General features: G+C 37.5%; 4 protein-coding genes, 1 long non-coding RNA gene and 1 pseudogene across 5 annotated transcripts; 3 read left to right on the top strand and 3 right to left on the bottom strand.

Moving 5' to 3' along the window:
* Positions 1-13,662: 13,662 nt before the first annotated feature.
* Positions 13,663-16,881, bottom strand: LOC113312661. The gene is made up of 6 exons (XM_026561396.1): positions 16,601-16,881; positions 16,404-16,471; positions 16,084-16,293; positions 15,396-15,888; positions 14,807-15,267; positions 13,663-14,240 (listed from the first exon to the last, which is right to left on the bottom strand). The coding sequence occupies exons 1-6, from the start codon at positions 16,879-16,881 to the stop codon at positions 13,663-13,665; spliced, it is 2,091 nt and encodes a 696-aa protein (XP_026417181.1).
* Positions 16,882-23,330: 6,449 nt separating this feature from the next.
* LOC113312662 lies at positions 23,331-24,138 on the bottom strand (annotated as a pseudogene).
* A 1,028-nt stretch (positions 24,139-25,166) lies between these two features.
* Positions 25,167-26,570, top strand: LOC113313286 (aquaporin TIP1-3-like). The gene is made up of 3 exons (XM_026562036.1): positions 25,167-25,344; positions 25,438-25,688; positions 25,767-26,570. The coding sequence occupies exons 1-3, from the start codon at positions 25,212-25,214 to the stop codon at positions 26,139-26,141; spliced, it is 759 nt and encodes a 252-aa protein (XP_026417821.1). The 5' UTR covers positions 25,167-25,211; the 3' UTR covers positions 26,142-26,570.
* A 16,877-nt stretch (positions 26,571-43,447) lies between these two features.
* LOC113312663 (F-box protein At2g39490) lies at positions 43,448-50,645 on the bottom strand. Its single transcript, XM_026561397.1, has 5 exons — positions 50,536-50,645; positions 49,981-50,432; positions 44,203-44,753; positions 43,923-44,084; positions 43,448-43,825 (listed from the first exon to the last, which is right to left on the bottom strand). The coding sequence occupies exons 1-5, from the start codon at positions 50,643-50,645 to the stop codon at positions 43,448-43,450; spliced, it is 1,653 nt and encodes a 550-aa protein (XP_026417182.1).
* Positions 50,646-54,253: 3,608 nt separating this feature from the next.
* Positions 54,254-54,937, top strand: LOC113312664. The gene has a single exon (XM_026561398.1). It carries the CDS (start codon positions 54,254-54,256, stop codon positions 54,935-54,937), a length of 684 nt encoding a protein of 227 aa, XP_026417183.1.
* Positions 54,938-68,589: 13,652 nt separating this feature from the next.
* Positions 68,590-71,141, top strand: LOC113308206. The gene is made up of 3 exons (XR_003339571.1): positions 68,590-69,123; positions 70,573-70,617; positions 71,055-71,141. It is a non-coding gene; the product is annotated as an uncharacterized LOC113308206 (long non-coding RNA).
* Positions 71,142-72,089: the final 948 nt, after the last annotated feature.

Raw genomic sequence — 72,089 nt, forward strand, 5'->3', positions numbered from 1 at the left:
GAAAGGAAGAGATGGTGCGCAAGCTAAAAAAGAGTTTGTATGGATTAAAACAAGACCCGAGACAATGGTACAAGAAGTTCAATAACTTCATGCATAAAAGTGGTTACTCACGGTGTAATGCAGATCATTGTTGTTACTTCAAAAAGTGCGGTTCTGACTACATGATATTATTACTGTATGTGGATGATATGTTGGTTGCCGGAACATCTCTACACAAAGTTGCGAATTTAAAGAAACAATTAGCAAGTGAGTTTGCTATGAAAGATCTTGGTGAAGTAAAACAGATTCTTGGTATGAGAATCATAAGGTACAAATCTAAGGGACTCTTATGCTTAGTCAGGCTGAATATATTGAACGAGTGTTGAAAAGGTTCAAAATGGAGAATTCTAAACCAGTTAGTTCTTCACTTGGAAATCAAATTCGTCCTTCAAGTATGCAGTGTACGAAGACAGAAGAAAAAAAAGTACATGGCTAATGTACCGTATTCTTCAACTATTGGGAGTCTAGTGTATGCTATGGTATGCACGAGACCGGATATTGCACACGCAGTGGGAGTAGTGAGTAGATATGCAAGTAACCCAGGAAAACAACATTGGGAAGCTGTGAAGTGGATTCTCAGGTATTTGAGAGGTAACACAAACGTACCATTGTGTTATGAAGAGGTGGTTCTATTTTAAGGGGTTATGTGGATGCAGACTTCGCAGGTTATGTAGATAAAAGGCGAAGTGTAACCGGTTATGTTTATACTATGGGGTCAGCTGCAGTGAGTTGGAACTCACGGTTACAGAAGTTGGTGACATTGTCTACTACGGAAGCGGAGTACGTAGCGGTGACGGAAACGAGCAAGGAGATGATTTGGTTACAAGGATTATTAGCTGAGATGGGAAAGGAACAAGGAGATAGTGTTCTGTTTAGCGACAATCCAAGTGCTATGCATTTAGCCAAGAACTCAACCTATCATGCCAGGACGAAGCATATAGATATCCGTTATCATTTCATTCGGGATCTCATGGAAGAAGGAGAGCTGAAGCTAGAGAAGATTCTTGATTCGAAGAATCCGGCGGATATGTTTACCAAGGGAGTAACATCAGACAAGCTTTAGTTGGTCTCTCAGAATGAGGATCTGGGAAGGGAGCCGCACTGACATGAATATGTTTTAGCACCGTCAATCCGAAGTTGAAGAATTGAAGACAATCAATGAGTCTTCAAAATGGGAGATTGTTAGTTTTTGAAGACTAATTAATTATTTCCTAAGTTATCCGTGATTATTTTAGGAAGGGGTTTCCTAAACCGGCTAGAATTCTTGGTGGCCAAGTTTGTAACCTATATAAATAGGTAATTAGGCCTTGTAGAATTGTGTGTGAACAAAATTGTGAGCGAATACAATTTTAGAGAGGAAAGAGAGTTTTTTTTTGTATAGATTTTATGGTAAAAAGCTAGGATTTCGTTGTGAAAGCATATTGGTGAGGAACAAGAGATAAGGTTATCGTCTCGGGTAATTGTTGCGGTGTAACCAAAGGTTTGCTGGGATTCACACGACGTTGTAATCGTTTTTCTTCATAGCGTACTTGAGTTGGGGCGGCTAAAAGTGGACGTAGACAATATATACACGTTGTATGTATTGGTCGAACCACTATAAACTTGTTTCTTGTGAGTTGATTTATCTTTCTCGTATTATTATTATTGCTTGTGCTTGGTTTACTTATTATTCATCATAATATTTCAAGATCCTATTATTCCGCAGTTATCAGTAATTCGATATAAATCCTGACAAGCAGTACTCTAACAACTTGAATCAAAATATGTATGTTTGTATGGTAAAATATTCTTCTACCTCAAACACGAATTTGATGTGATTTGTTGAAGATTGATCTGCTTTTTTTTCTCCAATTGAACAGTGTAGGGGGGGTACCTGCAAAAAATCCTCTGATGCTTAAGTTAGCTTAGGTTTCTCACAAATTATTTTAGTGGGTGTTGATGGTGGTTTTTAGTTCAGGGTTAAATTTGTAAAACCTTGCATTGAATATACCGTCACTCTGCAAAGAAAAGAAACCATGTAAAAGTGATGAGTGTCAACCTCTCCACTGGCACATTTACTGAGCCGTTCGATATATTTAATGAAATTTATCCAGACTGGCGCATGTAGCAACAATCCCAGATACTCTGTAAATTTCAACACATTGATTATGTTATTCCCTAATATAAGACCCTCTGGGTACTTTTCATGTGCTATGTTCCCCGGCAGAACCCTTAATATCCGTATGGCATGACGGATTTGTGTTCACTCGCAGCAGAGTAGCACGGATTTCCAAGTACCAAAGTTAAGGCCATTGCACAAAACGCTCAGAAAGAAAGCACACTGCACTCTGTAAATAAGGAATTTTGTGGCAGCACACAAAATCCAATTAATTTTGTGATAACTCACAAAAAACTCATGAACCTGATTAATTTGTAAAATTAGGGTTTTTGCGCCCTACGCAATATATTAGACCCCGTTGGTCGAAATTACGCTTAAGAAACCAAGCAATTGATCCACCGCGGATTAATAGGTGCAAAGTACTTCCCAAGATCAGAAAACAAAGAGTAGCGGAGCCGCGGAGAAGGAGCAACAATGAGAGGAAGCGTGGCCACACCACAGGCCAGCCGGCGCCACTTGGCCACGCCCCATGTTACCTAACCAGCCATACTCCTTTGTCGTCTAATCAGGTCGCCTTAAACCTGCCACACTCCCACGAGTTGTGGCTGGGCCCATATTTTCCGTCCCCCTTTCCATCGACCAATCAGGTCGCTTTAAATTCGCCACGACTCACTGGAAGTGTGGTCGCGCCCTTGCTTGCTGGACCCCTTTCCATCGACCAATCAGGTAGCTCTAAAAGTGCCACACGCATTTAGAATGAGGCCGACCCCATGTTGCTTGCCGCCCCCCTTTCCATCGACTAATCAGGTCGCTTTAAACTCGCCACACTTACACCAGAAGTGTGGCCACGCCCGTGTTTTGGTCGGCCCTCTCTTTCGACCAATCAGGTTGCTCAAAACCTGCCACAGTATTAAAAAGAGATGTAAACATTGTCTTCCCAAAGGTTGCGCCAATGCGCTAACTAACATGCCAAACGTGCATGCTCAACATGCCAGACGTGCCACTTTGCCACAAAAGCATGCCGAACGTGGAAACATACCATAAATAGTGAACTTACGTGCCAACCCATCTTCTGTCTGTGGCCAACGCCATAACCGACTTAAATGTGGTTATCCTAACCAGAAACACGACCCCGCATGATCGAAACCCTAATCTCCAGTCGTGGTGCAAATTATGCCACTTCGGGCCCACAACATGCCACGAGCCGTGTGAGACCCAGGAAACCCTAAAAAAGACGTCATATCATAGCCGCCCATGGTAATCCTTACTCATGTGGCCGTTTACACATGATGGCCTGGCTATGGCTCCATTGGCGTGGCTATGGCACCATTTGCACAAAACGCCGGTACGCCACGGCCACATGTCGCATGCACTAATTAGCGCTTTGGCACGCCAAACCCTAATTTAGGCAAAGTTGCTACGCCAACCAAGCCAAGTAACGTTTACCAGAGCATTGGGATTGATGTGGCAATAGGGCCAATGTTGCCGGAGCCATATTTGGGTCTAACACCAATATGCCAAAACAGTTGCCACGGCTACGCCACTGGCATGCTGCTATGCCATGGCTATGCCAGGCGCCACTATGTCAATGGCGCCACTTTGCTATACGACATGATATGTACATAATCAATGGCCATCCTTCCTCATGAGATGCAATATCAGCCGTCCAAGTTTGCCACCGAACTGACAGACTTGCGGCAAGTTTCAGGCGACCAGCCGCCTAAATCTAGTGGTCATGGCTACGCCCGGCGCCACTTATACCAGTCATGCCACAATGCCATTGGCATACACCAAGAACGCCACCGTGCCATTACCAGGCGCCAACAGAAGGTAGCCATAATCAACGGCTACCCTTCCTCATGAGATGCAATCTCAGCCATCCAAGTTCGCCACCGAACTGACAGACTTTTGGCAAGTTTTAGGCGACCAACCAAGACGTGCCTAATAGATTCACACGCTATTTTCCTGCGGCAAGACTCTTGACTTTGACTTTCCGCACGTAGCAACCTGCTACACGTTTTCCACGAAAACACTCGAGACATCAAACATGTCACAAACTGGGGGATACTCATCAGGGTATTGGTCTGGCGGTTTACAGCATGCGGTGTGCAATACGCCCGTTATAAGAAAGTGTCATGAAGAGGGACAATTAGTGGCGGCAAGAATTAACGGTGTAAACAGATCCACTTCCTTCATCATGTAAGCATGGGTTTTTGATGGTTATACGTTACTCCACTCTTCCGTCACCCAACTGTTCCCACTTCCTACGAGACCAGAGTACGTTTTATTACGACTTGTATAAATAGGTTTCACCTATTTCCACCAAACAACAAGTTTTTGGTCGGCAACAACACAATATCCAGAATCACCTGATAGCTTTCCATTCTGCTATCCAGTCCTACTTTATGATACAAGTCGTAAACAACCACACCTTCAGAATCAACGATTCTGGTCTCAATACTTTCTTCGCTTCCATTCCTAAGACCAACCCTTCTCCTTCACTTTGTGACCGAGGCAATCCTGGAACGACCATTTCTTGGTTTAGGCCAGGATTGTACAGATTGATCTCTCGAATCAAAAGTACTACCGTGCAGTGAATTGTTTAGGGTTTAGATTCGTTTCTCATACACACACCCAAAATTACCAAAATCAGCACAAACAGTTTTCACCCACAAACAATTGGCGACCACAGTGGGGGATTAATCTCTCGGTTGCAATATCAATTTCAAATTTCCAAATTTCATTTTTTCAATCCCGATCTCAAGATGGTATAACTCAGGTCCGGATTAGCAACAAACCCTGAAAACACTTGCGCTGAAATTATCCTCGGTGTTAACGTTCCTTCTAGTGGCATTAACACGCCAACTGTCAACACCAGCGGCGCGGAAAACGTTTCTTCAAGTATGACACCTCTAACCGTTACCAGAGACGTTGCTACTCCACCATCAGGACGAGAGACTGGAGGAGCCAGAGGAAATCGATCCCATATTACCATTGCTGATTTGACGGAAAGACATGAAGTTCTTGCTAGAGATCATACGGACATGGCTTCGATTCAAAAGGAGGTGCTTATTTTCCTCAAGACACTAACGGAGTTTCTACCACAGGAATCACGCCAACCAGAGCCAATGAGGAACACCTTCAATACTCCTGGCGCCGATGCCTCAGCAACGCGCACCTTTGTAGATGAAGAGGCTCGTGTTGCTCCTGAACTCCCAGTAGAAAAGAATTAGCAATCCAATTTCATCACACGTGAAGATCAGGAACGACTTCTCCAAAATCGAGGCAAAGAAAATCAGCAACCCTCCTGAGTTCACAGAGACCCTCTTCCCGTCAGGAGATGCATGATTTCTGGGGACTCCGTCCACAAAATCGTGCAGTCTATGATGAAACATTTATGTGAGATTCTGTATTTCTCCAAGGTGCAGCGTCAAGACACATCTGCAGCCCTCGACCACACTGTATCAGGAAAGTAGTTGTTTCCAGCCAGCGAAGACGTTCCCAAACCCCAACCTCTCTTGAAAAGCACGATTGATAGATGAAACTGGGGACTCCTAACCACTGTTCACTTGAAGTATGTCGAGTTTGAAAGCACGATGATTGACGCGGCCTCCAACTTCAACATTGTAACCGTTAAGACTCTAGTTGCAAGGGAAAATCAAACAGAAGAAGCGTATTCTTTCCCATGAGGATAAAAACACGACTTGCCGACCAACACTATTTGTGTGTCGTATTCCCATATGCCATGTCGTATCAAATTATTTTTCTAAGTCAAGGGTCAATAGCGCCCTCACTGGAGTTCTCTCTAGGATCCGCTTCAACGTTCTATCAAGAAGTCGCTCCGCCTCAACGTTCGCTCCAGCAGCCGCTCCGCTCCAGCGTTCTCTCCATAAGCTTCTCCAGGATCCATAGACGAAGCCGAAGCCTCAACATCCTCTCCCAGATCCGAAGCCGAAGCTTCAACGTTATGCTCCATAAGCTTCAACGTCCTCCCCAGGACCGAAACCGCTTCAAACACTCCTTCCTTCCAAGGTTCGTGCCCATAGCCACCACACTCCTCCCTGTCATGGATCGCGATCGCATCCAGCCAAGGTTCATAGTTGTGGCCACCTTTTTTTTCATCCTATCAAAGACCTGGGGACTTTTGTCCGTCTATCAACCCGTCATCATCCTGATGTCATCACTAACGCCTGATGCTGCTCACTCATGGGGGAGCCTAAAATACCCAAAGCCCAATCATGCGCGAAGGACATGCCTAGCGGAGACAGAGCTAAGTAACTATCCTTAAACCAAATGTTTTATACCTATTAGGCATATTCAATAAAGTTTAAATATCTTAGTGTTGAGATGTGCTAATTCCTCAACACTCACCACTGTGTTGCTAGGCATGCTTCCTCAACACACCCTCCTCTTGGTGTTGAGACGTGCAAATTCCTCAACACCACTATTGTGTTGCTAGGCATGCTTCCTCAACACACCTTCCTCTTGGTGTTGAGACGTGCAAATTCCTCAACGCCACTATTGTGTTGCTAAGCATGCTTCCTCAACACACCATCCTCTTGGTGTTGAGACGTGCAAATTCCTCAACACCACTATTGTGTTGCTAGGCATACTTCCTCAACACACCCCCTCTTGGTGTTGAGACGTGCAAAATTCTCAACACCACTATTGTGTTGCTAGGTATGCTACCTCAACACATCCTTCTTCTTAGTGTTGAGACGTGCAAATTCCTCAACACTCACCGCTGTGTTTCCAGGCATGCTGCCTCAACACATCCTTTCTCTTAGTGTTGAGACGTGCAAATTCCTCAACACTCACCGCTGTGTTTCCAGGCATGCTTCCTCAACACATCCTTCCTCTTAGTCTTGTGACGTGCAAATTCCTCAACACGCACCACTGTGTTTCCAGGCATGCTGCCTCAACACATCCTTCCTCTTAGTCTTGAGACGTGCAAATTCCTAAACACTCACCACTGTGTTGCCAGGCATGCTGCCTCAACACATCCTTCCTCTTAGTGTTGAGACGTGCAAACTCCTCAATACTCACCGTTGTGTTGCCAGGCATGCTGCCTCAACACATCCTTCCTCTTAGTGTTGAGACGTGCAAATTCCTCAACACTCACTACTCTTTTGTCAGGCATGCTGCCTCAACACATCCTTTCTCTTGGTGTTGAAACGTTCAAATTCCTCAACACCCACCACTGTGTTGCAAGGCATACTGCCTTAACACATCCTTCCTCTTAGTGTTGAGACGTGCAAATTCCTCAACACTAACTACTCTGTTGTCAGGCATACTGTCTCAACACATCCTCCGTTTAGTGTTGAGACATACAAATCCCTCAACACTCACTACTGTGTTGTCGTGGCCTCAATACATTATAGTTCTGACGGCTCCACCACCTCAAAGCTCATCTTTGTATTCAAGGCTCATTGCACCAACACTACATGGCACCAGTACTCCGTGGCCAAGACACAGAAGCGCGCCAGACCAAAGATTGCATACTGCTCATGCCTCTTGCCAAAGGTCAATCGAATTTTCCTGGTAATCTTCTCATGTCTTTGCTTTTCGATTTTGTATACTTGTCTGTCACCATCTCATGCTTACCCCGCAACAATTCCACTGTTACGTGATAAGCAGGGGACTTAATGTTGATGGTGGTTTTTAGTTCAGGGTTAAATTTGTAAAACCTCGCATTCAATGTACCGTCACTCTGCAAAGAAACGGATCCATGTAAAAGGTATGAGTGTCAACCTCTCCACTGGCATATTTACTGAGTCGTTAGATATATTTACATGAAATTTATCCAGACTGGCGCATGTAGCAACAATCCCATAAACTCTGTAAATTTCAACACATTGCTTATGTTATTCCCTAATATAAGACCCTCTGGGTACTTTTCCAGTGCTATGTTCCCCGGAAGAACCCTTAATATCGGTATGGCATGACGGATTTGTGTTCACTCGCAGCAGAGTAGCGCGGATTTCCAAGTACCAAAGTTGAGTCAATTACACAAAGCGCTCAGACAGAAAGCACACCGCACTCTGTAAATAAGGAATTTTGTGGCAGCACACAAAATCCAATTAATTTTGTGATAACTCAGGAAAAACTCATGAACTTGACTAATTTGCAAAATTAGGGTTTTTTGCGCCCTGTGCGGTATATTAGACCCTGTTGGTCGAAATTACGCTTAAGCAACCAAGCAATTTATCCCCGCGGGTTAATAGGTGCAGAGTCCTGCCCAAGATCAGAAAATAAAGAGTAGCAGAGCCGCTGAGAAGGAGAACAATGAGAGGAAGCGTGGCAACACCACAGACCAGACGGCGCCACTTGGCCACGCCCCATGTTACCTAACCGGCCCTAATCCTTTGTCGGCCAATCATGTCGCCTTAAACCTTCTACACTCCCACGAGTTGTGGTTGGGCCCATACTTTCCGGCCCCCTTTCCATCGAACAATCAGGTCGCTTTAAATTCGCCACGGCGCACTGGAAGTGTGGCCGCTCCCTTGATTGCCGGCCCCCATTTCTATCGACCAATCAGGTCGCTCTAAAAGCGCCACACGCATTTAGAATGAGGCTGACCCCATGTTGCTTGCCGACCCCCCTTTCCGTCGACCAATCAAGTCGCTTTAAACTTGCCACACTTACACCAGAAGTGTGGCCACGCCCGTGTTTTGGTCGACCCTCTCTTTCGACCAATCAGGTTTTGCTCAAAACCTGCCAGAGTATTAAAAAAGAGAGGTAAAAATTGGCTTCCCAAAAGTTGCGCCAATGCGCTAACTAACATGCCAAACGTGCATGCCCAACATGCCAGACGTGCCACTTTGCCGCAATAGCATGCCGAACGTGGCAACATACCATAAATAGTGCACTTACGTGCCAACTCATCTTCTGTCCATGGCCAACGCCATAACAGACTTCAATGTGGTTATCCTAACCAGAAACACGACCCCGCATGGTCGAAACCCTAATTTCCAGTCATGGTGAAAATTATGCCACTTGGGTCCCACAACATGCCACGAGCTGTGTGAGACCCAGGAAACCCTAAAAAAGACGCCATATCATAACCGCCCGTGGTAATCCTTATTTCTGTGGTCGTTTCCACATGATGGCCTGGCTATGGCACCATTTGCACAAACCGCCGGTACGCCACGACCACATGCCGCATGCACTAATTAGCGCTTTGGCACACCAAACCCTAATTTAGGCAAAGTTGCTACGCCAACCAAGCCAAGTAACGTTTCCCAGAGCATTGGGATTGATGTGGCAACATGGCCAATGTTGCCGGAGCCATATTTGGGTCTAACACCAATATGCCAAAACGGTTTCCACGGCTACGCCACTGGCATGCAGCTATGCCATGGCTACGCCAGGCGCCACTTTTCTATACGACAAGATATGGCCATAATCAATGGCCATACTTCCTCATGAGATGCAATCTAAGCCGTCCAAGTTCGCCACCGAACTGACAGACTTGCGGAAAGTTTCAGGCGACCAGACGCCTAAATCTAGTGGCCATGGCTACGCCAGGCGCCACTTATACCATTGTGCCACTGGCATGCACGAGTTATACCAGTCATGCCACAGTGCCACTAGCATACACCAGAAACGCCATTGTTCCATTACCAGGCGCCAACAGAAGGTAGCCATAATCAACGGCTACCCTTTCTCATGAGATGCAATCTCAGCCATCCAAGTTCGCCACCGAACTGACAGACCTGTGGCAAGTTTTAGGTGACCAGCCAAGACGTGCCTAATAGCTTCATACGCTATTTTCCTGCGGCAAGACTCTTGACTTTGACTTGCCGCACATAGCAACCTGCTACACGTTTTTCATGAAAACACTCGAGACATCAAACATGTCACAAACTGGGGGATACTCATCAGGGTATTGGTCTGGCGGTTTACAGCGTGCGGCGTGCAATACGCCCGTTATAAGAAAGTGTCATGAAGCAAGACAATTAGTGGCGGCAAGAAGTAACGGGTGTAAACGGATCCACTTCCTTCATCATGGAAGCATGGGTTTCTGACGGTTATAAGTTATTCCACTCTTCCGTCACCCAATCGTTCCCACTTTCTACGAGACTAGGGTACGTTTTATTACGACTTGTATAAATAGTTTCACCTATTTCCACCAAACAACAAGTTTTTGGTCGGCAACAACACAGTATCCAGAAATCACCTAATGGATTTCCATTCTGCTAGCCAGTCCTACTTTCTGATACAAGTCGTAAACAACCACACCTTCAGAATCAACGATTCTGGTCTCAATACTTTCTTCGCTTCCCTCCCTATGACCAACCCTTCTCCTTCACTTTGTGACCGAAGCAAGCCTGGAACGACCATTCTTGGTTTAGGCCAGGATTGTATAGATTGATCTCTCGAATCAAAAGTACTCCCATGCAGTGCATTGTTTAGGGTTTAGATTCATTTCTCATCCACACACCCAAAATTACCAAAATCAGCACAAACAGTTTTCACCCACAAACAGTGGGGAAGATTGCATACCATTTGGGGTTGTGAATCCTGTATTTATATGTTGTCAATTAGGGCCTTACTCTAATTTCGAGGTAAATATAAATTGTATTAAATCCCCTGCATGTCTCCCTGCATTGATATTCTCTGCATGGCTCTGACATTGATATTCCCTGCATGGCTCTGGCATTGATATTCCCTGCATGCCTCCATGAATGTTCCAGAAACTTTCACTAGGGTTATGGAATTAGCTAAGCAAGAGGGTGCAAAGGATTGACCCAAACAAATGAGTGTAAAATGCCAAGCCCAAGTAGTTAACTCAAGCCCACAGTGGGGCGTATAAATCCGCAAGGTTAAATGGTGTTGGGGTGAAACATCAATGAGTCAACAATTTAACTCGGCTGAACTCAGTGAGTCGGATCAGTTCAAATCGGTGGGTGCAAAAATCCTCCAGTGTAAACGAGCGGGGCGTAAACATCCTGGGTCTACGAGGTTATGTTACTCCGAGATGCATTAGAAGAATCGTTGTTGCTGCCTGACGAAATTTTGTCCAGCCGCCGGACCCTCCGCTAGACATCGCCGTCGCCGGGCGTTGGCCATTGTTTCTGCTGACTATGTTGACGTCGTGCTGACATCATAACAAAAAATGCTAACGGCGTGATGACGTTGTTAACGATAACGACATATTCTTGGCATATTCTGATAGTGTTAGTAACGGTAACAGAATATTCCTATGGCATCAACATCTACTGACGTCATGCTGACGTCAGCGTCCAGTCAGCTACTGATCGTGCTTATTCTAACGACGTGTCATTCCGATGTTGACGTGGAAGCTTTTGGTTGGTCGGACTTGCTGACGTAGCATGTTGACGTGGCACATCGTTGCTGACGTGGCAGTAGTGAAGGGATTCCTTGCTTGCTTGATTTGGACCTATGCACATGGGTTTCTATGTAAGGTGTTGGTGAGGCCTAGTTAGCCATACTAGGCTAATGAGAGGAACATATTAGGCCCAAGTAAGCCCATTTCTAGTGTAAAATTAATAGGGTACAAACAGCGCCCCCTCTTAATCCATATAACTCGTTATGGGTTAAGAAGTTTGGGTTCCCCAATTCCACTGGATTTGCATTTTTCTGGGGTGTTGCATAACTCTCCCCCAAGCGCGTTCTTCGGAGTGTTATGCAACTCACCCCCAGGAATGTAATGATTGCGCTGGAGTGTCATATATCTCGCCCCCAAATGGTTGATGTGACATATAAATCGCCCCCAGTATGTTGTGGTGTCATGCTGCTCAATGCTCGCGCAAGGGTGCACTTCCCTACTGCATTTTGCTTGTGCATGGAATGAAAATTTGAGTTTTCTTGCTATCTTGAATTTGTGCAGGGGGGCAATCCCATTATTCAAGATGCGCGCAGAGTTGAGATGTGTACATTTTCACATGCATGGACAGGTGAAAAAATGTTCGCCACATTTGTTGATATCCCATATGATGGGGGTACAATTGGAATAGGGTAAAAATGCTCGAATTGTGCATTCACCTTATCTGCGAGGTGTCAGAGATGTTGCTGACAGTAGACTTGAACTGTACTGTTTTGCCATTTAGGACTGACTACGGATTGGAACGTCCGCAACAACTTATAATTAAACACGAACAATTTTGATAAAGTGTGGGATACCAAAATAATGTTGAATTAAATTTCGAATAGAAATAACAAGATAAATACCTACTGCTTGACAATAGCTGCCTCGTTAAAACCTTTGTGTGGAAAACCCAGTGGGATAAAATCATCATAAATGAAAAAGAGTACAACACAGCAAGATTTGAAACTACTCCTAATGATAAAACTTCTTCAAGTGGAACGAATTCCAAAGGCTTCCATGGTTTTGAATCTTGAGTACCATCGAGGTTCCTTAGGTAGTAGGAGCCACGAGACGCTGGCCTGTCCACTATGTATGGACCTTCCCAGTTTGCTTCGAGCTTTCCACAGTTTTGTTCCATTGTGGCTGCTTGGGGTTTCTTCAATACATATTCCCCTGGTTTGAATGACCGTTCTCTGAATTTATGATCATAGCTCAGCTTGACTTCCTGCTGGTATCGGACCAACTGTTGTAAGGTTGTTTCTCTTTGTTCTTCCAGCAACTCTTTATCCAAAGCCAGTATGCTTTCGTTCTTCCCATATTTGACAGCACGAGTCTTGGTTGTCTTGAGATGTACCTCGGTGGGTATGGCTGCGTCTGTCCCATAAGCCAGTGTGAATGGGGAAAATCCAGTGGATATTTTTGGGGTCGTTCGATAGGACCATAAGACTCCATGGAACTCTTCTGTCCATTTTCCCTTCGCTTTCTCTAGCCTTTTCTTGAGATTGTCCATAATAACGCGATTGGCTGCTTCCGCCTGCCCGTTGCTCTGAGAATAATAAGGAGATGAGAAATTGTGGAGAATATTCAGGTTTTTTGCAGAATTCTTTGATCACCCTAGAATCGAACTGCTTCCCATTGTATGATACTAACTCGCTTGGGATTCCAAATCTGCAGACGATATTCTCCCATATGAACCTTTTCGCATCATGTCCGGTAACATGTACCAATGCCCCTGCTTCGACCCATTTGGTGAAATACTCAGTGGCGGTTAGTACGAATTTAACGCCTCCAAGATCTTTGGGAAGTGGTCCTACGATGTCTAGTCCCCACATAGAGAATGGCCAGGGACTAAAAACTGGATGCAATCTGTTGGAGAGCCTTTTAGGAATTGGAGCGTGCTCTTGGCATGTCACGCATTTCTGCGCGTATTCTTTAGCATCTTTCTGCATGTATGGCCAGAAGTATACCTGGGCAAGTATCCTGTGCGCGAGATTGCGCCCTCCATAATGGTTGCCACATATTCCTTCATGAGCCTCCGCCAATATCTGTTGCCCTTATTCGGCTGATATGCACCGCAAAAATGGCTCCAAAGCTACAGGTTTGCGGTACAACTTCCCATCGATCATTGAATATATCCAAGCATTCTTCTTCACTTTTGTTGCGAGATGCTCATCTTCTGGAAGTTCACTGGTTGTCAAATACCGACATAAGCTTGACGCCAGTCTGAAGTGTTTTCAGCAGGACTGCTTGAATCATCTATCACTGGACCGTCAACATACATATTGTTGTCAACGTTCTCGGTATCTCCCTGTGCTGATGTAGTTTCCCTCTCGCTCCCACTAGCGTGTTCGAGAGCCAGAACAAAGTGGCTGTCAGAGATGCTAGGTAATTCTTGGAAATCCACTACAACGAAACGGGTGGTATCAGTATCGACCGCGGAAGATAGATATGCTAAAGCATGTGCATGCCTGTTTTCCAACTGTGGTCGTTGCCCAATAGAGAACTGGTCGAATTCATTTGCCAACTCTCTTATATGATCCAAATATAAGGCCATCCTCTCTTCCTTGGCTATGTAGGTTCCCAAAAACTGGTTAACTACTAGCATATAATCAGTTACCAGTTTCACGTTCTTTGCGTCTAAGTGTTTGGCAGCCTTTAAACCGATAATTGCTGCTTCATATTCAGATTCATTGTTTGAAGCTCGAAAGCCCAATCTGGTCGCTTTCTCGATCCTCGAACCTTCGGGAGTAAGGATGACACATCCAACTCCAGCTCCACCAACGTTTCATGACCCATCAGTGAACATAGTCCATAGAGGCTCAGGTGTATCAACCTCCATTGCGGACTCGCCCCCAGTCTGATCAGTGGTTGACTCTATGGGTTTGTACAACTCCTCTTCTTCTCCGACAACCGTTTTTATGTCATCCACAGGAAAATATGCTAGCAGTACAGCCAGGGCGTGTCCCTTCTCTGCAGTTCTGGTTTCGTACTTGATTTCATACGCCCCCAGAAAATTTGACCATATGGCTAGTCGGCTGGAATCACCAGCACGTTCCAGGATTCTCTTCAGTGGGTATTATGAATAGACAACGATCTGCCTCCCTTGGAAATAAGGTTTGAGGCGACGAGATGCATGCAACAGTGCAAGTGCTATCTTCTCAATTTTCTTGTACCGTGATTCCGCCCCCGTAAAATATTTACTGACGAAGTAAACATGTTTTTCATGTGGATCCGTAACAAACAACACTGCACTTACATCGTTCTCCGTTGCATCCAGATAAACTTCGATAGGTTGTCCAGTTTTTGGACTCACCAAAACTAGGGGAGTTGACAAATACTGTTTGATCTCATTGAAAGCTTTTCACACTTATACGTCCAACCAAAATTCACCGTTTTCTTCAAAAAATCAAAGAATGGTTTAAATCGATCCAACGAGCGTGAAATGAAACAATTTAAAGATGTTAATCGTCCCGCTAGCTTCTGGACCTCCTTCTTCGTTCTTGGGGATGACATCTCTATGATGGCTCTGATTTGCTCCGGATTCGCCTCGATTCCTCTGTGCGTCATCAAGTATCCGAGGAACTTTCCCGAGGATAGCCCGAATGAACATTTTGTTGGATTAATCTTCATAAGATATTGCCTCAAGATATCAAACATCTTCTGCAGATCAAGAAAATGCGACTCCTTTTGCTCAGATTTCACTACTGTATCGTCGATATATACTTCCATCGTCTTCCCAATCAGATCCTTGAACATATGGTCTACCAAATGCTGATATGTCTCCTCTGCGTTCTTTAGACTGAACGACATTACAGCATAGCAGTAAACTCCTCTGTGAGTCACGAACGCAATATGCTCTTGGTCTTCCTCGAACAAAGGTATTTGGTTATACCCCGAAAACCTTCCATGAATGAGAGTCTCCCGTACCCTGAGGTTGCATCCACCAAATCTCTTATCCGCGGTAGCGGGTACGGATCACTCGGACATGCTTTATTCAAATCAGTAAAATCGATACAGACACGAATTTTACCATTATTCTTTGGAACGGGTGTAACATTAGACAGCCAGCGAGGATACTGCACTGGTCGAATAAAGCCTGCTTCCAACAACTTTTCGACTTCTGCAGTAAATCCATCTTTTTTGCTTTGCGTAATATTCCTGATTTTCTGACGAACTGGGTGAAACTTCTCATCGATATTTAGCCTGTGGCAGGCTACATTCGGATCTATCACATGCATCTCCGCAAAACTCCATGCGAAAACGTTGGCGTTTACCCTTAGCAATGTTATCAAACCATCACGTTCGTGGGAAGGAAGATCTTCCCCTAAGAACGTTATTTTGTGCTTCTTATCTCCAATTTGTACCTCGATCAGTTTCTCAATTGTTGGGGGTTCAGCTGCGTCCTCTCCTATATATGATTCTGGAGGGAGAGGATTCTGTAATTGTTATTGCTGCTCGACTCGCATGATTTGGTTCCCGCTAATTTCTGACTTCTTGTACTTATCCATAGCACTCTCATGACATTTGTGGGTGGCCATCTGGTCGAATCTAAATTTCACGACTCCTTCGGGTGTAATAATCATCAGATATTGATGATATGAGGATGTGACTGCACCGATCTCATGCAGCCAGTCTCGTCCTACAATCGCATTGTATGGAGCTCGACAATCAAGCAACAAGAAATTGCCTAAAACGGACTTGTCAGCTACTGTTATAGGTATCTTCACTTTTCCAATCGCCTTTGTAACTTCACCACTGAAACTGATAATTGGATTTTCATGCTCTTCGATTAAGTCGTGTGGGAGATTCATGGAGGAATAGGCTCCTGCAAACAAAACGCTCACCGAGCTTCCTGTATCCACTAGAATCCGGTGTACACGAAACATGCCAATCCAAGCAGTTATGACAATAACATCATTGTGGGGGCATATATACCTATTATGTCTGCTTCAGAGAACTCGATCTTTGTGCATCCAAGATCCCGGATTTCTGCTCCATTTTCACTGATAAAATCGATTTGATTTGTCAAGTATCATTATTTTAACTGCCCGAACTTTCTCCTGGTCATTCAATGGATCCCGGCGTGACTGGTGTTAATCACATGTGCATTAATCACATGTGTTGTGCCAAACTGTCCATGACCTTTCCCAAAATCCTTTTTCACGTACTCTTGTAGCTTTCCAGCGTCTATCATTCGCTGGACCTCGATCTTTAAAGAGCGGCAATTCCCAGTCTTGTGACCATGGTCTTTATGAAAGTTGCAGTATTTGCTCTTATCACGTTTATCACGTGTCTCCGCTGGCAAAGGTCGAGGGGGGCTCAAGTCCTTTCTTATTTTCTCATACAACTTTGTAAGGCGTATGTTCAATGGTGTCAGCTTCATATCATGATATTTCTGATATCCAGTTTCCATTCATTCTCCTTGGTTTTTCTCTCGAACTTCACCTCGGTCGTTATGCTTCCCGCTCGATTTCGGTTCTTTGACTTGTCTTTCTTCCCATCATTTGGATGATTGGATGATCTGTTGACATCTCTCGTCTCTCGAGCTTTGGAATGATCCTCCACTTGAGCGTATTCTTATGTTCGATCATACAGTTCTTCTAAAGTCTTTGGTGGTCTCTTGACCAAGGAAACTTACACACCTCTGTGATCATGATGGTATGCCTGTTTGTAGGCTGCAATGACGACTTGATCATTAGATCCATCCACATCGGCCAACTCTTGCTTGAAGCGTCGAGTAAACTGTCTAATGTTTTCCTCCTTCTGAATTCCCAGAAGGAATAATGCATGGCATCCCTTCCGATCATGTTTGTTGTATTTTTAGTTGGAACAAAATTCGTCAATCAACTTACGGTAAGTCCCGATCGACTGTGGCGGGAGCTGATTTAACCACGTTATTGCTCCTCCAGTCGGTGACTGTGGAAACATCTTGCACATCAACTCATAGTTGAACTTCCACAGAGTCATGGTAGTTTCATAGTGTACAACATGCTGATCTGGATCATCTGTTTTCTCGTCAAATTCTGGAAGCTTGGGAACCTGAAAATTCATTGGCGGCCGGAATTCTCTGATATTCAGTTTGAAAATATCCCCAGCGGCTCGATGCAACATGTCCATCTTTTCCTCTCTGTAACGCTTTTTCGACATTACTTTCTCGATCATATTGCAAAGGCGAGCTTCTGTTACTGCATCCACATCGCCATCTGAGGAACTGTTTTCCTTCTCATAATCTCGGTCCTCTGTAATATGAGCTTTAGATCTCATTCTTTTCCTTTGGGGTCCAGTGGGCTCTCTTCCAACTCTCTCTTGCTCCGAACGAGCATAGTAATTAGGCGAAAATTCTCTCTCATCGTGCCGATCTCGAACCTCATCTTCATCATTCCTGAGACGTTTTGAATGGGTGGTAGTTCTGGCCGCACTCTGTTGTTTCGCAGCTGTCCGGGTCCCTGCTTGCCGGGGTCGTACACGCCTTCGTTTAGGTAGATCTCCAGTGACCAACAGATTTTTCTCTGGTCGATCAAGATTGGTCATTTATCTTTTTTGGTCTGCAGCTTGTGGGCTAATATGATTTCCAAGGCGCTGCCACATAGATCGACCCCTCTGGTTGTTCAAATTTCCAGACCTAGGTCGAGACTGGTTCTCACGTTCTAATCTCAGGAGAGCGTTCTCATCCTCCACCTCGTTCAGCCGATTGCGCAACAGTTCTTCCTCTGTACTAGGAGTCGCGGTTCGTCCATCTCGCAGGTCCTGTCGATCGTCATTCCTCCTTAATGGGCTGCCGAATACACGACCTCTATTTCCTCGAACTTGTGGGTTTTCCCCATCAACATCAATTCCTTCGTCATCGATCACTGGTTGTTTTTCGCTCCGCAGATTCAGATCTGGGTTTCTGTCACGGGAACGATCTCGATCCCGAATACGATCCAGGGATCTGTCATGAGCACGATCTCGACCCTGCCTGTTTCCAGAGGGTACTGCTGGAGCTGACTGAACCTCAATCTCGTGCCTTTCAGTTTCCCGTCTCCTGCGCTGTTGAGAATTGCTAACAGAATCGACACTTCGCGCAGTTTGTTTGACTACTGCCATAACTTGATTTTGGAAAACACGATTTTCTTTTCTCGAAACCCTTAGTCGGCGCCAATGTTTGTATGGTAAAATATTCTTCTACCTCAAACATGAATTTGATGTGATTTGTTGAAGATTGATCTGCTGCTTTTTTCTCCAATTGGAAAGTGTAGGGGGGTACCTGCAAAAAAAAACCCGATGCTTAAGTTAGCTTAGGTTTCTCACAATTATTTTAGTGAGGAAGATTGCATACCATTTGGGGTTGTGAACGCCTATATTTATATGTTATCAATTAGGGCCTCACTCTAATTTCGAGGTGAATATAAATTGTATTAAATCCCCTGCATGTCTCCCTGCATTGATATCCTCTGCATGTCTCCCTGCATTGATATTCTCTGCATGGCTCTGTCATTGATATTCCCTGCATGCCTCCAAAAATGTTCCAGAAACTTTCACTAAGGTTATGGAATTAGCTAAGTAAGAGGGTGCAAAGGATTGGCCCAAACAAATGAGTGTAAAATGCCAAGCCCAAGTAGTTAACCCAAGCCCACAGTGGGGCGTATACATTCGCAAGGTTAAATGGTGTTGGGATGAAACATCAATGAGTCAACAGTTTAACTCGGCTGAAATCAGTGAGTCGGATCAGTTCAAATCGGTGGGTGTAAAAATCCTCCAATGTAAATGAGCGGTGCGTAAACATCCTGGGGCTACGAGGTTATGTTACTCCGAGATGCACTGGAAGAATCGTTGCTGCTGCCGGACGGAATTCTGTCCATTCGCCGGGCATGCCGCCGGCAACCTGCAACGGTCACTGTTGCCGAAGAAGATGACGGAACCGGCATGCCACTGGCGACCTGGTGCTGCACCATTGCCGGAGAAGATGCAGTCGCCGGCCACTGCTGCTGATGATGATGATGACGTAGTGCTGACGTCATAACAGAAAATGCTAACGGCGTGATGACGTTGTTAATGATTACGGCATATTCTTGGCATATTCTGACGCTGTTAGTAACGGTAACAGAATATTCCTATGGCATCAACATCTGCCGACGTCAGCTGCTGACCGTGCTTATGATGACGACGTGTCATTCCGATGCTGACGTGGCAGCTTTTGGTTGGTCGGACTTGCTAACGTGGCATGCTGTCGTGGCACCTCGTTGCTGACATGGCGGATTTTGTTTGGTCAGCATTTCTGACGTGGCAGATTTTGGTTGGCCAGCATTGCTGACGTGGCAGTGGTGAAGGGGTTCCTTGCTTGATTTGGACCTATGCACATGGACATCTATGTAAGGTGTTGGTGAGGCCTAGTTAGTCATACTTGGCTAATGAAAGGAACATATTAGGCCCAAATAAGCCCATTTCTAGTGTAAAAATAATAGGGTACAAACAATGTACTCAAAAAAATAATCCAAAATTGACCTAGCCCTCATGGAATTAGGTTTCAACAAAAACCTAAAATTGATATATCCACGATACTGGTCCATTCTCGAATCTTCTTCTTCTTACTTTTACTATTACTTCCAAAATTGTTGTTCAATGTCCCCCTTTTCTACCATAATTAAAAACCTAATTGCTAAAGTGAAACTCAACAACCACTATCAATGAAATCAAAATCTTAATTTTGATTCTTCTCAATTTGGAGTTCAAACCTAATTTTTCAAACAAGAGAAAATATTCAACAAATAGAAAGAAAAAAAAACTGAGAGAGAAAAAAATCGCTACAACTCTCTTAATAAAGACAGAAACTAGAAAAAAAAACCTAGAATCTTCTTATATACATGAGTGTATTTCCATACTTAGGAAAGACAACTTAGAAATCCCGCCCGTGTATGGAACTATGATTAATATTTTTAGTCCAAAAACATGAAAAAGGACCACTTCAAATGGGCAGGCCAGTCATTAAACGGATCAAAAAAAACTAGTAGTAACCAGTAATTCGTAGGTTTCTATTGGGGTTTATTTTGGGTTTAAATTGATTCAGGATACAAAATGTAAGCTAGATAGGGGTGAGCAACGGGTAAAATCCGTGGATTTGGTGTCATCCACACTCGACCCATCTAAATTGCTTGGTGCTATATTTTCGTCCGCATCCGATCCATCAATCGCATGTCTAACATTTGTGGGCGGGCTGGTGGATGGATTAGAGACGGGTGGATCTTCAGGTTTGTATCAAAAGAAAAGTAAGTTAAATGAAAGTGAAAGTAATATTTTTTTTGTTTAATTAATGATTTATAATATCCTAAATCATTCTTGGATAAATATCCTTTTATGTTTGACTGAGTAGATATACCACTAATTGCTAAATTTTACATTCATACGTTGCATGATTTTGAAAATACCCTCACCCTAGCGGGTACGGGTGTCCGATGGCTAAGGATTCCGAGGCTAAATCTGATTCATCTGTTCATATGGCACAAGATATTATTGTAGTTACTGATATGGAGGTTGTTTGCAAGGCTCAGGGTGATGTTAGCTTAGTTTCCGGGGAGGTTTCCTAGAATCTTTACCTTGAGTTTGCAGCGCATTCCATTGGGGCTCAAGACAATGCAGTTTCTGGCTTGGATTTGGTGAATGGCTGCAATGCTAAGGATCCTGATACACGAAAGGTTGCGGACTTAATTAGGCATGTTCCGGAAGATCTAGTTGAGCCTGATCATGAACCAAAGACTGTTTTGGATATGGGTAGCTCGGAATGGGAAAGGGAGGGTCCTGATTTGAAAAAAAAATCTGAAGCATTCCGTGCACGTTTGGATGCTTTAATATCTCAAAGGGAGGTTTGTCTCCTAGCTCATGCGATGTTGGAAGGAAGGACTGATCTGGGAATATTTTGGATGATTCTCCGGTTATTAGTAGTTTGGGTCTTCAGGCTCAAAAGGGTAGATCACCTAGGCCTACTCATTCTAATCAAACTCAAACTCCAATCAAGCTTGTCCCTGGTAATTATGCTTTGGATGAAGATGAAGAGTGAGAATTTTGTGAAGAAGTTTAAGACTTGGACACCATTATATCCAAAAGTAAAGCGTGCAAAATTGGTAACCAAATAAGAAGAATATGACGTAGATAACTTCTCTTCTTGTTATATTAGTTATTTTTAAGAGCCTTTTAAGGTTTCTTTTTTGTTACTTTTTACCTTTTTGGTTTATCGGGGTGGGAGGCCTTAGAGCCTTCCCTTGTAATTCTTGTAATTACGTTTTTTGTTTTAATAAACTATTAGACTTAGCAAAAAAAAATGGGTGTCCAATGGATTTCTAAAGGGAAAATTAGGGGCAGGCCCAATAAAAATAATATTCTTATTGTCAAGCCGATAATTAGTTTTAGATACCGTGACACCCAAAATTATCCGAAATTATTAAGAATCAATACATAACTCGTTATGCATACTATTTTTTCAGGCATAACTCGTTATGTAGCCTAATTTTTCAGGGGTATAATTGGCAACGCAACTTGGATATAACATATCTAAAAATCCGCGCCTTGGAATTTTACAAATTTTATATCGTTGGAAAATCATTTTAAGAGAGCTACATAACGAGTACAAACAACAATATCAAATTTTTGTTGTTCACGAAAAAATCGGAGGTGATCATCATTTTAGGCAAAATTTTCGAAACTTGATATATAACCATTATGCAGCCACAAAAAAAGATGCATAACACATTCTGCAGACGCATAACGAATTATGCAACCATTTTCTCCACTGCATAACAAATTATGCATCTGCATAACAAAGTTATGCTTCTATAACAAGTTATGTAACCATTGTATTAGTGCGTACATAAAAAATAGATGCATAATGCATTATGCAGCCGTATTTTCGCGAATGCATAATAGGTTATGCATCTATTTTCGCGAATGCATAACATATTATGCAGATATTATTGTAGATGCATGACAAGTTATGCAGTCTTTGTTTTTGTTGGTTTTAATAGTGACAAAAAAGTTGATGCATAACGTGTTATGCAACCGTTTTATGGACTCCATAACAAATTATGCAACAAAATTTGTAGATGCATAATAGGTTATGCATCCATTTTTATGAATGCATAACATAACCATTCGGCTATTTTTATAAATGCATAACATAACCATTCGCCTGAAACCTTATCTTCGCATTTTTCCTTGACTTGAGTTCTTCCCACTGACACCGGATATGTGTTTTAAGCTAGTAAGAGCATCTTGAGCATATCTCTTTGTGTTTGTGTTTCCATGCTTAAAAGCTTCCACCAATGCTCTAACCAATGACTGATTGATGGAATATCGTTGAGCATGGCTTTATACTCTTAATTTTCTCTCCAACATCCATATCGTTTTCTCTTGTAGCTCCCCCTTCCGAACTTCTGTCTTGCACCAGGCCTGTGCTTGCTTCCATCTCAGCTCTACTTCTGCAACACAACCCTGCTCAGTGCATCAGCTGCCACTGCCATACACCACCAGAGATGCAATTATCTTTCTTCTGGGTCAGAATGCACATCTGACTTCAGAAATTTTCCACTTACTGAGACAGGACAAGGGATTCTACTGCAAATTCACTCCAGCACCAGTCACTGAAAGTTGAGTTTATGGGAAAAAATGTAAAAAACGGACGACCAATGAGCAAACTATTCAAAAAACTAAACTAAAAAGAAGAAGTAAAAAACCAGTATATGATATCCATAACTGACATGGATAATAGAACTCAATAGCTACATTCTAAGCCATAGGCCAGGTACTATTTCCCCTACAAAGATAGGATGCAATTTAGTTGTCCTAAGGGTAAAATCCAGTCTAAGGATACAATAGATGTCACGTATACAGTAATCATTCACGAGCAACTCGGACTACCTGCTTCCCTATGTTTTAGCCAGTAAAAAGACACATAAATGCAGCAGGAGCACTCTCAAGACCTTCCACTGTATCTTCTACGTAAACCAACTTCCCTTCCTTGAAATGTTGTTTCATCATTTCCATGAACTTTGGGTAAAGGTGATAGTGGTCTGAAACAATTAATCCTTCCATCCGAACACGTTTTGTGATAAGAAGAAATAAGTTGTGAACCCCGTCAGGCTGCTCAAGATTATACTGTGAAATCATTCCACAAACAAAAATTCTTCCATGGAGAGCCATATTAGGGAGGACAGCTTCAAGTATCTTTCCACCCGCATTCTCAAAGTAAACATCAATACCCTTAGGAAAGTACCTGAAGCAAGAACTATGTGAATCCGAAAGCGCACACAGTATTCAAACAAATTAGGAGTTGGAGTTGCACTTCGCTTTGGTCAGATAAAAACTATGTGAATCCGAACATGGTAAACAAAGATACGAACAAAGGAAAGCAAGAAAATGGTTTTAACTAGTATAGTAATGGCCGGTGGTACTAATAAAAATTCCCACAGAATAAATGTAGAAGCGCACCTTTTCAAAGTTGTGGTCAAGTCGGGATCTTCTCTATAGTTGAAAACATCATCAAATCCAAACTTGTTCTTTAACAAATCAACCTGAAGTTTCATCAAACAAGAAAAAGTTAATAATGAACTAAGCACTAAGTTGAAAGAGCAATCATTTACGAAACCCTCAATTAGCTTACCCTTTTCTTCTTCTTCCAGAGCTCAATCGACTTCAGCACCATCACCTTCTCCCTCGATCCATCAAGCTACTAAACTTCCTAGAGATTATTCACACAAAATCAAGCTCAATTCCTTTGAATTGAGATCGCCGGAGAGACGAGAAGAACAGTAGAAAACGAGAGAGAAAGAAGAGAAGTGAAAAATATACCGGAACATAATTTTATAATTTCTGGGTTTGTGAGAAATTTTCTCATCAAAATTGGGTGCGCGCCTGAACTATTTTGTCGGTGGGTTTCACAGTGACCAAAGTCTTAATAACGGATGTGTCTGTAGTTTTCACATTTCTAAACATGCACCGCAACCAATCTAATATTTAATGGATTTTCAAGAATGGATCCATATCCAATCCACCCATGAGCGGGTTGCGTATCCACCCGTCAAATCGCGAGTGGATTAGGTCGGATCGCCGAGTTGGACCACCCATGCTCATCCTTAAAAAAATACTAGAGTTGTAAGTCGGATTGTCGGGTTGGACCACCTCATCCCTGGAAATTTGAAATCTTTTTAGTTAGAGGATTTTTATTTTTTTAATAGATCAAAAGGAAAAAAATTATTAGAAAAGAGGTACTTAAAGAATATCTCGACGCGATAAATTCAACCAGACACGAAAAAGGACCGACACAAAAAAAAAGACGAGACTAGAGTTTGAGTTGTATAATACTGGCCTTTTACGTGCAGCACCGTTGGGAAACTAACTTTGATAATCCTCACAAGTCACAACATCGAACAATGCCTATTTTCAGAATCATCCAGACGGGAAAGGTCGGTCAAAGGAAAATTAATAAACCCGGTCCACAACAAATCTTTCGTGATGGGACAAAGACAACGACATTCATTCCAGTCCTACCACGTCAAGATCTCATGATCCGAATTTCCGTGGCAGGTTATTATTGGACTGGAGGCCCCGTCCAGATAGCTGTACGACTACTGACGGGAAAATTTCTCCTTCTAAGACCGGCGGTAACAGGTAATTTAGCCGTTAATATAGTTATAAATAGAGACCATTTTTCATGAGAAGAAAACAGTAAGAAAGGACTGTAATTAATTCAGCAAACAAAAATTAGAGTTATTGAATATGCCACTGAGTAGAATTGCAGTTGGAATGCCTGGAGAAGCCAGTCAGCCTGAAGCTCTGAGAGCGGCGCTGGCCGAGTTCATATCAATGCTCATATTTGTGTTTGCAGGGCAAGGATCCGGGATGGCTTTCAGTAAGATGTTAACTAATAGTTCCAAGTATTATGATTAAGAATGCTGAGCTACCATTGAGTTTGTAATGTATTATTAATTAATAATTTTTGCAGGTAAAATCACTCATGATGGATCAGCAACACCTGCGGGCTTAATATCGGCTTCATTAGCTCATGCATTCGCACTCATTGTAGCGGTTTGTGTTGGAGCGAATATCTCAGGTGGACATGTGAATCCTGCTGTTACATTTGGTGCTTTAGTTGGAGGTCACATTACGTTGTTGAGAGGAATTTTGTATTGGATTGCGCAGTTACTGGGCTCTGTCGCTGCTTGTTTGCTTCTTAAGTTTGCTACGGGAGGAATGGTAAGAGAGATAAAAGTGATTGCTAAGATTCAAAATTGTAATAAATATTATCAAAACTGATTTGGAATTGAAAAACAGGAAATAGCAGCATTCTCTCTATCAGCAGGTGTTAGTTCATCAAATGCAGTGGTGTTCGAGATTGTGATGACATTTGGTCTTGTTTACACTGTCTATGCTACTGCTGTTGACCCAAAGAACGGAAATTTAGGAACGATTGCACCAATTGCGATTGGTTTCATTGTGGGTGCTAACATCCTAGTTAGTGGAGCCTTCGAAGGTGCATCTATGAACCCTGCGGTTTCATTTGGTCCTGCTGTTGTTAGCTGGACATGGACCAATCATTGGGTCTATTGGTTAGGTCCATTTATCGGGGCAGCACTGGCTGCTATTATATATGACACTATCTTCATCGGCGAAAACAACCACGAACAACTTCCTACAACAGATTACTAGAAAGTAGAACATTTTGGGTTGGGAATGCATCTCTCTCTATGCTTGGGTTGTTGTTAGATATGAGCTCTTTGTTTCTTTCAGTTTTCGAGTAGTTTTGGGTAGGAGTTTCTTTATTAATGCGGATTTGAATTCTAAATTTTCAGTGATTTGATCATGTACTAGAATTATTGGGAGATCGACCACTTTTTTCTTGTAATGCAGTTATATAATGATCGAGTAATTCTCTCAACCAGTTTAGTTTAGTTTAGTATCGAATCTGTGCCTCAGAAATTTGAATCGAAATTGTGATTTCTGGTGCATACACTTGAAACTATCTTGCCACGTTCATAAGATGGGGTTCTTTGTTCAGTTGATTGGAAAATGTTGGATTTTTCCATTTACAGAGAGAGATGTTAAGGGTAAATAGAAATGGAATTTCGGCTCATTGAATCTTGCACTATTTTTTACTCCTCTTACTACCTTTTTTCTATATTGCTACTCCATTCATTCCAAAAAGCATACGGACATATACTGTTGGGAATATATATTTAAAATATTTTATCCCAATAAATATGTTTTTTATTTATAAATTTAGTCTTTATTAAAAGTAATTAATTTTTGCTGTAATTAATTTGACCGTTTCATTTTTCTGCTTTTAATGTTGTTAACAACACACCATTATAATTTTGAGGGTTTCATATTGTGGAGTTAATGGTGTTAACTACACCATAATTATATTTGATTAAATTATGTTAAAACCTTTTAATATAAAGAGAGATTTTGGTTGGAAAAAACAAATTGAGAGAGTTGAGTTCTTCTTTATGTTTTTTGTTCTCAAAGGAAATATTTTTGTGAAAGAAAACAATCTGTGAATATCATTTGTTTTCTATAAGAGATTCTGAGCAAGAATGAAGTGTAGTAGTATCACATTCCTCACGGTGCAAGAGTGATTGTGAAAGATATATTGAACTCGGTTGTTTTATCCTGGGGACGACGCGACATGGAAGAACTGCTTGCACAATCTTGGGCAGAGCCGCGAAACGTCTTAAAGAAAACGACCTAATCCGCGACTCAGCCATAACAATGTTTTGTTTGTTTTTTGTGTGATTATTTTGCAGTCATAATTCAGCAATTGTCCCAACAATTTTAAGACGTTCTATTCTTCCACGGATATCAAAAGAAACGATTGCTGAAACGCGATAAGTATCATTGTTTAATTTGTTTTATTAAATTATATAAACGGTATAATTCTTCTTTAGCAATTTAGCAAGATGCTTGGAATTAGTTTACTTAATACCTAAAGTAAATTTATGTATGATCTTGATGGACTAGGAATAACATGGTTAAATATTTTTTTTTGTGAATTTTTGACATAGAAAAATATTGTTGATGATAAATGGGTGTTTTTAACATGTTGTAGAGTTTTATGCGCATATCTTTAACGAAAAGGAATTGGGTCTTGAAATTTTAATCGAGTATATGAGAAATCATGTGGATCATCCCTTTAAAATTTCATAATTTTTGGAGTCCGAAAAGTATTTTTAGAGTATTTTACGAAACTGAATAATGTTGTTGAAAATTTCTGACGATTAGAAATTTAGTATTGATTAATTTAGTATTTCTGATCTCTGTGCTGATATTTTGGGTTTGTGTGAAACATAAAACTTATAAATTATGAACTTATCTTCGAAACTCATTTTGAAATTTCCTGTTTGGATTTTTCGATTGAGAGATGTGGTGATTTCAAAATCGTTGTGTACGTTTGTCCAAAATAGGAGATGATACTTGACATTAGAGATTAAAGATTGAGATGTAATAAATTATATTAAAATTCATGTTTTGATTTTGATTTTGATTATTATTACTTCATACTCTTGTTTTGGAAATGAAAAAGAAGATCATTGTTAGAGATTAAGCTAATGCACCACATGTGCTTGATAATATGCTTAGTGGAAAGTTATAACTATATGTTATAACTATATAACTTTGAATCTTTGTTTGAAACTTAAGAGAAACATGGAGTGCTATGTTTTATTTGATTTTCAAGTAATTATGTAAGTGCATACCTTACATTTTTTTTTTTGGTTTCAAATGCTCACATGTACATGATTGTGACAGGTGAAAATTCACTTACTTGAGGAAATTTTATTTTCTAATGAAATAAAAAAATTGCGGGAGATTAATCGATGTGTGGAGTAATGGAGTTGGTGATTTCTTTGTTAGTGCGCAAAGAATGGACAATGGTTTAAAACCAATTGAGCTTTAAAAGCAATTGAAGTATGTTTGATGAACTATTTGTAGTTATTGTAGTGATCAAATAATGACATTCTAAAGTGAATAAATTGATTGTTCAATCTTAAAATAAATTTTAGGGAAACAAGATATTGAGAATTATTGTGTATGACAATAAACATGTGACTCATATAAGTTTGGAACTTATGAGATGGAATTTTATACGAACCCAAAACCGAAATAATTAGAAACCTAGTCAAAACTAATGTGAATATCAACTCTCACCAAGAAATGAACATAATATTGATTATGAATTTATTTGTTATTCTTGCAAGACATTGTAAGGATATCAAATATTATTAACAATGCTTTTCAAGCTAAGTTAATGTAAATTGTGGATACGGTGAGAGGTTGGTATATATTGGCGTTTTACACCATGTTTGTTTTGATAGGTTATGGATCAAAAGTTGAACCAAATCGTTTGAAAGAAAGTGGTGTTGAGATATACTCACATTACTAGGATTTTCGGTATTGGTACGATCTCAAAGTTTACTTTGGGTAGAACAATCTTGTTAAAGATGTTCACACTTCCGAAATGAGAAAGAATTCTAGTTTCCGCCTATCTTGTTATTTACAAGATTGGGATTAGAAATTTGTTGAGTTTGATCAATTCAATAATACAAATGATATGTTATGGATAAAATGTTTGAGCATAATATTGCAATTTTATCATAACACAAATTGAATTTTGAATATTTGAAATATGAGATTTTGTCATGCATTTTAAGAAATCAGTGAGTTAGTGATGAATATGAGCATGTTACATTTTCTTATAAACTTGGTGGATTTTTGAATAACATGTATGTATTCTTACATAACTCATAAAAGCATGTACCGTTTCAAATCTAACGCGAGTTGCATAAGTTTGAAATGAAATAAAATGTTGGAGAATTTTATAAAAACATGTGTGATGCTTTGAGTGGCTTGTATTGATATCAAATATGATTCTTTGAGTAGTTAACTAGGTGATGTTGTCTTCACGAAAATTGTTTGAATTTTTATACGCTATCTTGTACAAAACGTTTTGGGTTTAGATCATTGGTTTATTAGTTTTTCACAATTTTTGGGATCTTTAGATATTGTTTTGAAATTCTTGTTTGAGTCAAAATAGTGGGGGTTCCATATCCTATGCTTTAACACATTTGAATTAAATTATAGGAACTAGAAAAATGAAGGTGACAACTAATTCACTAAGAATGAACCTAGAAAAGCATATATAGTGAGACTAAATTTTAGTCATGAATATTTTGTTTCTTATAATTTGAAAGATAACTTCTTATAGAGAGTAACTTTGTTCTTCAAACTACTAAATCTTTGGCAAAAAGTTTTTATGAGCCTATTGTTTTTAGACAAGCAAACAGAAAATTGTTGACTCTTACATTCATGTCACTAAATAACTTACATGCTTGTTTGTTGATGTTGTTTCTACAATGTATGATTTGTTATAGTCATAAGTAGAAATATATACTTTTGTGTAAGTTAAGGATGAGAATCTATGTAAACCAAGCATGGAAAACTGTGTAGTTTCTACAATAAAAGAAATCATATAAGTTAGATAAGTTATCCTTTATATTCTGAAAAACAACTTTAAAACAATTTATAAAATAAAAATTGTATACTTGATTCATTCGAATGATTTCAGAATTGATGAAAGTGAAATGCACAATACTCTTTGTTTTGTATGCATAAGTGATTTTTTGAATTTTTATTCTAACGTATAGGATGAAAATGAAATTGAGAACATGCTTAGTTTGCTATTTGACATGAAAGACTTGAGTGAAGATGATGTATATTTTTGAAATGAATTTTTTCTTTCTTTGGATCATTTTCATTTCAATGAAAATAGAATTTTTAAAAGAGACAGAAATATATATAGTCTGACTGTAAACAAGTTTTCACTCATTTGGTTTAGTGCTAATGCTTTTGAGATTATGTGTGATTGCACTAGACATGAGTATGGTAGCTCAATATGCTTCTTTGCTACGTGATTGACTATATATATAAGTATTTTTTGTAGTGGAGGTGTAATATATTGCTTCCATAGTGGGGGTTTTATATTCAGATTTTCCAATCCTAGTATGGAAAATTGGTAAAATATTGAGAAGGTTATGAGGTGTTTCAAACACATCATACGCCTAGAAATACACTATCTAAATGGTTACCGCAATCCTTTAAGGATATTGCGAAGCTGATTGGGGACATCCTTTCAGTTGAATCCCTTAAGGGATGGAGCGATTCGATCCTATAATAGATAGAGGAACATACATATTAATCGAATGTGATAGTACCGCGGCTATTGCATGAATTGAGAATGTAACGACAACTATAAGAGTTGATTTTATGACAATATGGATTATATAGTGTCTGAAACGAGTTTCCATTAGTCCTTTGACGAAAGGATTGATAAGAAGATGTGAATACATCTTAGGAATGAGGTTGATGCCCATTGAGATTGAGTCATCTATGATGGATACCCAACCTAGAAATAGGTTCAAAGGGACTAGACGAAGTCATAGGTGATATGGAGATGCGAGAATCATGCTTTTGAAAAATTCATCCCACGGCATGACATCCTGAAACGAGTAAAGGTTGAGTTTAATTTTTAATTTTAAAATTTTAAACTCTTAATGATGTTTATATCTCTATTTAGAGTAGGGTACATTCAGGAGTACTCTTGATAGACTCACCTATATGAATGTGAAAGTGTGGCCGCTTTCTATGAGAATATGGGTAGTTCTCTAGATCATTCATTAAACTGGGATATAAGCGCAGGGCCATAATGTGTTGGCTTTAGACTTTACACTAGTATAGTCGTGTGTGTTAAGTAATCTTTTTATCTCTTATAGTTTAAGACTTATGCTCACTCTATGGTCAGATTTTAAGAGAGCCTATTAACACTACGTAAAGGTTCAAGTCGCGAGACACCTTTGCTTATGCACAACTCTGTACGTTCTTGCTCAATGTTTTAAAAATATAAGTGGGGGATTGTTGGGAATATATTTTTAAAATATTTTATCCCAATAAATATGTTTTTTATTTGCAAATTTAGTCTTTATTAAAAATAATTAATTTTTGCTATAATTAATTTGACCGTTTCATTTTTCTGCTTTTAATGGTGTTAACAACACACCATTATAACTTTGAGGGTTTCATATTGTGGAGTTAATGGTGTTAACTACACCATAATTATATTTGATTAAATTATGTTAAAACCTTTTAATATAAAGAGAGATTTTGGTTGGAAAAAACAAATTGAGAGAGTTGAGTTCTTCTTTATGTTTTTTGTTCTCAAAGGAAATATTTTTGTGAAAGAAAACAATCTGTGAATATCATTTGTTTTCTATAAGAGATTCTGAGCAAGAATGAAGTGTAGTAGTATCACATTCCTCACGGCGCAAGAGTGATTGTGAAAGATATATTGAACTCGGTTGTTTTATCCTGGGGACGACGCGACATGGAAGAACTTCTTGCACAATCTTGGGCAGAGCCGCGAAACGTCTTAAAGAAAACGACCTAGTCCGCGACTCAGCCATAACAATGTTTTGTTTGTTTTTTGTGTGATTATTTTGCAGGCATAATTCAGCAATTGTTCTAACATATACCAGCAAGCTGCAAGACTAGTCTTGGCCTGTTTCATAACACAGTAGCCAATGGAGCTACTGAAGGTGCCATGCTGCTTTTAGCTAATTTTATGTCATTCATGGATGTTAAATCGTTTTCTAAAATGCAAATTTGAGTAGGTAAAATATTGAATTAGTACAAGATTCTCTGCTAACAACGAGGAAACTCCAAGATGCACCAATTCCTCTTTGTTAACCATCCCTATTGGAGGGTGAATGATTGACAACATCCAAGATCTACCATTACAATAGTTATAAAACCTTGTAAGTTATCAAGGTTTATTTAAGTGAAAACTACAGGGAGACCCATTCTTACACATTTTCCTACTGTGAAACCCACCCCCACAAAATCTCACGGGCGCACCCAAAAGCGGCCAACAAATTATTCGCATGCCCAGAGTTTTCAAAATTCGTTTATTTTCTTTTTTATTTCCCAGTTTAGCCTCACTTTCAGTTTCAGTTTTAGAGATTTAGGCGCAGAGATTTAGATTCAGAGATTCAGTTTCTGAGAGATTGAGAAGGAGATAGAAAACAATCGAGAGCGAGAGCTGAGAGATTGAACTATCAATAGCTGAGAAGGAGCTGATTGAGATATTCGATTTACTCGAAAAAGATAATTCAAGCTTTAGCCTCACTTGTTCTGATCGAGAGATTGATTATCGAGAATTATCCTTAATTACCGAGATTCAATTTACTCAGCAAGCTTTAGCCTCACTTGTCCTTGATTACCGAGATTCAATTTACTCTGCAAAGTTTCAGATTCGTACGTTTTTATTCCAATCTTGATTCTGATTTTTGTTTAATCTTGATTCGATTCTATGTTTTAGTTTCTGTAAGATTGGGATCTATTATTTTAGGTTTTCGAAGCTTCATTTAGTTTTTCGAATCGTTTTTTAGATCTTTTAAGCTTGTTTTTGAATTTTTGTTTATTTTCTAGGTTTTGAATTTGTTAACATCAATGTAGATCTTTTCGACTAAATTTTTTTGTTTCGATTTCATGTTCCGATGTTGACATACCAATTTACTAGGTTTTGCTTCTGTTCTGTTAGATTTTTTATTTGATTTGTTTTTCCATCCTTATTTTTGATTTGTTATCTGTTATTGATTTTGATATCATGTTGATTTCTCATCTGATTATGGTTAATGTAGATTGTTTGCTGTTGTTGATTTGATCTTTTAATTTTGAGTAAGAATTTTTGTGAAGCAATATGCAGGATAGATATGTTTGGTTTTTTCTCTTTGTGTTTTGCAGGGTGAAAATGCATGTTGGTAGTGCACTAGCTGTAATTCACTACTTCAGTGAATTCTTAGCACATCCTGTTGATGTCAACACAACTTTGGAGTCTTTGAAGACATCCGTTTGCCAGAAGTGGACTCGTTTATTACTGCATCATGTCATATTTTCCTTTAATGATGGAAGCAAGTTTGTGCGAGTTGATTCTGATATTCCGCTTCAATGTTTTCTATCTCGTTGCCACTGTAAAGGTCAGAAGAGCTTTGATTTACTTGTCGAAGTTGGCTGTAATTCTTCCAGAAGTCGTAGTAGAGCTTCAAGTAGTCGTGTAATAGAACCTGAACCCGAACAAGCTATGGTGAATTTCCTTGAAGATGGTTATGTTCCTGTTAACAAGGTTCTTAGGACTGAAGGTTGGGATAAATTACTTGGTGAAGTTGGTAAAGTGTTTCTTGGAGGTGTAGCAGAGGTACGTATCGTAGTGAAGAAATACAAGTTAAAAGCTGGGCGTGTTCTTGTATATAAGAAGAATGAACCTAGCAGGTTCTATGCAAAATGCTCAAAAGAAATTTCCCTTGGGAGTATAAGGTTTGTGTTGTTGATGTTGAAAACAGGATACTTAAGGTTAAGAAATATGAGAGCAGTCATACCTGTGGTGTTGGAACTGAAAGGCTTTTCCATAGGCTCAGCAGTAAATTTGTTTCTAGTCTGATCAAGGATGAAATCCGAAGTGATCCGAGTTTCAAAGTATCTGATTTTGCAAAGTTTTTCAAAACTAGCTACGGGATCAATGTGAAATACTACCAAGCTTACAACGGAAGAGAGAAAGTGTATGAGGATATATTTGATGATGAAGCCATGTCGTATTCGCATTTGTCATGGTATGTAGATTCCATTCACAACACAAATCCTGGGAGTTGGATTGATTTTCAAGTTCAAACGGATGAACCTGAAGCGAACGAGGATAGTTCAGCTAAATAAGAAGATGAGGCACCTTCAAATAAGTTTGTGCGTCTTTTTATTGCTTTCGAGGCATGCATCCATGGTTACCGTTACCTTCGCCTCATGGTTTATGTTGATGCTACCTTTCTTACAGGGACATATAGAGGATGCCTCATGGCTGCAACCGCTATCAATGCTGAAAATGGTAATTTTTCTGATAATGCATTCTTTTTATACATGTGCATAATGTCTCATGCATTATTTATTTTTGCTTCATAATGTCTTACGCATTATTGTTTTCACTTTTATGGTTATGCATCATTTCTGTTTTAGATGCATAAGACATTATACATTTTTTGTTTTAGGTGCATAATGTCTTATGCATTATGGTTTTCACTTATTGATTTTATGCATCCTTTTTATGCACATGCATAATGTCTTATGCATCATTTAGTTTAGATGCATAAAACATTATGCATTATTTGTTTTTTCTGGTTATGCATTATTTCTGTTTAGATGCATAAGACATTATAAATTTTTTGTTTTAGGTGCATAATGTCTGATGCATCATTTAGTTTAGATGCATGAGCCATTATGCATTTTTTTAGCTGCACATACTTCATGTAGACTTCTTCCCACTAGCCATGGCCCTGGTACCCGGTGAAGATAATGATAACTGGGAATGGTTCATGAGGAATTTGAGCAATGTTCTTGATCATGATCAAAGGCCAATTACATTTTTATCTGATCGTGCAGAAGGATTAAAGAGAGCGATTCCATTTTACTTTCCTGGAGCCTTCCATAGTTTCTGCTATTATCATCTTAAGATGAACTTACCTATTAATGCATCTGACGAAAGGTATGGTGCAGTTATTTATTCATTTCAAGCTGCTGCGTATGCTCTTAGTCCCGAAGGTTTCCAAACTGCCATCGCTACTATTAGGGGTCTTGGTTGTGGTTGGGTTGCCGACTATATTGAAGATATCCCTCCAGAGAAGTGGTCAAATGCCTTTTTCCAGGGTTGTAGGTATGGTAGGACATCTTCTACTCTTGTTGAATCCTTCAATAGTTGGATGAAGGTACACAAGAAGCTCCCTGCAAAGCTCTTCTGGATCAGATAAGGAAGGATGTGATGAGTATGATGTCAGAAAGGCGGAATACTGGTAATAGTTTCATAAAAATTCTCACACCGAAGAATGAAAATAAGATGAAGGCTCTTATTGATGGGGGTTTAACCTGGCTGGTTATACAGTCCGATACTCATGTTTATGAAGTGGAAGGAGGGGACAGTTCTCATAGTGTTAACCTTGAGGCAAGGACATGTACCTGTCAGAGGTGGCACGTCTATGGGTTTCCATGTGTGCATGCTTTCGCATCGATAACAATGTCTGGTTCTAATCCTTATGATTTTGTTGAACCTTATTTCACTACTTCATACTTCAATAATGCCTACAGCCATGCAATTCATCCTATTCCGAACTATAACAGGCCTGAAGTTTATGAAGGTAATGATATTATCGATGTACCTGATGTTAGGAGGCCGCCAGGGAGACCACAAGCTAATAGGCATTTGAGCAGATATGAGAAGCCGCCCAGGAGCGCTATGCGCTGTGGTAATTCTTTTGAGCTTGGTCATCATAACAAGCAAACATGTACGAATCCTACCTGTTACAAGAAGCCTCCAAAGCCGCCGAAGCAACCTAAGGGAAGTTAAAAGAGAGCAATTATCTTGTTTGTTTCTTCAGACTATTACTTTTATGTTTGAACCTTATTCATTTTTCTTTCATTAGTTTCTGTATTAGTTTTTATGAACAAGTACTTTTTCTTTACTTAGTTTCTTTTTTTTATTGGTTTTATGAAAAATACTTTTTTTCACTGTGTGTTTTTCTGCTTCTATCAGATAATATTTTCATTTTTATTCTTAAATGCATAATGGATTATGCATTAGTTTTTGATGATGCATAACTTGTTATGCATTAGTTTTTATGATGCATGACGTATTATGCGTTATTGTTTTGAAGATGCATAATCTCTTATGCATTGTTTTTCGACGATGCACGATCTGTTATGCATTTATTCTTTTAAAGATGGCCTCATAACGACTCATGCAAATGTGGTTCCTTCATGCATCTGCATCTGCATAACAAGTCATGCGTCTGCATAACAAGTCATGCACATTTATTTTATTAGGAATAACATGTTATTCAGGTTATTTTGTTGCATAACTTGTTATTTAGATGTTTATATGTAAGCTGTTGTTCCTTCATTTTCCTTGTAAGATTTATATCATAGTACAGTTAAATGAAATAAGATTGCAGCAAATAGAATAACTGAAACCAGCATTGATATATAATAAATATATATATATAAACATCGACAAGATAACATAAGTTGTTATGACAAGAACTACTGACTAAAGTTAAGTTTTCATACCAACACATTACACATAACTACTGACTGAAGTTAAGCTTCACACTAACTACTTTCCCATTAGTTTTCACTCCCAAGTTAAATTGCTCAACCTACCAACAACAGACGGGTTGTTAAAACAAATTTACGTTTGAGCCTCTCTATTATGCACAGCTTCATCACATTGACGCGCAACATCATCCGAGATGTCTTCATTGGCATCTATCGCCCAATTGTTTCCAAGATCCGTCAGCATTTTCAATACCAGACTTATTCTTTTCTTGTTGGCTTTTTCTACTGCATCTTCCTTTCCCAACTTCAGCCATTTGTCCCTGACTTGAGATTTCATGCTCATCTTCATATAATAGCATACAAGTATGAGGCAGTCGGGATGATGACCTTGTTCAGGAACAATCTTGGTAAAAATATCCCTGTATACAAGCGGTTCCCTCTTTATATCCACGATTTGTGGTGATAGATTCAGTTCATCATATCTTTGTATCAAATACGGCATACAAGCCTTTGCCATTATGAGAGCTTGTTTCTTGCAGTTAGATTTATAGCCTTCAAGACTGTTATAGTAGTTCCACTCACCCTCTGAAAAGTCATACTCTAACAATGTCCAATGTGTACCAGCAGGGTTTTTCTTTGTCATATAGTTCATTGGAATGAACATTCTCTCCACTTCAATAGGGAGATTCAAGATGAATTCTCCAACAAATTTGGCAATCCCATCTTTCTCCTTTGTTTTAACAAAGAATTGCAAAAGAAATATTTTTTAGGAAAAAAAGTTAGTGGATGCAATTGAAAGGGTGCACAATAGGTGTAGAAAACAATGCTGAATAACTTGTTATGCAGTTCAATCTAGTTGCATAACATTTTATGCAGAAGTAATTATATGGAAATAAGATAATATGCATGAATGACTTGTTATGTAGCAAAATGATTTTATTTTCTTGACTTACCCAAGCATCTGGCGTCATGAATGCAGACTCTGCATACCTATGTTCAACACTACCAGCCATCTTTTCATTTTCCCGCTTCCTGAACAACCTCTAACTGTAGTAGCGTACTACTTGGTCTTCTAAGTATTCGTTGTTCATTAGCTTCCTTATTATATTTGCGTGAATCCGAATATCCCACAAGTACGGGTCTTCTCCTTCTCTGATACTCCAAGCCGAATTTCTGCAGATGACATAAGACATAATTGGTGAGATGTTTTATTCAAGTGACATGCGGCAGAACCATAAACTAGAGGGTTGTGTTATGCATGGTTTTTTTTAAGCATAACTTGTTATGCATTTATTTCATAAGAAGCATAACCTGTAATGCATTGATTTCTTAAACAAGCATAATAAATATAACAACATTTTTTGCATAACTGAACATGCATTAAACATTGGAGCTGCATAACATGTGATGTAGATATTTTAAACAATACATAACTAACCATGCATTAAACATTGGGAGCTGCATGACATATTATGCAAACAAGCATAAAGGTAATTTTGATGTACTTACAGGCAGTTGGCATTCTCAAAGTATGTCTCCAGTACTTCCATCATGGCTGATTCTATTGTATCCTTGTAATATTGAAAGCATTCCATTGTTTCCAGCGGAGGTAATTTTCTGAACGGCAAGCCAGCAGACGTACGGGGATTTTCTTCTTCAACTTTATTCTCATCAGGCTTGTCTTTTTGCTTTTGCTGCTTCCCTAGCTCACAATCTTTGAGTAGTATACTGGTTGTCCTTTGATTCCATGTTTTCCTTTCCTTGATTCTTCTTACCTTGCTTCCTGGTTGCTTCCCATCCTCTTCTGCCTTGTTTGCTTTTCGCTTCACTACTGAATTTTTCTTCAATGGTGACCTCTTCAAAAATTCTGTTCTTGGTACAAACTCCCCTCCTACGTCTTCTTCCTAAAGATTCATGTAACCAAAATGTGTTAGATATAAACAGTTTATTATGAAATTAAGGAAATAGTTGATTAAACAGCAAAACAACAATATAGTAAACAGTTTATAGTTGATTAAAAATAATAAGTAGTACATAGTTGATTTGACATTAATAAAAATACCATAATAAAATATGTTATGTTGCTTTTCTAAAAGTTTTAAAATACAAAATCTGTTTATATTTTAGGTACCAGGTTTTGTGAAATTATCTCCATCTCAGCATCTTCATTATAGCCTTTTTCTTTTTCAGCATCTTCTGTGGCACTAGGAGTTAAAGGATTCTCAACCACCATCTCCTTCTCTGCATCAACAACCATCTTAACAGCTACTTGTTGTGGCTTTTCAGCCACTGGATCTTCTGGTTGTTGTGGTTCTTCAGTTTGATGTTGTGGTATCTCAACAGCGGGTTGTTGCAGATTTTCAGCTTCCTGTTGTGGTCCACCAACATCATCTTTAATTGCAACAGCAGGTTGTGATAAATGCAGATTAAATGTGGGCACCACATATTCTTCTGCTTTCTTCTGAGTTTCTGGAAGAATGTCATCATCACCACCGGCCAAAAAGTCTCTTTCATGTGCTTCAAGTCTTTCTTGTGTTGTTGCTATATTTGGTGTTGTCTCCAATTCCATTTGAGTTTCTGTTTCCTTGTCGTCCCTGGAGAGATTAACAACTTTTTCCATGTCCATGAACTTGAAAGGTGAAGACTGGATACCTTGACTAGCCGTTTGGTCTTGGCTATCGAGTATGATAACTTCTGGCACTGATTCTTGTGTAGGTGGTTCAGTTGAAGATACCAGTTCAACAAGGGTCTCATTCCTTGGCAAGTTTTGGCTCAGTGGGTCGCTTGGCTCAGCTGATGATACATTGACACTAGGTCCACCTGACGACTCCTCCTGCACTTCTATGTTGCCACAATCAACGAGCAATTCCTTCACGTAATTATACAACTTTTCAATTAAGTCTACTCCACTCTGTCTATTCCTCTCTTGAGTCTGCTTCATGTCTTTCAGCTTTGCTTCAATGATCTGCAACCTTGCTTTAGCACTATCGGGGGGACACGTTTCTTGTTCAATGATCTTAATCGCATCCATAAATGCTTCTTCATACTTGTCCCTGTTCTCTTCAATATTCATTGCGACGAGATCATATATCTCTTTCCTTTTTCTTGGTTTTCTTGGTTCACAGAATTCCATATCCATTGCACTGTACTCATCTTTAAATTTCTCATTATACTACAACATGATTAATGAAACTCATCAAAGGAATGCATAACAAATATAACAACATTTTTTATATGCATAACCTGTGATGCAGCTAATCTAAACAATGCATAACTAGTCATGCACTTAATATTGGAACTGAATAATATGTCATGCATTGATTTGTTAAGGTGCATAACTTATTATGCATTTAAAAACACAACCCTGCTTAACTCCTTTTCAATATTGAAAAATGCATAACCGGACATGCATTCATACATTCGGCTGCATAACATGTTATGCATTGTTATTAAGGTGCATAACTTATTATGCAGCTATCCTTTTTTGCTAACGTAACTTATTATGCATTCATTTTTAAGGAATTTAGAGATACTGTCATAGATGCATGAAGGTCAATTATAAATCATGAAATGTTCACAAACAGGTACCTTTAAGAATGTAATATTCTTCTTGAGCATTACTTTCTTCATTGCTGCCAAGTCCCACTTCGCAGCTCTCGGTGTAGCATTGGAACTGACCTTGACGATGTCGGATGATATCTCATTTATGTTAGAATGCTCAGCCAACCAAAGCTGCAAAAAATAATAACTAATAAGATATCCTGTATCCAAGAAAGTAATATTTATTGACAGATGTTATGAAAGTAAAAAAAAAACTAACTCACAAGAGAATATATAGTGCAACCACTGCAATTCCTGATATGAAGATTGTCTCTTTTTACAGTCTTGATTCCCTCAATCAGGTGTTCATGAATAAGATCAGGAAAAGAGACAGAGTTTATGGTTTCCAAATCCTTAACCAAACCAACATACGAAACGTCTAAATTGTCTCCACTTGAACGACAAAAGAACAAGACGACTAGCATGTAAAGGCAGATAAGGCAGACAACTTCCTCTTCATGACCTTTCTTATCAAGTTTTTCCAACACCAACCTTTCAATATCATCTATCCACACCTTTGTTACCCGTGATTTGGGATCTTTGCTGATAAATCATGGCTTTGTTTTGAATGGGAATTGCTTGACGAGGGGATGTGACTGAGTCATCTATATCTCTGCCTTCGAAGTCAGAATATCATTTCCTCTGTCTCCTTCAATTCTTGGAATCAGAAATGTAACAGCAAGCTCACTAGACGTTGATGCTATGGACTTGTTTTCAGACAACTTGAATGAATGTTGATTCAAATCTTCATGGTCATATGATAGAAAGACTTCATCCATCATCTTGTTGCTCTTACCATCCAAGTATGCCATGTTTGCAGCATATAACCAGTTATAGAACTTTCCAAACACACACACATTCATCATGTTAGACTGCAACGGATTCAAACCACCTCTGTCTTTTATCTACTAAACAAGTGACCTACCCTAAGGAAACCTGCTCTATAAGTACCTCCTTGAACTGCAGATTTGGTTTTAAGTTTAACTGCATAAACAAAAGAACAAAAAAAAATGCATTTTAGAACTGCTATTTTAGAACAACAAAGGAATGCATAACAAATATAACAACATTTTTTATATGCATAACCTGTGATGCAGCAAGTCTAAACAATGCATAACTAGTCATGCATTTAATATTGGAACTGAATAATATGTCATGCATTGATTTGTTAAGGTGCATAACCTATTATGCATTTAAAAACACAACCCTGCTTAACTTATTATGCATTTAACCACACATGCCTCTATCTCAGGCATCTGCATAAACCATTATGCACATCTTTTACCATGCATAATCTATCATGCACTACTAGTTAATACTACATAAACAAACAGTTGACTGCATAACATATTCTGCATATTTTTTAAGAAGGCACAATATGTTATGCATTTGTTTTTTTAACAAGCATAATTTGTTTTACATACAAACAAACGGGTAAATGATAAGACAAGTTTATTAAATGATGCATAACAGGAACAGGAAGGAGTTCAACGCACCTTGTTTATAGACAACACATTGCTTATTAGATTCTTCTTCTTCTTCCTCTTCACTCTCGGATTTTTCGATTTGCTTCTTCTTCATCCTTTTCAGGTCTTTCGATTGTTTGGGTTCATGTCTTTTTCTTTTCTTCTGATGATCAACAGCTTGCCTCACTGAAACAGGCCAAATCATATTGAAACAAATCAATGACACCAATTAAACAATATATCACACAGAAGATACCACAAGCAAATCTTACCATCTTCGGCATCATTTGTATTATCATCCTCATTATCTGTATCATCACCCAATACTTCCTTTGGTGCAGCTTTCTTTGCTTTCTTTTTTCCCTTAGTAGCTTTTTCAGGCCTAGGTGAACTAGGTGATACTTGAGGTGACACCTGATCTTTTAATCTTTGCGACTTCCTTGACGGGGTTGCTTCAGGATCTTTTCAACACACAAATAAATAAGCTATTTAAGTTATGCAGTAACTTTGGTAAGCAGATGAAAGTTAAAATTTAAACAGATGAAATTTAAAAAGCAACACTTAAAAATAGGTGTTATGCAGTGTTTTTTTTTTTTTTGTAAGCATAACCTGTCATACATCTGCATAACAAGTTACACACATTAATTTGATGCTGCATACCCTGTCATGCATCTGCAGAACAAGTAATGTAGATTTATTTTATGCAGAATCACACATGAGAACTAGTTATGCATACCAGAGCCTTTCTTACTCTTCTTCAGAGCATCTCCCTTTGCCTTGATTTGCATCTCCTTCAGTGTTTTGACACTATCAATTTCTTCTTATTCATCTTCAACATCAGTAGGTAAAATCACATTGAGGAGAAAATTATGTTAAAATCGAAGAAGAATAAAGTGATAACTCAAAAAAAAAATATGGGTATTCAAGATGAAACTCTCACCAGAAACAATTTTCTTTTTAGGTTTACTCTTTTTTTCTGGTTCATCATCGGCAATTACTGTAACAAAATTTAAGATTAAAAAAAAAATTCATAAAAAATACAAAATCAAACACTAACAGATGAAGCTAATGATAAATCTCACCGGGTTTTTTCTGTTTCTTCGACTTCATTTTTCCTTCGGTTTTCCCTTCTTCATCTGAAGCATCAAGAACAAAAATTAAAATCGAAAATCAAATAAAATCAAATGTACCGAATGCATGCAAGAATAAGATCGATTAAACTAGTTTTAGTACCTAATTTCTTCTCTTTTGATTTCTGAAGACGTGTTTTTGTTGGTGTTTCATCCATTTTGGTTCTACTGAATTCTAGGGTTAAGGTTTTTTAGAGTTTGAAATTGATTTTAGGGTTTGATCAACTTCAATCATCGGTTTTAAATGATTGATTTGTTTGAATGATGTAGAAGAAAATCTTTGCAGATCCGTTACAGTGTTTATGGAGGAATATAAATAGAAAGACGGATGAAGAATAAATGAGAAGAAGAGAAAAGAAATGGGTGAGAGGAATAAATGTTCTGACCGTTTTCGGGAGTTAATAGAACTGCCCAGAACCGCTGAAGGGTAATTGAGGAACTCTGCACGTTTTTAATAATTTTAAATAATGTTGGGTGCGACTGTAGGGAAAAGTAATTGTGGGTCTGGCAGTAAGAAAAAAATAATTCTGGGCCTACGCCTAATTTTCCCTTTATTTAACCATCCTTTGATATTCAGTTGGCTCCGAGAGATGACTATCAAAATGCATAATCTGAATGTTCTTCATTGCCAACAAATATAATCGTGTACCTTAGGATGTAACGTACAAGTTTCCTCTTGTTCAAGAAACACATAATCATTTGAATCTTCCTGAGTATCTTTAACCAAGTGTCGTGTACCATTCTTTGCCGATGTTGCAATTATCTTTAGCTTCATGATATCTTTTACATCTTTGAGTATATGATTAATCACATATAATTCATCATCTTCGTCTTTGAAATCTGTTAGCTTAATGCTCTGGAGATGATTCAGTTCAAGATCTTGAATCTTGCGAGTAGTCTTACCCATACAGGTTTTGTGGGGCTTTGACCGCAAACTAGCCCAATTCATCAACAACTCTATTGAATCGGTTTCAGCGTCATTGCTGGCAGTATGGTTCATCTGGAGTAACACTTAGTTAACACAGATTCTAGAAAGAACATGGTAAGCGTGAAAGTTGAATAAATAACGGAACCACTTAAACAAGAAATATGCTCACATAGAAGAATATCCTCTGTAAGCCGGAACAAATCTTCAGGAAGGATTCAATGTACTGCAGCTTCGAATTATTCATAGGGGATGTAACAATCCAGCACAACTCCTCCATATTAAAAGGTCTGTTGGCATCCTTCATTAACCAACCTGGAGGTTGGATCTGCTTCTGCATATAAATCATGTGCAAACCATAATTGAGTTTTTTTTATACATGTAGTTTGGTAATATGATGATGAAGTGAACTAAATCCTACGCGGTGTAGAGAAAATTCAAAATAAATGTGCCTGGAAAAGCGTACCACGAAGAGTAAGGGTCTTGATTGCTCGTTGTCGAATAGTTAGTTCCTTGATGAATTTCTGAAAGCCAGTTGTGTCCTTGTCATTCTGGAACTCAAGCATAACATCAGTCAACCTAGCCTTCAAATCAAGACAAGGAATCCTTGTCCCACGATACCGAAAGAATTCGAGGTAAGACACAGAAACATAGAGTTTACTCAAATTTGGGCAATCCAACACTGTCAAGTGATGAAGTCCACGACATTTGACAGTGAGTATTTTTATGTCGCTGCACTCCGTAATAACCAGACTATCAAGATGATAAAATCTTGATATTAAAGTGGAAGCAGTATCTCCAGTAAGATTTCTCACAAATCTTAAATGAAGAGTCTTGACTGTGTACAAGGCTAATGTAGTAGTAGGAAGGAGAATTTGATTCTTGGTAGGTCGTGAATCCACTACCAAATTCAAAGTAAGATTCTTACCCTGGGGTTTTGCCTGTTCCTTAGAAAAATCTACACTGACAAGTTTATTCTCTCCCTCAATGGATGGGAAGAAAACTATGCCATGCGGAAAATCGAATTTGTCAGGATTTTCTTAGGGAATAATCACTGACAACCGCGGAATAACGGATCTTGAGATATTATGATGAATAATAAGTAAACCAAGCACAAGCAACCATAATAATACGAGAAAGATAAATCAACTCACAAGACACAAGATTTATAGTGGTTCGACCAATACATACAACTTGTATATATTGTCTACGTCCACTTTGAGCCGCACCAACTCAAATCCACTATGAAGAAAAAACGATTACAACGTAGTTTGAATCCCAGCAAACCCTTGGTTACACCGCAACAATTACCTGAGAAGATAACCTTGGCTCTTGCTCCTCACCAATATGCTCTCACAACGAAACCCTAGCTTTAGACCTAAAAGTTATACAAGAAATCTCTCACCGATCTCCTAATCGTTTTCTACACAATGCACAAATTCAACAAAGCCTAACTACCTATTTATATAGGTTACAAACTTGGCCACCAAGAATTCTAACCGGTTTAGGAAACCCCTTCCCTAAATAACCACGGCTAACTTTAGGAAATAATTAATTAGTCTTCAATAACTAACAATCTCCCACTTTGAAGACTTATTGATTGTCTTACATTCTTCAACTTTGGATTGACGGTGCTAAAACATCTTCCTTGTTAGTGCGGCTCCCCTCCCAGATTCTCATTCTGAGAGACCAACTAAAGCCTTGCAGAGCTTTAGCTTGTCAGATGTAACTCCCTTGGTAAACATATCCGTCGGATTCTTCGAACCAAGAATCTTCTCGAGCTTCAACTCTCCTTCTTCTAAGAGATCCCGAATGAAATGATAACGGATATCTATATGCTTCGTCCTAGCATGATAGGTTGAGTTCTTGGCTAAATGTATAGCACTTTGACTGTCGCTAAACAGAACATTATCTCCTTGTTGCTTGCCCAACTCAGCTAATAATCCTTGTAACCAAATCATCTCCTTACTCGCTTCCGTCTCCGCTACGTACTCCGCTTCCGTAGTATAAAATGTCACCAACTTCTGTAACCTTGAGTTCCAACTCACTGCAGCTGACCCCACAGTATAAACATAACCGGTCGTACTTCGCCTTTTATCTACATCACCTGCAAAGTCTGCATCCACATAACCCCTCAAAATAGAACCACCTTTTCCATAGCACAATGGTACGTTTGTGTTACCACTCAAATACCTGAGAATCCACTTCACAGCTTCCCAATGTTGTTTTCCTGGGTTGCTTGCATATCTACTCACTACTCCCACTGCATGTGCAATATCCGGTCTCGTGCTCACCATAACATACATTAAACTCCCAATAGCCTAAGAATATGGTACGTTAGCCATGTAATCCTTTTCTTCATTTGTCTTCGCACACTGCATACTTGAAAGACGAATTTGACTTCCAAGTGGAGAACTAACTGGTTTAGCATTCTCCATATTGAATCTTTTCAACACTCGTTCAATATATTCAGCCTGACTAAGCATAAGTACACCCTTAGCTCTGTCTCTTATGATCCTCATACCAAGAATTTGCTTTGCTTCACCAAGATCTTTCATAGCAAACTCACTTTCTAATTGTTTCTTCAAATTCTCAATTTCTTGTAGAGATGTTCCAACAACCAACATATCATCCACATACAGTAGTAATACGATGTAGTCAGAACCATTCCTTTTGAAGTAACAACAATGATCTGCATTACACCGTGAGTAACCACTTCTATGCATGAAGTTATCAAACTTCTTGTACCACTGTCTCGGGGCTTGTTTTAAACCATACAGACTCTTCTTTAGCTTGCACACCATCTCTTCCTTGCCTTTTACTATGAATCCTTCTGGTTGCTTCATGTAAATTTCTTCATCTAGGTCACCATGAAGAAAAGCTGTCTTTACATCCAACTGTTCAAGGTAGAGATCTTCAGAAGCCACTAGACTTAACACTACTCGAATAGTAGTCATCTTCACAACTGGAGAAAATATCTCGTTGTGATCAACACCAGGTTTTTGCTGGAAACCTTTCACAACCAACCTCGCCTTGTAGCGAATATCTCCATTTGCTTCAGACTTCATTCGATAAACCCACTTGTTATGCAACGCCTTCTTACCTCTTGGTAATTTTACTAACACCCAAGTGCCATTGTCATCAAGTGAATTTATCTCATCCTCCATAACAAGTTTCCACTTGCCTGAATCATCAGCCCCTAGTGATTCCTTAATATCTTCAGGTTCGCCTCCATCCGTAAGTAATAGATAATTCAAAGCATACCTTGGGTTTGGTTTAGGAGTTCGTGACGATCTTCGTACTTCTTTTGAAATTGTAGGAATAACTCCCACTGCAGTAGAAGTCTCTTCAACTTGTACTTCTCTGCCATCAGCAACATCATGCTCTTCTTGTTCCACACTTCTTCCAGAAACATCATCAACATCGATAAACAACTCCTTATCGACGTTGCTTGACCTGACATCTTCAACTTGTGTTGTATTCCTGTCCTTGTACAGCTCATTCTCATTAAAAGTGACATCTCTACTTCTAATAACTTTGTGACCCTCATAGTCCCAAAGTTTATACCCAAAAGCGTCAATTCCATAACCAAGGAATATACACTTCTTTGCTTGAGAACCTATCTTATACCTCTCATCGGGACTAAGATGAACATAACCAACACAACCAAAAACTTTCAAATAGGAAATATTTACCTTTTTTCCAGTCCAAACCTCCTCTGGTGTCTTCATATCTAATGGACTACTAGGTGTCATGTTAATTAGATAAGCAGCCGTCTCTGTTGCATGTGCCCAGAAGGTCTCAGGCAAACCAGACTGCAACCTCATGCACCTTGCACGTGCATTCAACGTCAAATTCATACGTTCTGCTACTCCATTCTCCTGTGGTGTCCTTGGAACTGTCATCTCCAAACGAATTCCATTTGTAGCACATAACTGTAAGAATTCTGTTTTGTCATACTCACCACCGTTGTCTGACCTTAGACACTTCAACTTCAGACCAGTTTCTGTTTCAACCAAAGCTTTCCACTTCTTAAATACTTCATACACCTCGAACTTATTCTTCATGAAGTAAAGCCACACCTTCCTTGAGTGATCATAAATAAATGTGACATAATACTGGAACCTGCTGTGAGATGCAACATCAATTGGTCACCATACATCCGTGTGAACCAAATCAAGTTTTGTACTTCTCAAGTCTCTTCCTCCTCTGCTGAAACTAACCCGTTTTTGCTTTCCAAGAACACATTATTTACAAAAACTCATATCAACAGACTTCACCTTAGGTAGATATCCTCCCGAACATAGAATCTTCATGTTCTTCTCACTCATGTGCCCTAATCTTCTATGCCATAAGTTAGTGTCTTCACCACTACTAGCCACTACTAAAGTAGTTCCATCTGAAGTCCGGTATAGAGTATTGACTCTAACTCCACGAGCAAATACCATATCCCCTTTCTTTACTTTCCAATTGTGTTTCGTTAACACAACTTCACAGTCATCATCGCAAACTTGGCTCACAGACACCAAGTTCTTCTTCAAATTTGGAACGTATCGTACATCCTTCAATTTCCATATCGAACCATTGACTTTCAAGATCACATCACCCAAACCGATGATGTCACATGCTTCACCGTCACCGAAGAATACTTGGCCATAGTATCCTTCTTTATAAGAGATCATAATAATCCAAGACTCATCTTGCTTGTCCTCAGAGAGTAGTAGAAAACCTTCCGTAATCACCTTCTTGTTATCAACAAGGACCTTCACCGGTTCCGCATCTGCAACTATGTTGACCTCTTTTTGATTAACTTTGTTTCCACCATTATTAGCACTTTTGTTTTCCGGACAATCGCGCTTAAAGTGTCCTACTTTCTTACACGCCAAACACTCAACAATACCTCTAGGTCGAGATTGAGATCTCCCCCTAGACTTCCCTCTAGACTTCCATATGGATTTTTTGTTGTTATTCCTATTTGAACTCCTGCCTCTATCTTCATCATGCATACTTAAGGCCGATATTGAAGAACTAGAAACATAACCTTGTTCTATTATTCTCTCCTCTTCAGCGATCAACCTTTGCTGCACATCATCAAGCTTCAACTTCTCGCTCCCTGCAGAATTGCTTATGGTTGTCCTTGCAGTCTCTCAACTCTTTGGTAATGACGACAACAACCGTAAATCTTAAACTTCATCATCAAAAGTAATACCAACTTTTGAAAGCTGAGAAATAATTGATTTAAACTTCCCAAGATGTGCTGAAATCGCTTCGCCTTCTTGCATCTTCAGATTAAATAATTGTTCACACAACATAATCTTCCCCGAGGCTGATGACTTTTGATACAACTTTTCAAGTTTATCCATAAGATCATTCGTACTAGTTTCCTCTTGTACATTATTGTAGATTTCCTCCGTTAGACATCTACGGATCACGGATACACACTTGCGATCCAGAGTTGTCCATTCATCGTCTTTGCGTGCTCCCTTTTTCGCAACTCCACCCAATGGATCAGCAACGTCTTTCTCATATAGGTAGTCTTCCATCTGAGACTTCCAAAACGCAAAGTTCTTCCCATTAAAAACTTTAACCCTAGCTACCGTACTTTCGTTATGATCACCCATAACTCCCACTCCAATCGTACTACGATAAACCCTAAAGCTCTAACCCGAGCTCTGATACCAGTTGTCAGGATTTTCTTAGGGAATAATCACTGACAACCATGGAATACCGGATCTTGAGATATTATGATGAATAATAAGTAAACCAAGCACAAGCAACCATAATAATACGAGAAAGATAAATCAACTCACAAGACACAAGATTTATAGTGGTTCGACCAATACATACAACTTGTATATATTGTCTACGTCCACTTTGGGCCGCACCAACTCAAATCTACTATGAAGAAAAAACGATTACAACGTCGTGTGAATCCCCGCAAACCCCTGGTTACACCGTAACAATTATTCGAGACGATAACCTTGTCTCTTGTTCCTCACCAATATTGTCTCACAACGAAACCCTAGCTTTAGACCTAAAAGCTATACAAGAAATCTCTCACCGATCTCTTAATCGTTTTCTACACAATGCACAAATTTTACAAGGCCTAACTACCTATTTATATAGGTTACAAACTTGGCCACCAAAAATTCTAACCAGTTTAGGAAACCCCTTTCCTAAATAACCACGGCTAACTTTAGGAAATAATTAATTAGTCTTCAATAACTAACAGAATCGAGCTATCTCAGCCTCTGCCCTGTTAAATTTTTGCTCACCATAAGACTGTAGAAATTTGACGATAGCCTTCAAATTCTCATATTCTTTGTCTACTTTAGCTCCATCATGTATTTCCTTCAGAATGTCGCCATCATTTTCTACCACCTTGGAAACAATGTCGTCTTCTTCACCTGTATCTTCCAGTCCCGCCGTTACTTGTTTACTTCTTCCATCTGGTACTACGGATTTTTCATCATTATCAACATACATACCTCTGGTACAATGAGTCCATAAGTCTCTCCATCTGGAGGAAAGAATCATGGTTTTAAATGCAAATTCTAATGGTAAAAGTGAAACTATATACGAAAGGATCTCATCGTGTAAACTGTTGATATGATCATGTGCATAATCTTTTATGGGGCCTTCTATTTCTTCTTTAGAATCTTCTATGGATCTTTTGTCTCCCCTAATAAGCAAATTAGAAGATAGATTTAATAACATTAACAATAAGAACTCTAAGTTGAGAAACGTACGATAACAACAATAAAAGGTTGGAAGTATGGACTTACAATGCGTTGTCATTATGATCAGCTACAAGTTCTTCATTGTTTCTATTAGAATTACTAGTCTTTTGGTTTGGCTTCTTGGTTTTTTTCTTCTTTGTTAACTTTTTCCCCATAGCCTTTTTAGTTATAAGATGGAGGAGAAGAAAATGTACTACTTATATGTAAGCGCCATTTAACTACAATCTTAAAACCTTGCTCCTAAAGTAATGCACTCTATAATCAATAAACTTTCATCTAAAACCCTAATAGAACTTACTAGAACGTCTGAACTTAAAACCCCTCAAAACATGGACTTGTGCGTTGACTGTATATGATACCCTTTTCACGGATTCTCTGACTTGATCAACAATCGCGAACTTTGTGGAATTGAAAATTTTAAATTATCAGTAAAATTACAACTCATCAAGATCAACATATAGAGGACCTCCAGCTGAATGTGTCAAAATTCAAAAAAAAAACAAACATATAGAGGACCTGTTTCTTTTTTTTTTTCTTTTTTTTTTCCGCGGTGTAGGCTTATTTCTCTAGAAGGCTGTTATTAGGGCGTCACACTCCATTAGAGGGGCTTCACTTGGATATCTGGTGACCAAAAACCTGATTAAGGGATATTTTTAATTCAATAGCAATTTGTCCAAATTACCCTTCAATTAAAATTAAAACAAAAACAGAATGAAAACCTAATCAAATCTTCACACATTCAACCTTTTGACTCCTGCTCTTCTTCTTCTTCTCCTCTTTCTCTTCTTCTTTCTTCTTCACAGTGAATTTCCATTTTCACAATCAACCACAACTTCATCCTCAACTTATTCCACCAATTCAATCAACTGAAGAATCAAGTTTTCAAACTCCTGAACAACAACCCATGGTGTGTTAAGTTATTAATCGACAAACCCATCTATTCGTACTCGTTTTGAATCAAATCGAAGCCAAATTAGGGTTTCAGTTTTGTTTTTGAAGGTGTTACGCCTAGGTTAGCCAAGCGTAAGTCTAGTGTTTGAAGAACTTACGCCTAGGTTTAGAGGAATTCAGGCGCAAATTGATTTTGCATGTAGGTTTACGCCTAGGTTTAGAGGAATTCAGACGTATTTCATTTACTTACGCTTGGTTTTTCAGTAGACAAAACCCAGGCGTAAAAGTTCCTGGATGTTTTGAAGGAATTGCAGTTTAGGTTTACGCCTAGGTACTGCACCAAAGTTTTCAGGCGTATTTTTTTTGCGCCTAGGTTTGGTGGATGAAGTTTCCAGGCGTATTTGTTTTAGGCCTAGGTTCGATTATATTTTTCTCTAGGATAACCTAGACGTGATTAAGACTGAACACTTTTTTTCTGAGATCAAGTATGGTGTAGAAGTTCTGAGCTGAACTCCGGCCACGACAACTGAACTTATTCTAACAAAGGTGTAAACTGAATCACAGGCATGTGATAGAAGCCGTGAAGCAAAAGAAAAGTAACCATGGAACTAACGAGAAAACAATATATTCATTAGGACATGACCTGAGCAGTACCAGGAGTCAGAATTTCGTGACAAAATTTGATACTTCTTAGTTCATACCAGGAAAAAATTAGTTTCATTACTCTAACTCTGGCCGTTAAATTTTGAAAATGTGAAAAAAAATGTGTTATATGCCCTTTTATTTGTTCCTGCTTTTCGTTGGCATGTTTGCTGCATGTATGTATGCTTCTCTTACGCTCTCCTAACTGATAATTATGTGTGTACCCTACACTTGCAACTTACATTACATGTTGACAGCAAGAAAACTATTTAGTGCATATTTTAATTTTTTTGGTGGTTGTTTGGTTTTAGGAAGTTTAGTACAATGTGTAGGGTGCAATTAAGTTTCATTTGTGTTTAACAATCAATATGAGACACTAATAAAGTTAGGTAATTTCTTGTGAAAATTTGCAGGTCGACTTACAGTAATTTAGTCATGGATAACCTAATGGATATAATCCACTATTATTGGTGTAATAATGTTGGCCTCTGTCATGGTACTCAAGCTTTTGGACTACACATGATCTAAAGGCATGCCCTGGTCGGGCAACCGTACAGAGAAAGTGAAAAGTAGAGACATGCTAAATATACAACAGTAGTGAGCCATCCGTTTGTTGGTAAATAAAAAGCAGATCGGTCTTGGGAGAGCAAAGGTGACTCGGCGACGGAATCGGTGCTTGATTCGGAAATTTTTTCTTCATCGATTCCTTGAATTCTGTTTAACAAAGCATTAATTTCAGGTAATTTTGTTGAATCTTACATCATTCATCATGTTTTCTGGAATTAATTGGTTTTAACTCAGGTGTTTTACTTCGTAAAATGGGATTTAAAACGAAATCTGAGCCTGATAATATTTCTTCAGTAGAAGGAATGAAAATTCCTTCGATTGAATTACCTGATGAACTATTTGAGAAAAGCTTAGATCCATGGCGTTTTTCTTTAATTGGTAGATTAAATTTACAGAAGATCAAATTCGTTGATGCTGCAATAATTCTTAGAAATCAATGGAAATTAATCGGGGAATGTAAATTAATTCCATTAGGTAGAGGTTTCTTTACCATCAAATTGGATAATGTTACAGACCGTAACTACATCAAATCTCAAGTATGGGAAGTTACAGATCAAATTTTGAAGGTTAGAAATTGGGTGTATAATTTTCGACCTACCAGTCAAAGAACTTCTAAGGCTTTTGTTTGGGTGAGATTTCCAGGTTTAGGTCTTGAATTCTGGAGTGAATCAATTCTGTTCAAAATTTGTAAAGAAATAGGAACTCCAATTAAAATTGATGAGGCAACATCTAAATGTGATGTTGGATATTATGCAAATGTCTTGGTTGAGGTAGATTTTGCTTCTTCAGTTCCAAACAACGTATGGATTGGGACTAAATATGGGGTTTTTTTTCAAGAGGTTTCCATTCCAGATTGTCCAAAATACTGCAGCAGCTGCAAAATGGTAGGTCACTTTATCACAGAATGTAGAGTTGAAAAAGCAAAAAGGAATGAAACTAATTCAGAAAACATAATTACTCCACAACAGCCTAAGAGTTCCTCAGAAATTCTTCAGCAGCCTAAATCAAGTTCAACAAACAATTTGAATGCTTTATCTTCAGCAAGTGTCACTAGGTCATTGCCCTTTGATATTTGTGATACATCAGCAGATGACAATGAAGACTCTGTCATCCATACAATTCATGCTACTCCAACAGTTTCAGTTCATCAAATTATTCACACTGCTACTACTGGGAGATTCAGTCCTCTTGAATGTGTTCAAGAAAATATTCTTGAAGATATTGTGGTTAATGAAGATAAGACAGCTGATGTTGTAGAAACTCCTCAAATCAAATTTGTAGATGGAAAGACAGGGACAGTCTCTGATGAAACTGTTAAGGTTACTTCATGGTCAAAAGTGGTTGAAAAGCAAGTGATTAATCCTACTTCTACTTCTTCCACTTCTCAACATTATCCAGGTGTAGCTAAAGGTGGTAATCCAATTGTTACAAATAAGAAACGTAATCTCAGGCAAAATCATGGTAAGGGAGGTACCAAAAATCCTCCACCACCAAGATGAAAATCATATATTGGAATATTCGGGGCCTAAGAAGACCTAGGGCTCAAAATAATCTAAGGTCTTTGGTGAATCAATTTAACCCATCTCTAGTTTGGGTTGCAGAACCAAAAATTTCTTGTAGTTCTTCTTTTTGCAGTCAATTAAATCTCCCTGGAATGAAAAGTATGGTGATACATAATTCAACCTCATCTACAAAAGGTAATTTATGTTTATTCTGGAATGCTTCTTTATCTACTCCTCAAGTTATTTCAATGTCTAGCCAAATGGTAACTGTCAGTATTGGTGAAGTATTAGTTTCTGGTGTTCATGCTCATGTTAAAAAGAGTCAAAGAAAGTTTCTTTGGTCAGAGATGGAAATCATTAGTCAGATACAAAAACCATGGGTTGTTTTAGGTGATTTCAATGCTATAATTTCTCCTGAAGAGAAATTTGGTGGTAAAGCTCCTAACATAATTTCAATGATGGATTTTTTTCATTGCCTTAATGAATGTAACTTAATTCAAGCTCCTAGCACAGGTCAGCAATACACTTGGTCCAATTGTCAACAAGGAACAAAAAGAATCCTATGTGTTCTAGATAGAGTTTTTTTCAATTCTTTATGGTTACAGAAGTATGGTGATTGGGGATATAAGGTTGGATTGAGGATAGTTTCAGATCATGCTCCTTTATTATGTGGTTGTGCAAGCATACCCAGACCAAAGAATGTTCCCTGGAAATTTCAGAAAATGTGGATTGATCATCCATCATTCTTAAGTGAAGTGAAGAAAGTATGGAATGAGAATATTATTGGAGATCTTTTTTTTATTTTCATGCAGAAGCTAAAAAAGTTAAAAAAAGTTCTTAAGTGAGTGGAATTGGAGTATATTTGGTAACATTAATACAAAAATTAAAGAGGCAGAAGAGAAAGTTCAAAAAGCAATGGAGTTATCTGATCAAAATCCCTTAAATGAAGATCTTTTAGCCAAATTAGTAGCAGCTCAAAATGAACATGCAACAAGAGAAGTTCAAGCAAATACTCTTATGAGACTTAAATCAAGAGCAAAATGGATTAAAGATGGTTCTGCAAACACTGCATACTTCCATGCTAGAATGAAGATTAGACAAGCAAGAAATACAATTAGTGAACTAGAAGATGCAAATGGAAATATTATTAGTGATCAATCTCAAATTGCAGATACTTTAGTCAAGCATTTTCAACAAAAATTTGAAGCTCAAGATGTTGATGTTTCTGAAGAATTGCTTGATGTTATTCCTTCAGTTATTACATATTAAGACCAAGAAATGTTGGACTCCATTCCCACCAATGAAGAAATCAAGAAAATTGTTTATGAAATGGACTCAGATAGTGCCCCTGGTCCAGATGGATTTCCTGGATCCTTTTATAAAAGTTGTTGGGATATAATTCAATTGGATTTAAAAGTTGCCATACAATTTTGTTGGAGAAGAAGATTTATCCCCAAAGGCCTGAATTCAAATTTCTTAACCCTCATTCCTAAATGTGCAGGTGCTAAGAAAGCAAGTCAATATAGACCAATTGGATTGAGTAATGTATTATTCAAAATTTTCACAAAGATAATTTCTGTCAGAATGAATGGACTCATGGAGAAGTTAATTTCATCACAACAGGCTGCTTATGTTAAAGGAAGAAGCATTCAAGAACAAATACTTCTAGCTTCAGATATGGTAAATGAAATGAGGAAAAAGAGAAGAGGCGGTAATGTGGCTTTGAAACTGGACATATCACAGGCTTATGATTCTGTAAGTTGGACTTTTCTTCTTAAAGTTATGCACAAATATGGATTTTCATCATCTTGGTGTGATTGGTTGTTAACCATGTTTAAATCTGCAAAATTATCAGTAATGATCAATGGAGGACCATGTGGTTTTTTCTCAATGCATAGGGGTCTTAAGCAGGGTGATCCATTATCCCCTATTTTATTTATTTTGATGGAAGATGTATTGAGTAGAAATATCACAAATTTGGTTAATACAGGGCAAATAACTCCAATGGTAGTTAGAAATGGAATATATCCAACACACTTATTTTTTGCTGATGATGTTTTCTTATTCTGTAATGGAGCTAAGAAGACTTTGCTTTGTCTATTCAAGCTGATTGAAAAATATCAACATAGCTCTGGCCAGATGATTAACAAAACCAAAAGAAAGTGTTTTATTGATGGTACTAATTCAACCAGAAAGCAACAAATTAGCAGCATAATTGGTATGGATATATCTAATTTTCCTGATAAGTATCTTGGTATCATTCTAGCTCCAAGAAGAGTAACTACTGAAATGGTCTGGCCAATGGTTCTTATGCTTCAGAGCAAACTTGCAGCTTGGAAAGGAAGATTATTATCTTTTCATGATAGACTGATTCTTGTTAAAACAATTTTGTTCAGCTACCCTCTTTACAATATGGCAGTTTATAAATGGCCATCTTCAGTTATTAAGATATGTGAAAAACTAATAAGGAACTGTCTATGGTCAGGTGACGGAGAGGTTAGAAAGTACAAAACTTTATCTTGGAAGAAGATCTGTGTGCCATATAGTGAAGGTGGCTTGGGTATTAGAAGGCTAGAAGTTCTTAACAAAATTTTGCTGATGAAAATGATGTGGAAATTGGTATACTCATCAGATGAATGGGCTCTGTTTTTTACAGCTAAGTTCAAAGATAAATATGGTATATGGTTTTCAAAATGGAAATTATCATCAGTAAGAGCAGGTTTGCAATGGGCTTGGCTTACTTTACAAGAAGACATCTCTTGGAAGATTGGAAATGGTGCTAGCATCTCAGTCTGGTTTGATAACTGGTATGGATCTTCCCCACTAATTAATGAAATTGGTTATACTGATTTTATTCATAACAATATGCAGTTGAAAGTTCAGAACTTAATCAGTAATAACCAATGGAATATACATTCTCAGTTGCAGCACTTGTTACAGATTGATAATTTGCCTCAGATTCACAGTGTAAGTGATTCCATAATATGGAACCTACATAGAAGTGGAATGTTTAATAATGCAAAGGCAGTGGAGAAAATAAGACACAAGGAAGACAAGGTTGATTGGTCTTCTTATATATGGAGGAAATCTTTGCACCCAACTATTGCCAGCAACATTTGGAAGCTTCTACAAGGAGTTTATGTGAATGATGACATGAAAAGAAAACAAGGATATGAAATGCCTTCTAGATGTTGTATCTGCAAATCAGAGCAGGATTTTATGGAGCACACAATGTGGCTTTGTGAATTCAGTGTACAGGTTTGGAATTGGCTTGGCAATATGTTTCAATTTCCCAGGCTATACTCTTTTTCAGAAGTTTTTTCTGCAGCAAAACAGCACAGTCCTATCATTGATGAAGTATGGATAATCTCTGCTTGTACTGTCATTAAGGAGTTATGGTTTCAAAGAAAAAGAGTTTTCTTTGAAGGAGGTGATGTTAATATTCATGGTTTCAAGCACAGGGTCATGAAGATTGTTCAAGATCATGGTGTCAGAATAAAAGGGGTCAGGTGGAATAATAACTATGAAAACCAAATTCTTAGTCACCTTAAAATTGATTCTTAAGTTTCCTTTCTTTTGTAACTTTTCTACTTTGTCTATTGTTTTATAGTAACTTTTGTATCCTTTTAGTTTGTCAATAAATGATAAAAAGGGTGATTCACCAAAAAAAAAAAAAAATATACAACAGTATTTATTCGGCTGCATGTATCAATCTTCTTATACACAGATGTACATATGTACTGTGTATGTTTTTAGTATGTTTAATGTACAAATTTAGATTCTCATGTCATTGATGTTTAGCTGAAGGACAGGAACCTTTTTCTCTGCAATCATTGTAGACCATTCGGAAGCACTTCAAATCCCATGCGCTTCCCTTGCTTGTGCGCGCTTGTGACGTTAATGATGCCCACATACAAGAAGAAGTTCTACAAAGAACTGTGGTCTCATGAAGCAGCTTGATTTTCAGGTGCACCTTGTTCAAAAAATTATAATTTTGGTCTTGGATCTATTAAGTTCTTATTCATCATATATTCTCACTGGTGTTGTACAAGGTTGTTATATCTTTAATTTGTCACTCAAGAGATGCTTGTTTTCCATTGAAGTGTACTTTATTTTCAATTTTGTTTCATAACTGTCCAGTCACATTCCCTTTGTTATCAATCTCGAACATTTAACTAATTTCGTGCAGTTGGAGCAACAGTTTTGCATTGTGTGCACGGGTTAGCATTTAAGACAATGGTAGTGGCTGCAGTATATATGTCTTTGTTACTACATTTATGCTCTAGTTGATTAATTGCTGCAGGCTAGCATGCAGAGACCATTTAGCGTCATGTTACATTTTGGCACATTATAGCCACATAAGAAAAGTAACTTGTTCTTTGCAATCCTGAAAGAGAAGTGCTAAAAATGCAATTCATTTGTATATGTAATTAATTTGTTTTGTGAATGACATGCGATTTGACTCATGAACTACCCCAATTACTTCAAATCAAAATGATTAACAGCCTCAGTAAGGATAGTGGTATCCATTCTTTCTGCACAATCAATTTATCCAATTTAAGATTATTTATGTCTGTTAGAGGGAAGGCATGTCTGTGAAAATACTGCTGTAAGAAATAAAGATAAATCAGGATGTTTGGGTTGCCTTCTGATGATATAACCATTGTCAGGTAAGACTTAATCCTTTGCTATGCCTGGGAGAATTGCTGAGCACCACAGACATACATGCAACATTGGAGATTTTGCAGACGGTCCAACGTGTACAGTTGTGGATCATTCAGCTCCCACCCTCATGTGTACTTTGGGAGTTGAAGACTTGATTCTCAAGCAGGTACTCTCTGTAATTTCCACTTTTATGCTTTTCTTGGAATTCCTCCTGCGTTGCAGATCTTTAAAATGCTTTGTCTTGTTAAAAAGTTGAAGAAAGTAACTTTTCCTTCTTCTAGTACAATTAAAAAGGTTGTGGAAAATCGTACTTTATAATCACAATTTTTTTTCTTCTGATCAATATGCCTTGTTTAGCACGCGTGAATTTGCTGCGGAGCATGTCCTTCCATTACTTTTGCCACTTCGCATTGCGCCACAATTGAATGGTCAGCTGTTTGCTAAATACATTTTTTTTTGTGAAAGATATCCCCAGGTGGTTCAAGTAATACGTTAACTACATATCTCTTTTCTTTCCCGTATGGGTTTCTCTCTTTCTTAATTCAATATGGCCAACACATTTGAGCTGGAGAAAAATATCTGCTTTTTCCCACCCTTCAATTTCGCAGGAAAATGGAAGAAAAGCGAGGTGTTTCTGTGACTGATTCTGGAACTCTAGAAATTGGGGTAACACCTGTACTAAATGAGACTCCGTCTCAACCATCTGTCAAAGAAAGCTTAAGCTTTTTGGGGTTAATCCACTTGATCGTACGCAGTCTTTTTTGTGATGTATTATTGTGATATCAGTAATACGAAAAGAAGTGTAATCAGAAGTCACGTACATACAAGTTGATCTTTTTTTTTATTTATTTTTTGCAAGTTTGTTGGGCACTTCTCTCTATTTCTTGAATATGCAAATCTATATATATCATGGAACAGGGCAATTTCCTTCATAGATCACAGTTTCAATTAAGGCATAGGAATAATTACGTCCAGGTTAGAAGGTACACGGATCCAACCGTAATTATTGATTTCAAGGCATAGGAATAATTATATGTTGGAAATTTCAACATATAACCTGGACGTTTCGAATTAAGGTTGGGAAAGAAGAATTTCTAGGTTTTGAAAAAAATCTCCAAAATCTTTCTTTTTTTAGTTTTTTTTTGCCACAAAAACTTTGTCCATAATTCACGAGTATATAACAAAATTCATCTTCTTAATCTAATTAGATTAGATAATAATTAAACTAAATTAAAATTAACGAAACAAGGGTTGTTTGGTCATTACAAACTTATTTGAGATAAGGGGTTTTTGATATTATTTATGGGTACCCTTTTTTGTCTTATTAGATAACGCCCCTTTAAAGGAGTGTGACGCCCCAATAACAACCTTCTTTCTCTAAGAGCATCTCTAATACTAGAGGTGGAGGTCATCCTACGTGGAGGTATTATTAATACCTTTTACTTGTGGGTCATTCTTATGTGGCTAAAATAAAGGATAAGTTTGAGTTTCTACCTAAAACTTCATCTTCAATGCAAAGGTCAATTTTATCTCAATTTTTCATATGTGTAAAACAATATCTCAATATATCAAAAACTGAAAAATGAATTGGCCGAATCTTCGCTATTACAATCAGGCGTTAAACTTTATTCGGAGTCCCATATTTAGTTGTCGGAGTCGGATACTGAACCGGCCAAGCCATAATTTAAAATTTTAAAGTGCACCTGTTAACAAAAAACATTGAGTCCAATATGTCTACGAAGAAACAAAAAACCATTCTGAATTGGTAAGCCGTAAACGAACACAAAACCAAAAATTTCCCATCTAAATTTTAATTTCCTCACTTGGGAATCAAAAGCATACTTCAGTTCCAAATACCAACTAAGCAAACCTAAACTAAAGACATTTTGGAAATTAACCCAAATTTGGTTTTACCCACAAATGTTAATTGGATGCGTCATTTGCTTATTCGGTATTAGTTACTGTAGTGAACTAAGAAAGAGGAGGAAATTCTCTATTAGGAATCAAGCAACTAAAGTGATTTAACTATCATTCACAAAAAACGAAACAGTAAGTGCTTAAGCTAGCCATTAGATTAAACAGGGAGGTTAATAAATAAATAAATCAAGCACAGAAAAGAAGAAAAACATGATCAAGATTTTACCTTAGCTAGAAGCTTCAATATCTATGCCGAAGATGATTGCTCACAGTGAAGAAAAACATTTTGATTGAAAAGGAAGAAGAAGACATAGGCTTTGAGATTATCACCGAGTAAGTTTTATTTAAAGAAAAAAAGAATTTGGAATAAAAATGATGATGTGTCGTTAGACCTGGGGTTAATGAGAGAGTAAGATTTGACTTTCTGCTTTATCCTTGATTGTGAGTTGGCGGCCATGTCATCATTTATAACCTCCATCCTAGCATTGGAGACAGATTTTTGGTTGAAAAAGTAATAAATTCTACGTGTTATATCTATTTAAGACTTCCACCCCTAGCATTGAAGATGCTCTAAGAAAAGTAATTATCACTAGTATGTAATCCGTGCTATGCATCGGATATGACGGGAATGGACACATTTGGAGAGGCGGCGCTTCGCCCCGTACCCGTTCAAGAAGGGCCCCAATTAAACACTACAGTGCATAACGAAACGCCCATTATCATTTGATAGATTGACAATTGGAACCAAACTCACCATCTACGTATTGTTTAAACTGTTGGAGATTAAGAAATCCTCTTAAAAAATACTTGTGAAAATTTATACCAACCTTTGAAAACGGTAAGTAGTTCATGATACTGTCAGTATCGGTATTGTTGGTAGTTAACTTGCTAAATAGTTGCATCGATTTCTAAGTATTAGAGACACTAAAAAACACGATATTATTAATATAAAATAGATTGCCAGCTCTAAATAATAAAAATCATATGAAGTGCTTCCCATCAAATAAGATGTAACCAGGGAATGTAATTACATATCTTTCTTTAAAATCATATACTTTCTTTAAGAATCAAGGAGCCAACTCAACTATTCTTCGATGCTCTAACTTCTTTTAGTTAAAAGAAATATCACACTCACTATATAGTTGTATTGATATATGACATTAGAGATACTAAAAAAACACGATGTTAATATAAACTAGATTGCCAACTCTAAATAATACAAAGCATATGAAGTGCTTCCCGTCAAATAAGATGTAATCAGGGAATGCACTCATATATCTTTCTTCAAAAATCATATACTTGCTTTAAAAATCAAGCAACCAACTCAACTTCTCTTCCAGACTCCAAGTTCTTGTAGTTAAATGAAAAAATCATACTCACTATATAGTTGTATAAATATCTGACATTAAAGACGGTAAGAAAAACACGATAAATATATAAAATAGATTGCCAACTTTAAATAATAAAAAACATATGAAGTGCTTCCCGTCAAAGAAAATGTAATTAAGGAAATGCGTTGATATTTGAGACATAAAAACACACACGATATTAATATAAAATAGATTGACTTAAATAGTTCAAAGCATATGAAGTGCTTCCCGTCAAAAAAGATGTAATCAAGGATATGCACCGATATATATTTCTTCAGAAATCATATACTTGCGTTAACAATCAAACAACCATCTCAATCACTCTTCCATGCTCCAACTTCTTGTTGTTAAATAAAAAATTACACTTACTATATAGTTGTGTCGACATATGACATTAGAGACACTAAGAAAAACATGATATTAATTCAAAATAGATTGCTAATTCTAAACACTGCAAAACACATGCAGTGTTTCCCGTCAAAGAAGATGAAATCAAGGAAATAAGTACACCGATATATTTTTTGAAATCATAGATTTGCGTCAAAAATCAAGAAGATGTGATCAAGAAAATGCTCTGATATATCATTCTTCTCTAAAGACTAAAGTCAAAGAAAAAGGTTTTCCTTGCCGCAATTAATTATACGCTAGACTTCAACCATATATAGTAAACAAACTCAACTGATTATTACATTTAACCCATCAATGACTACTTTGATCATGCTAAATGTATTCAAGACTAAAGATAAATATGAGGGAAAATGTCACTTCAAAAGCTAAAAACTGTGAAATGCACAATTAGCGAAGTCATGCAGAGTATATAACTAAAACATGGACATTTTCATATAATCAAATTAAGTGAAAATCTAACAATCACCACACACAACAAAGAAAATGTTATTTATGAAGAAAATTAAGTAAAACTAATTGGAAATATTTCCCTACATGAGTTTATTATTATGACCAAAAATTTCCAAAATTGCTTTTAGAATTAGATGTGAATTGCACTGGATAGAAATAGTAATTCCAGTAATTCTTTGTTAGAATTAGAATATACACCAAACACTACCATGCATTATCATGGCAAAAAAATTTAGATCTTGATTCTCCAAAGTTTAAAGTAATCTCATCTTAATTTTATAGAAGTCATGCAATGGAAAAATACAAACAAAGCAAATACCTTTGAATTTTTAATGGGTACCACACAAAATAGCCTTACATAAAATTTTGAGTCATTAAATATTACATTCGTTACACACTTATAATGAAGGTGGTTCCGCCACGTGCACATTCTGATTTGTACCCATTGTAGAATTACATCAATCCGAGCTTTCCATTTGTTCCTCCTATAATTTTTCGACCCTGAATAAGCAACAATTATGAACAAATGCACGTCAAATTACGTGAAAGCATACGCAACTCAATCACAAAAAAAAACTACATAAACTCTCTTGAATCCAAACAATGCACGCCATATATACGATTAATACTTTTCTCACTGGGACTTCTTCTTATTTCTATTGTTTCTTATTTGGTAGCAGAATGACAGCTGATTCAACTATCAACTTTAAAATAGCATGCACCTACAACAAATTCTTTTCTTGAATCAATATTCATGACTTGTATAAAATTAATAACTCGTTTGTCAAGAAGCGAGTCGTAGGCCTTGCCCGAACAATACATTGTATTGTCTGTTTTGAAGATATAGTTCTGAGATCAATGAACTTAAACATATGTATTGGAGAGCTCAAATTCTCATCTCTCGATGAATTTATTGAACCACAAACTGAAATAAATTTCTCTTTGGTTGTAAGTGTGAACCTTCCAATGGAAAATACTTTTCTGTCGTCTAACTCGCCATCAAATATTGGGATTATATTTCTATCATATTTCGACATTCACTTTATCATGTATCTTACTTCACTGAAGAAAAAAAAACTCAGTATAACCCAAAGATTATCCGTAAAAAAAATACTTTTGATAAATCTAAAACGTAAAAAGTGCAACACTTCCTTGTTCATCCATTGTTAGAAGGGCTAAAACAGTAGAATACTATAGGAAAAAAATTTAAACCAAAGAAAACCATAGAAGATAAAGTAAAACTCAACTCCACCCAACAATAAAAATGAAGTAGGAGGGTTAAAACCATAAATTAGAAAGGGAAAAAAAGAAGAAAAAGAACAAAGAAATCGTCAAAAAAAAAAAAAATCATCGACATGGCATCCATGTACAAAAAAAAAATGTAAACCAAAATATTTTATTTCATCACTTCATTATTCACTGTGTGGATATATCACCACCGTTCACATGCACTGTATATACTCTTATTAGTCAACTGAGCTCCCCATGTCATGTTGGGGGTTCTATAAGCTATAGATGCATAATAAGAATACGACATCTAGCAACATAATCGTAACAATATGAAACCCTCGATAAGTAAAATTTGTGCACGACAAAGACAATATTAACAACCATGATTTAATCAGACTCGCTACAATGCTTCAGCTATGTATTGCCATATTTGGATGCCTCGCCATACTCAGTATATCAAAAGCATTCATATCGTAAACTATAAGAAATTGTTTCGGTATCGGTCTCGGTCAATTTCCAGGGATAATATTAACAATTTCAGTTACAAACACAATTTTTAATTAGCCATACCAAGTAGTTTATCACGATATAAATTAGATTCCATAACTTCAACAGATGATTCTGCTTTAGGTTTGTTGAAAAAAAATAGTAAGGTTACCGCGTCAAGCCAGAGGTAATGCCACCGGAGATTCCAGAATCTACACTTTCTTTCTTGGCTTTATTGATCTCTACAACAAGTTGGTAACCCTCTTATAAGAATAAGTTCAAATGAGCATACTGAGACATGTTTTAACTTGTTAAGATTGTTTTACATGGAAGAGAAAATAATTTCCAATTATATAAGTATGTTTTACTAAGGCATACCTCAACATCCATGCATCCAACTTCACTCATGTTTGACAGCTTAGCACAAACAAAATATCCAAACAAGGTAACACCACCCGTTTCCCTGTAAAAATGGCTAGGTAGACGATCAAATATGTCACGCAGCATTGGCACGACGTACGCTAGTCAACATTAATATTTCAAACTCTTAAAAACAATATAGTTTTGCTGCAACTAATGATATATTGAAAATTACTTCCATCTTCTTGCTATCAACATAGCCTAAAAGGACGTCGAAATTATCAACACCATAACCGTAAGGTTTGATCTCAGTTTCGAGAATTTAAATCCAAAACAACTTCAAATTTTCTATATGATACCATTAACTTGAAACTCTACTAATAAAAACTAACGTAAGCAGTTGTACCACGATAAGAAATTCATGATCAAAACTCGCCTATCAATCAATAAGACCTCCACAAATGAAAGTTAATGAAAATTACAGATTTTCTTAAGAAATTCATGATAAAAACTCGCCTATCAAGGGAAATAACTAACAACTTTTATCACAATCATGCATTAAAGCGATGGATTATCGAAATAACTAACAATTTTTATCATAAGGATGTACCAATTTTCAGCAAGAACGAAGATAGAAGCAGTGCCAACGGCCACTTGACTACATTTTTTATGATACCTGCAACACAATATACAGAGCACGGATCAGAAAAACATCAAGCCGGAGAACAAAAAGAAAAGAAAAAAACATCAAGACGTCGTCAAAAAAGAGAGGAGACGCTGAATCAATTGATTTGGGTTTTGCTCGAACTATATAGAGAGAGATATCAGAAATAATATTTATCGATATCTAGAATGTTATCATTTTCCACTATTGTTGTCTCATTTTTAGCAAAATATACTGTGAAAATATACTCAATATTTATTTTTCATTACGGAATGAACAATACATGCCAAAAACGGAAATAATTTCCAATAATAGCCACCATATTTTTGGACACAAAAATGTACTTGTTATATATTTTTGTTCAAAATATACTGAATATATGTTATCATGCTCGTCTAGTGTGATCCGTTTGTTTATTTTTTACCTTTTATTTTGGAATGTATAATAATTTGTACGATTGTGTTCACGTAAATAATCTGATTTCGGATATTAATTAATATAATAATTTTTGGATGTTGTTAGGTTTATTTTAAAATATAAATATAAATCTGATTTTTTTAGATACTCGAAAATATTAATATTAATTTTGGATACTATTTAATATAGTAATTTTTATATTTTTTTACCATACAAACGACCCAAAAAATCCAAGCATGATTTTTTTACCCTTTAAATATGTATACTTGATTTTTTTTGATTTTTATCATAATTATCCGAAATTAATATAGTACTTTTTTTTGGAAGTACTCGAAATTAATATAGTAATTTTTAGATTTTTTACCATATAATGGATCCATCAAAATAAATCTGATTATTTTTACCCCATAAAACATGCTTGGATTTTTTGGATTTTTATCATAAATATCTGGAACTAATATTATTATTCTTTTTTTTTTTTTGAATTTTTATCATTAAACTCAAAATTAATATAGTCATTTTTAGAACGGGCACCTAACTCAGCTGGACATCGTCGTTCCCCAAAGTTTTCATGCGTTCCAGGAAGTCCCAGGTTCGAGCCCCCAATGGCGTAATATTGCAGAAATTAACATGGAAGGTAGAGTTAGTTTGCCCCCTTGTGACACAATCTCAGCCCCCCCCCCCCACCCCCCCCCCCCCCCCCCCCCCCCCCCCCCCACCCCCCAATCCGCTTCGGCTCATTTGACTAGGTTACCCATGAGGCTCGTTGGTAGGCTAGCACAACAACCTGTTCAATTAATGTAGTAGTATGTCGTTGGAACTTAGCTTGTTAGGCTTACAACTAGTTTCATGTAATAATCGTTATCCAAAAAATATAAATCTTATTTTTTTTACCTTGTAAATATGTCTACTCGATTTTTTGGATTTTAATCATAAATGTCGGAAATTAATATAGTAGTTTTCTATTCAGCATTTTTATCATAAATACATGAAATTAATTTAGTAATTTTTTAGAAAAATCGACGGTCATCAACAACCTAAACACCCAATCACATCTCTCACGCCACTCGAGAGTTGAGGTAACCTCCCCTCCCATTGGCCGGTGAACGGAACTCTCGCTCCTGATTGGCCGAAATCCAAGTTAGCCCCCTTACATTTCGTGACCGTTAATCTTTGTTAGGATTGACACGATCTAATGCTCCATATTAGTTGATAGGGTTGGATTTTCTTACACCACGTTTACATGATTTTAATAAAATCTGGACCGTATAATTTACAACAAGTAAATCGCTGAAAATAAAATTTTAATACCGAAATTCGTAAAAAAGAATTACAAAATTATCTTTTTCCATATTTTTTTAGGCTGCTTTTATTGGTTTATTAATCAAGGAAAAACAATATTTTTAGAACATACGATTAACATAGATTTTGAAGGTAAGATATTTTAGTATTGTAAAAGGAAATTTGTACAATTTTATACGGAAATCGTCGGCGGTGTTTCAAGTTATTCTTTTCTGAAAAAAATTTATGTAAACGAAAAAGATATTATTTTCTATAACAAAAATATGGGACAAATCTTATACTTCCTCCGTCCTATTTTAGATGAAGGGGAAGGGTTTTTTTCAAATCCCAAATTACATGAAGGTTTTCATATTTTCTCCCCAAACCTTCCTGATTTGTCCATGCTTTGGAATCATGTATAAACATAAAATATAATTTAAGCTCAATTTTTCAAATGAAATTTTTAAATAATCCACTAGATTCCAAATTCATACTAAAATCTAGAAATTAAAAACTAAAAATTTAAATATTTTAGGAGATATTAATAAGGGTAGACTTGGAAAATATATGGTCTCTTTCTTTTTTCTTAATATGTGTGAAAACACCTTCCCTGAATCCCCTTCATCTAAAATAGGACGGAGGAAGTATTTATGAACATGTATACTTTTATTCGAGAAACAAATCCAAAACTCCCAAGGAAGGAAGGTGCTTACCATTCACGTAAAATCTAATTTGAGAAACTAATTTAAGATTTCCAAGTTAATGTAGATACTTATTATTCTTACCAAATACGAATATCGATGATTTCCGGTTTAAGATTTTATGCTCTAACCCTAAGCTTCTTTCTCTTTTCTTCTCTTTTCTTCTCTTTGCTTGAACAAACAAGTCAGGGTTAGTTTGCTAATACACATTATGTATACGAGTTTCAATTTAATTTTTCTTCTAATGTGATGTTTAGGTTTTCTGTTTGCCGAATATGTATACCAATAATGATGAATCTATTCCCAACTTCGATCAAAAAAAGGTAACAAATTTTTTCTGATTTTTTGTTGTTATTTTCTGTTTTCTGCTTAATTTGATTTCATAACTTGATATTTTACTTAATTCACTTTTCTTTTTGTTCTTTTGGTTTCTTAGGTGAGGGTTTTTTTAGCTCCGAATCAGACAAAAATTGGGTTTGCTACTTTTCTTTTTTTTCTTTTGATTATTGATTTATCGATTTCTTTTAATATATCATGTATATTGTTATCTCATGTTTTACCGATTCCTTTTTTTCTTTAGCTGTTTGATTTGTCAAAAATCAAGATATAAGGACATTGATTTGGTTCTTTGAAATTGATGTTTAATTAACATTTTTGTTTGTTATATTTGTGGTAAGATTTTAATGGGTGATCAGGGATGTTTAATTGTGATGTTTGGTCTGATCATTTTTATGAAGGCGGAGGGAGAGTTCACTCGAACATTATGGCTTGGGTAAGTATTGTTCTATATTCTTCTTAGGAAGCAATCTTAAGGATATAAAATGAAGGAGATGACACGAAGTGGGATCTTTGTTGGTAATGGTGAAAATGGTGCACTAGAAGCTGATAGGCCTATACCACTAACATGGTTTGTCGTCAACCAAAAAATGTGTAAATGGGTCGTTAATCACTTATATAGATCATTTTATTTAGTTAATAATTCTAAATTTGATTGTATTTTTCATTTTTATGTATTATCTTCATGGTGTTGCTCAATCCACGAAGCATACGGATGAAAATTGAAGTACAAAACAGATTGAGAGGTAATAATCCTGACATCCTTTCGGTACATATCTTTGAATTACTAAAATTCTAGTTGAGAGATGGTTTGTTTGCTTATTTAAAATTTGTGTCTAGAACTTTCTTACGACCATCTTTAAGGAAATTTGGGTATTGATGGCCACATAACGAATTTGTTAAAAAAACATGTCCGTAGTAGTTTCTAAAATTGTTAGATGATGTAGAGCTATTTAGTCAAAACACAATCTTAGCAGAGAAGATGATTAAATTTAAATTAGATATAAAAAATGAGACTTTAAATGACTGCATGTGATGTTGATTTCTACCCAACCTTAAACATGAGTCATCAGGGTCAATACAAAACTGACACATAAATCCAATCAATAAAGGAAAAGCATATTTACAGTGAGCATGCTTGAAAAGGATCACATGCCCATACGACAATATAGGAGGACCTGAGATACTTCAAAACATGCACGATAATAGCTTGCACTCTGACTAACTCAAGAGCATGGTGTAAAATGCAACATACGGCTGCATGTAATTTCTAGGGCTAATTATAATTTGAACATCATATTTAAATATTTTAATATTTTATATTTTGAGTATTGTGGATTAGTTTCCATTTCCTTCCAAATGGATTTGTATCAACTTCAACTTCAGGTACTCTAAGTGCTTTATTTATTTTGTAAGACATTACTATCTTTTTTTATTTAAGCATATCGAATTATTCATCATATTGATTTATTATTATACCAAGCCAGTCACTGGTATTAATAGTGTTGCTTACTTGAATCTTTTTGATGTAGCTGCTTGAAAGCAGCATTCATCTAAGTTAAATGAGTTCTTTGACAATGAGTTTACTCCACACTCATAAATATTTGATTCTCTACTTTGAAACTTACCATGACCTATTAGGTTCATTTTACAATGATTTATGTACAAGGAGTTTTTAATTTGGAATAGACAGGGATTGGGGTTTTCTTCTATTTGATTTTTGGATTGGTACTTTCTTTTTAATCCGTTGTGCATGATCCTATTATTTATTTATTTTGATTTTGTATACACTTATTAGGTATTTTCTTTCTTTTCGATTTTAGGACAATTGATGTATTTTTAATGTTTTTTCTTTTAAATTTAAGACAGTTGTTAGTATTTGTTTTATGTCTCTGTAATTTTAGGTCAAGTTTTAATTGGCAATCATGGGTTTTTCTAATCATACGTTTATAACCCCAGCAATTAATATTAATACGTTTAATTGGCTATTTTAGATCCAGCTTCAGTTTCGTGGTGTCTAAATGTGTTATATTGGTTGTGTCAAGTGCCAAGAGGGAGTATATATATATATAACTGTTGTGCTTTAGCTATTAGAACAACATATCTTGCTGGGCTATCCAGGTGATGGGATATATCCGTTGCTTATAACCATTTGAATGCAGACTATTTATTCCATCCCTTGGTATCTTTGCCAGATTGGATCATGAAACTTTGGGTGGGTGTTGCTGGATCGATCAAAGGTTGAGATTTTCTCCTTTTCTATGTTCACGTATTTGGTATCTTTTCTGATGTGTGAATGATAATTTCTTCCATGTAATCAGTCAAAAAAGTGTATTAAACATGATCTCGCATTAAGATATCTTCCTAGCTACGAGATAAGGCATGTCGTTGTATCTTATTCATTTTTACGTGGACATTTTATCATCTATTACTTTTTATGTTCCATATCTGGTACTAGAAAGTTAACTGATATAAAGACATCAAATAGGAGGATGAGGTTTCAGAGTAGCTATGTGAACACCTTTAGACTACCATCGATCATATTATTAGAATGTAGATGTACATTTGGATATGTATGGTAATATCCAAGTGCACCTTATGAGTATTTGCAGGGTTTCAAGCGCTTTTGAGAATTTCTATTGGGATTTGTTACTTAATTTTTTTAATTTGTTGACAGGCATACTCTGTGAGAACTGAGGAGTTATTGTTTGCAGGTTGGGGCATAAGAAGAAGCAGCATTTGGGTTGAAAATTAATGTTAACTCAAGCTTTAGTATTCTTAAAGGTGATTTTTTTCTCTTGCTAAATCTCATCTCATATATAATAATTTACTGAATCTTAGGTGGATAATAGCTATCAGCTTTGAATTGGGAAAAATGATGTATCGATTTTATATTTTTGTGGAAATGCCTTAGATAATTGGGTACAAATTTTAGTGCTGCAATTAAACTAGTCATTCTTGTTGTTTGTTTAGGGATGCTGATATATGCGTTGATATTTGATTTGTATGACTCATTACATCTTTAGTACCCATCAAGGTCAATGTCGACTGGTCAGAGTCACCGACGATCATATTTTGTGTTGTTCCGCTTGGCTATGTTTGAACAGTTAGTAAATTATTTCTTGCATATATATGTATATATGTGTGTGTAATTATTATGGATCTGACCATCGTTCCAAGCATTGTACGTGGGTGCCTAGAGGTGAAAAAATTTAATGTCAAAGTAAGTCTATAATTACTTTTGCATTACACTTTTTATTGTATAACTTTTATCATAATTCATGCAATCTAAGAAAAATAAATCATTGTCCAGTAGAAGAATATATACACCACCTACAAAGCCAAATAATATTAAGACTAAGAATGTCTTGGAGTTAAATAGATTAAAGTTCGGTAGTTAATACTTTCTCGATCATTTGTACATAACTTAGAATAGAATTTCAAATCAAGTTCGGTGTTTCAAACATGATTTCTTCTGCTTTTGTTAAAATTGGTCTTTCAATTTTACATATTAATCCATTTGGTACTACGACTATTACTTTTAGACCAGAACATGGTGTACTTTGTTTTTTTCCCGAATGTGTTGTTCATGGCATAGACACAAATTAGTAGCATGTTCTTGATTATGGCATGTAATTGTGGACACGAGTTTTGTCCTAATACCGTAAGCATTTTAACATAAGTGAAGCTACTTATACAGCACGGTGGGTGT

This window comes from Papaver somniferum, chromosome 9 (genome assembly GCF_003573695.1).
Source record: "Papaver somniferum cultivar HN1 chromosome 9, ASM357369v1, whole genome shotgun sequence".
In the NCBI taxonomy this organism is placed as follows: Eukaryota; Viridiplantae; Streptophyta; class Magnoliopsida; order Ranunculales; family Papaveraceae; genus Papaver; species Papaver somniferum.

What these genes read in the sequence shown, in the direction of transcription:
- LOC113312661 (XM_026561396.1), bottom strand. Translation starts at nt 16,881, where the DNA reads ATGGAAACTGGATATCAGAAATATCATGATATGAAGCTGACACCATTG. An exon ending in TTGGTGGATGCAACCTCAGG is followed by an intron (nt 15,268 to 15,395) that starts GTACGGGAGACT and finishes AATGTCGTTCAG; the next exon opens with TCTAAAGAACGCAGAGGAGA. An exon ending in GCTTTCAATGAGATCAAACA is followed by an intron (nt 14,241 to 14,806) that starts GTATTTGTCAAC and finishes ACGTTGGTGGAG; the next exon opens with CTGGAGTTGGATGTGTCATC.
- LOC113313286 (XM_026562036.1), top strand. Translation starts at nt 25,212, where the DNA reads ATGCCACTGAGTAGAATTGCAGTTGGAATGCCTGGAGAAGCCAGTCAG. An exon ending in AGGATCCGGGATGGCTTTCA is followed by an intron (nt 25,345 to 25,437) that starts GTAAGATGTTAA and finishes TAATTTTTGCAG; the next exon opens with GTAAAATCACTCATGATGGA. An exon ending in AGTTTGCTACGGGAGGAATG is followed by an intron (nt 25,689 to 25,766) that starts GTAAGAGAGATA and finishes ATTGAAAAACAG; the next exon opens with GAAATAGCAGCATTCTCTCT.
- LOC113312663 (XM_026561397.1), bottom strand. Translation starts at nt 50,645, where the DNA reads ATGGGGAAAAAGTTAACAAAGAAGAAAAAAACCAAGAAGCCAAACCAA. An exon ending in GATCATAATGACAACGCATT is followed by an intron (nt 50,433 to 50,535) that starts GTAAGTCCATAC and finishes TTTGCTTATTAG; the next exon opens with GGGAGACAAAAGATCCATAG. An exon ending in TACAGAGGATATTCTTCTAT is followed by an intron (nt 43,826 to 43,922) that starts GTGAGCATATTT and finishes GTGTTACTCCAG; the next exon opens with ATGAACCATACTGCCAGCAA.
- LOC113312664 (XM_026561398.1), top strand. Translation starts at nt 54,254, where the DNA reads ATGGTGATACATAATTCAACCTCATCTACAAAAGGTAATTTATGTTTA.